Source organism: Geotrypetes seraphini, chromosome 17, assembly GCF_902459505.1.
Source record: "Geotrypetes seraphini chromosome 17, aGeoSer1.1, whole genome shotgun sequence".
Lineage (NCBI taxonomy): Eukaryota > Metazoa > Chordata > Amphibia > Gymnophiona > Dermophiidae > Geotrypetes > Geotrypetes seraphini.
The window spans coordinates 30,039,725-30,092,394 of NC_047100.1; the positions used below are offsets into that span (position 1 = coordinate 30,039,725).

General features: G+C 45.1%; 1 protein-coding gene across 1 annotated transcript; it reads right to left on the minus strand.

Annotated features, from left to right (window-relative positions):
- Positions 1-798: 798 nt before the first annotated feature.
- Positions 799-42,966, minus strand: BORCS6 (BLOC-1 related complex subunit 6). Its single transcript, XM_033926004.1, has 4 exons — positions 42,298-42,966; positions 40,281-40,429; positions 29,494-29,577; positions 799-7,688 (listed from the first exon to the last, which is right to left on the minus strand). The coding sequence occupies exons 1-4, from the start codon at positions 42,542-42,544 to the stop codon at positions 7,563-7,565; spliced, it is 606 nt and encodes a 201-aa protein (XP_033781895.1). The 5' UTR covers positions 42,545-42,966; the 3' UTR covers positions 799-7,562.
- Between the last annotated feature and the right edge of the window lie 9,704 nt (positions 42,967-52,670).

Sequence of the window (52,670 nt, forward strand, 5' to 3'; positions counted from 1 at the left end):
GTGTCTCCTTCTTTATGTTCATACTTTACACACAGAGTGCACAGAATCATTCAGGATCCAAATTCCTATACCAATCATACATGCATTCCTCTTCCATGACGTCATCTAGCTCTGGGGTGCAATCCATCTGCCCTTCTATATCCCCAGGGGTTAAATCATATTCCGCCAGGTCTACCAACATTTCTTCATCACTTCCTGGCTACCATCCTCCCTCTTGTTATCCTGCAATTCCTCCTCTGAAAGACCCCCCCCCAAGACTCAACCATAGTTTAAATACCTGACCCTCTTGAAGCTTTTTGTTGGAGCTGCTTTACCTGGACAGAAATAGAGAGTCTTTTCCTTGGAAGATACCCTTCTGCAGGCTTGGAGGTTCTGGCAGATTTGGAGTGCTAAGCTGGATCCACCCTCTCTCTCTCTGTGTTCACCTGCAGAGCATTTATTCAGCTTCTCAGTGAGATCCCAGTGTTTCCTCAGGATCTTGCTCTTCTCGTTGATTCTTTGTTTCTCTGGTGACTCGATAACTGAAACAGACTCAGGCCTACCTTTTGGAACAAGCAAGGAATAATAGGGTAAATTCTCAGGTTCTGGAACCTGCCCTGCTTTGAATGCAGAATTTTTGATCATGACAGGTCCTGTCTGTCACTGTACATAGGCAGCAGTGAGCTTAGTTGATGCATTTTCACTACTGAAACAGAGGCATGTGTTAATAAGTGCTCAGTGACAGCAGTAAAAGCTTGAAGACCTGGTTTGTTTATATACTGTAGGGGGAAGTCCAAAAAAGAAAGCTGTATTTCAAAGAGCTGTTTAAGAAATTTTATTATAAAATGTTAATTTGCAACAAATATTCTAAATAAAAAAAGTCAATTATTTCAAATTCTGTCTGTACACACAGCAACACCAGGCAATAAAATGCCAAGGTCATTTTCCATTCTACAGTATTTTGTAATAAGCTTATTTTAAGCAAAATTCCATACAGCAGCTCTTACATCAGAAAAGCTGATTTCACAATATTAACAGGCAATAAGGAAAGCTGGGAATCTATTGCAATGTATTTCTCCCATCCTCTTGAGTAATTTCTTGATAGCTAGAACAGGAAAATCTTGGTTAAGCCTGAATACATTTAAATGAGTTTCGGGTCCAAATTCTCTCTGCTGCTTCCTGGCGCAAGGCTACTGCCAGTGGAAATGAAGTTAGACATAGGGATCCCGCTCCACATATTCTGTAGATTTTACACGGTTGCTCACAAAAATACTTAGAAATCTGGAAAACTGAACTTGTCACTCATGTGAGAAAAAATTTGCACACACCCAGCCAAACCTTTCAGCCCAAGTGAACATTACTGCAGTCGGAGGGCAATACTGTGTAACTATTATAAGCAAAAGTATCATAGAATCCATTAGGGGATACTGTGTCCACTTTATCTTTTCTAGTAGATAGATGTGTCATTCTGGAAATGAGGGTATTCTCATGTTCGCAAACCATACAGTAGTAATTCATTCCAGGTTTTCAACTCCTCCTCCTTCTTCAGAAGGCTCTGCTACCCCTTTCAGTTTGTACTTAAGTAGGTGAAAGCCCTATATAGAAACATAGGAGGGATACAGGGAGACTCCCTGAACTACAAATCTGTACTGCTCTGAAAGTATAACAAACGTATTAAACAATTTAATCGAACAATTGAAACAACCATACTAATCAGAAACATTTATGGAGTTCACACATTCTCCAATGTGTTATAGCAATATATTATTCTTCATACCCTTGAAGTCTGACATCTAAAATCTCAATTTTGACTCGAACTTCCTGATACAGACGGTAGGAAGGCAGTAAAAACCTAATCTCTTTTTCTAGTGCAATAAGTGTGTCATCTGGACATACAAAAGCAGTCCCAGAGATCTAGGGTGGAACCTCTCTGCGTTTGCTCGTAACACTGTGCTGCCACGTCCACTCTATAGAACTTGGAAAAAGTATACAGAGTGGACCAGGTTACTGATCTAAAAAGCTCTCTGGCAAATCATCCAAGCTTCCATCCATGAAGGGTCTATGCTTCTTGTGACATGTGCTTTCAAGGCAACTAATGAAATATCCATTCAAATCCATTTTGAAATGGTCGCCTTAGACACCCGTCTACTGCATCTAGTCTGACTGGTAAGCACAGAAAGATGGTCCGACAGTCAGAACTTATTGGTGACTTCTAGATAAAATAGAACTCTCATCACATCCAGCTTTCTCATACTGCAGTCTGTGGTCTGGAACACTGGCAATCTTCAGCAAAAAGGATGGGACCGTGCACATGGAAACTTCCACCTCCATCATCTTGAGGAAGGGCTCCCTGCATGACAGGGCCTGCATATCTGAGATTCATTTTGCTGATGTAATTGCCGTGAGGAAAATGGTCTTGACGTAAGATCCAACAAGAACACCACCTGAATAGGCTCATATGGAGCTTGACAAAGGCTGTGCAAAACCATATCAAGATACCAAGATGGAAATGGTTGTTTTATTGGTAGTCTAAGCCTTAGTGCCCCCCCTTTAGGAATCTGGCTATTTCAGGACGAGAAGCCAGGGGAGCTTTACATCCTTGAACTCTGAAGCATGAGAGGCCCGCCACTTGAACTCTGAGTGTTGACACTGCAAGGCCTTTGTCGAGACCTACTTGGAAGAAAGCTAGCACCACCATGATTGGAGCACTAAATGGCTCCACCTTCTCTTTCGTGCACCAGTGTTGAAATGTCTCCCATGCTTTAACACAAGCGGAGATCATCATAGGCTTTTGGCTCTGAGGAGAGTAGCAATGACTATCTCTGAGTATTCTTTGTGTTTTAACGCTGCACGCTCAAGAACCATGTCATAAGACCAAAGCGATCCAGATCTTCTATGACCACTGGGCCCTCCAGGCTCTGCTGCACACTCTTGGAACCTCTTTGGCGATTGACATATGCCACTACTGTAGTATTATCTGAAAAGACTCGGACCACCTGTCCTTCCAGACTCTTCTCCAGCTTCTGTAACACCAGTCGGATGGCCCCAAAGCTCTAGTCTGTTTATGGACCACTTTCTCTGAGAGGGAAAGCACTACCCCTGGTCTGGGTGTCCATTGCAATGACCTCCTCAGCCAAACAGGCCGGCATCCATTGTGAAGATCCCCCACTAAGTTATTCTGAGGGCATGCCCGGTAATAACAATCATGGACAGAACCATCAGCTCATAATGTGGTGGGATTCCTGAGTCTACGGGAGAGTCATTGAAAAGAGTCCATTTGTGGTGACCACATCTATAGTGGCTGCCAAGGAGACTAGTACTTTGAGATAGTGTAACATAGATGGAGCTGGCCTGCCATCATGTCCATTATCTGAGTGCGCCTGGCTCTTTTGAAAATTTACTTTCCAACCCAGGCTCTGTAAAACCTGGATTAACTTGAGCCACTGCTTGTTCCTTCTTATAAACAACGGAGCTCTGATTAGATATAGATGCACTTGCAATCCTGCCCTGCAGAGATGCGCTGCTATCACCACCTTCACTTTTGTGAACATGTGGGGTGCTGTTCCTAATCCAAAGGGAAGCACCGAGAACCGATAATATCTCTTCACCACATGGAATCTCAAGAATCTCCTGTGTTGTGGAAGAATGGGAATGTGCAGATAGGCTTCAGTCAAGTCTAGGAAAACTAGAAATTCCCTGGAGCCACCGCTGCAATAACTGACTGCATAATTTCCATTTGAAAGCAGGAAACCATCAAGGCCTTGTTGACGTGTGTGAGATCCTTCCTGGGTTCTATGAAGAACATGGAGTATCTGCCTGAACTCAATTTTTCCAGCAGCACCAGCTTAATGGCTTGAATTTTTAACAATCAATGAATTGTTGCAGATCTTTCTGGGCGCCCCACCCAGAAGTCCACAAACCGATCAGTTAGGTTATGGGTAAACTCAAGCTTGTACTCTTCTTGAATGATCTACAGCAGTCTGCAATCTGCTCCCACACCTCTGCATATACCGAGAGCCTTTCTCCTAACCTCAGGGGGAAAACGTTGGCCTTGGTGTCATTGCGCCTTTTGGGAGGTTGCGGAGGGATAAGGACTGGAGGCTTGGGTTCGCCGAGGTCCTATGAATCTCTGTCTTGACCCCCCTGATAGGATCTCTGAATACTTTCAAAACCGCATAGAAATACAAAAATTAGATTGCCTAAAACCTCTAGAGGTTTGCAGTCTGTCAGAAATTTTGGCCAATGATCTGCCACACTGACCATCAGATTGTACAGACCCTTTCTGAGGAATGGTGGAATCTCCCCCCTCCCCACCTGATCCAAAGCATTCTACAGGCTGAAACTGAATAAGCTGAGACTTTGCTCATGACCCTGTCGTAGAAATCATCGGCCACATAATCCACCCCTGGTAGCATAAGTTGGGGGAATGGTTCATCCTCTGACAGAGTGAGCCCAAGCATTCTGCTATGACAAGCGCATGCCATAAAACAGGCTGCTGCAGTTGTTTTGATCCCTAAGGCCAAAGCTTTGAACTGCCTTTTTAGGACCACGTCTACTCTTCAAACCTACGTATCCTTTAATACTACACCTCCCCCACTTAGCAAGTACGTGCGCTTAGTTACATGAGCAACCAGAGGGTACAGCCTAGTCATTGTCGTGACTACTTTTAAAGGGCCCTTCGGAGTATTCCAGTGCTCCATGACTAAAACACTCATATCAGGAAAAAGACATGGACTACGTTCTCACTCCACTCAGTATAGAATACTGAGTGGAAGGAGTCTGCTGGGAGTCTAACTGCAACCCTCACAAGAAGTCAGTAATAAGCTCTAATAATGATGAAGGCTTGAACAGCTGGCCTACTGTGAGGGTGCCCACTTCTTGCTCCTGTTTACGACCCTATATCACTCAGCAGAGAAGACCTGCTCTGTGACAGCAAGGGAATATAAACAGATCCCTCGCCTTCCGAGACCCTGTCAGAAAGATCCTCAGGATCCTGGTCAGCTTCAGCCAATGGCCCTGAAGTGCCCTGCGAGCCCAAACCCACTTGTGCAACTCCTGGCTCACTGCCAGACCTCATAGAAGGAACCCAGCCATCCAAATAAGCTCTCCACATCAATTTAACAAATTCAAGAGAAAAGGCTTTACTAGACATCACTGAGTCTACTTTAGGTAACTCCACCTTACATCTTTTAGGCTCTGCAGCTTCCAAGCTCTTGTGTTTAGGTATGCTGCTGATCCGGGGCTCCAGGAGGAATTTCCTCTCAGAAGGCAGGCCCCTCAGCCCTAGAGACCATAAGGGAGGCTAAGCCCGACGCACCCCCATGTGCTGTGCGACACATGCAAGGGTGCTCTTCTGGAACCCTTCCAGTGCAAAACTGGCATGAATTAGGGTAAGAGTCTTAGGACTCCATCCCTGCCAGTTTTGAGACAAAATCAGGTGATTTCAAGGATCTGGAGAATTCTGAAAAATCCAAGATGGCCAGCACGGCAGTGTTTTAGCGCCAAAAAAGGCTCAAACATGGCTTAAATAAAGTTTTAAAACTTGGATTTTAGAGATGGGGGACCATGCAGGATGTGGCAGAAACCTTCAAAAATAGTTTTTCAGACCCCCCCCCCTGATTTTGCCCATAGGCTGTAATAGGCTTACTCTCTGTGACGTGTGCTGAAGGTGCTGCAGCCTGCCTCATCTCTAAGTAGGATCTGGAGAAGAATCCCTGCCTCATTCAGTCAGTCCTCCAAACGCTGAGATCTTCAGCTTCCAGTCAGACCGAAGTCAGACTGATTCTCAATCCCTGCGGAACCGTACATGCGAATGGGATATGGGGAGGAAAAAGAAAATCACAGCTAGCACCCTGAAGAGCCCTGCTAAGCCACCTACAGATGCCTAACAGCCTGTGCTTAAGCCCCTGCAATTCAAGTAAGCGAGCTGAGCTAAGCTACTACAGATATGGACCCCGAGATCCACAAAGTTTTTTGCAGGCTGACCAAACAGGTCCCCAAAGGATTAACCTGCTGGCTGCAGACTTCAGTTTGCTCCTTCCCGCAATCACAGCTTTCCTGTACATTCGGGAGCCTTGGTGCACTGAAAGCCACAAAAATATACCCAAAGTAATCAAGAAACATACAGAGCAGATCAAACATGCACCTTCCGGTTTGCAAGCAGCAGGAAAAACAGAAGGGGACAGCAGAGTCCTCTGGAGAAGGAGGAGGAGTTGAAAAACTGAAATAGGCTCCTTCCACATGGCTTGTGAGCATGGGGGAGAGGGTAAGGAAATACCCTAATGTCCAGAATGACATACCTATTGCATTAGAATATTTGTTGGTCATAATATAGCAGCATAAACCATGGTGGGCCACATCTTGCAGAGGTTTTTTTTACTGCTCTTGAGCAAAGACCATGCAATTGCTGTCTGGTACATGGTGAGGATTCTTCAGAATATTTGGGCCAGGAATGATTCTTTGGCATGGATCACATGCACGGTTAAGTCATTTGCTTAAACCATCATATCACTCCATAGGGATACAGAGTAAGCACAGTGATGACATACTTTTCTCATTTCACTTATGTGTGATTAAATAAATTAATCAAGAATGATTCTAGCAAACGCGCTCTCTCTAAATTATGGCCACAATAGTGATTATTCTGCTGAAATGGACAAGACAGTTTTCCATGACTCCAAAAAAAGATGGAAAGAGAACCTTAGTCACTGGATGTAGAAAAAGAAGCTCTAAGCCCTTTTGACACAGCTCTTGTTTTCCGCTGGAGAGCCTGTATTGAACAATGAAGCAGAACTATCAATGCCACAAAAGGACCTGCTGCAAAATCCAGAAGAAAACAGTCAGTAAAGAGAAACCAACAATAGTGGCAGCTTGCAAAGCAATTGATACTTCCAACATTAATGCACCATATTCCCACTTTTAATATGATTTATTGGTATACACCTCTTCAAACACTTTCCCAGCCAATACTCACCCCTCCATCAGCACCCACATGCCCCATTATCAGTGCTCAATTTCAAGGATTTAGGTACCTCACTTTGTGAGTTCAACTCCTAATATCAGCTCTTTTGATGTCTACCTAAAATTTAGATTCCTAAAAAGGAGAGCAAAATTGGAGTAACAGAAAAATGCTACTTAGCCCAGACTTTCATAAACTTAAGTGCTTTGGACTTATTCAACCAAAAACTTAGGGTCTTACATTTGGTTAAAAAGTTGCATGTCTAGCTGCCTAAAATTTAGGACTCGAAGTTAAAATGCCAAGCTGTCAAAGCTGACATTTTAATTTGGAGATAAGATTACTCAACTGTATTTTATCATCAATTCTTTTGCTGACAACTCAAAAGACCTTCCGTTAGTAAAGCAGTCATTGAGCAAAAAATGCATGAGAGTTTAGATGCAGATTCATCATAGCTCTGATACCACTGAGAAGCATAACAATATCTGGGTAGCTGAAACTGTATAAGTTCACCTTGCCAAACCAGCTCTGGCTATGCCAAATGATCATTTGAAATCTTCAGAGCAGTCTAAAATGAGTTTCACACTATGGCACCAGCTAAGAGTCATTCAATGTTGCCCACTCTTGGTTATTTGCATAGAGTTTCAAATATTTCCAGGGTCCGCTTAAGCTCCCGTATCTGTTTTGCCAAGTCGTGAATGGGCTGCATGGATCCATCCAACTCTTCACACCGTGCTATCAAAGTATACATCCCCTGGGGGAAAAGAAGAGAGTATCAGGCAGAGAGAAAAACAAAATTTGACCTTCACACAAAGCCAAACTGGAGGATAAGACTTTTTCTTTCTTGCATATCACCTTTACTGAAGCTCATGCAAACCACTCTGAATTGACTTCACAGTCATTAGTAGCGGTAAAGAAGCTTAGCTAGCTCTTAAAAAGGCAGTTCAAACTTTTCTCATAAGCAATCTGTAATGTATGGTTTTATCCTGATGATTTTCTAGATATTTTGTACTTGATCTTGAGCTAATTGGTTAAATGGAATACAAATGCATAGATTAGATACTGAACTAGAAACATGATGGCAGATAAAGGCGTTCCTTAACTTCCAAAAATGACTCCATCCTCCCCTCCTCCTCATCAGCCGATTCTCTAGCAAAGTTCTTCAGCGATAAGGTCTCCACCTTGAGGCGCTCCTTCCCACCTGCAATCTCCTACAAATCTTTGATTCCAATCGACCCCAACCCTATCCTAATAGACTCCTACCCCATCCCAGCCAACAGATCCTGGTCTTCCTTCGAACTAGTTTCTGAATCCCTGGTCATAATCTCTGCCTCAAAATGAAATCCTGCAACTGTACCTTGGATCCATTCCCCGCCTACCTTTACGAGAACACTCTCCCTCAGGCCATCTCATCTCTTACCATTCTCATAAATTCTGCCCTCCATTCGGGTCTATTCTCCCCAGAAATGGGCCATATCTCCTTAACCCCACTACTGAAAAAACCTGATCTAGATCCCTCCACACCATCATAGAAACATAGAAATTGACGGCAGAAAAGGGCCATAGCCCATCGAGTCTGCCCATACCAATGACCCACTCCCTGACTTTTACTCCCCTATAGATCCCACGTGAATATCCCATTTTCTCTTAAAATCTGACACGCTGTTGGCCTCAATCACCTGCTGAGGCAGCTCGTTCCAATGATCGACCACCCTTTCGGTGAAGAAGTACTTCCTAGCATCACCTTGAAATTTCCCTCCCCTGATTTTCAGCGAGTGTCCTCTGGTTACCGAGGGCCCTGTAAGACTAAAGATATCATCTTTCACCTCTATACGCCCCGTGATATACTTAAAGGTCTCAATCATGTCCCCCCTCTCTCTTTGCTCCTCCAGTGAGTACATCCGCAGTTTCTTTAGCCTTTCTTCATACGTGAGATCCCTGAGCCCCAAGACCATCCTGGTAGCCATTCGCTGAACTGACTCAATTCTCAACACATCTTTCCGATAGTGTGGTCTCCAGAATTGAACACAATACTCGAGATGAGGTCTCACCATGGATCTGTATAGTGGCATTATGACTTCAGGTTTTCTGCTGACAAAACCCCTACGGATGCAGCCCATCATTTGTCTTGCCCTGGACGAAGCCTTCTCCACCTGATTGGCAGCCTTCATATCATCGCTAATGACCCCTCCTAAATCACGTTCCACCGTGGTCCTGGACAAGGTTTCACCATTTAGTGTGTAAGTTCTGTGTGGATTTTTTTTGCCTAGGTGCATTACTTTACATTTTTTTGCATTGAAGCCTAGCTGCCAAGTTGATGACCACTGTTCCAGCTGCCGTAGGTCCTGCGTCATAAAGTCCGGAACACTGCTTTTGCCTACTATGTTGCATAGTTTGGCGTCGTCTGCAAAGAGTGATACTTTTCCTCTAAGTCCTTGGGTCAAATCTCCTATGAATAAATTGAATAGAATCGGCCCTAAGACGGAGCCCTGAGGTACTCCACTCGTCACTGCTGACGTTTTGGAGGGGGTACCGTTTACCATCACCCTTTGAAGCCTACCATCTAGCCAATCCTTTACCCATGTAGTGAATGTATCCCCTAATCCCATCGATTTTAGTTTGTTCAACAGCCTGCGGTGTGGGACGCTATCAAAAGCTTTGCTGAAGTCCAAATATATCCAGGGACTCCCCGGCATCCAGATGACTGGTCACCCAGTCAAAGAAGTCAATCAGATTTGATTGGCAAGACCTTCCCCTGGTAAATCCGTGTTGGTGTGGATTACGTAAATTTTCTTCGTCTAGAATTTTGTCGAGTTTCTGTTTGATCAGTGTTTCCATGAGTTTGCACACTATGGATGTAAGACTCACCGGTCTGTAATTTTCTGTCTCTGTTCTGCAGCCCTTTTTGTGGAGTGGAATTACGTTAGCTGTTTTCCAGTCTAGGGGTACTTTTCCTGTGCACATGGAAAGATTGAAGAGCACGGATAGTGGTTCAGCCAGAACTTCACTCAGCTCTGAGTACCCCGGGGTGTAGATTGTCAGGTCCCATGGCTTTGTCTACTTTGAGTCTTGAAAGTTCGTGGTAGACGCTACTGGGTGTAAACTCGTAATCATGAAACAGGTCATTTTGGCTGTCTCTTATCTGTAGTTGTGGACCAGCTCCCGGTGCTTCACAGGTGAATACTGAGCAGAAGTATTCGTTTAGCAGTTCTGCCTTGGTATTATCAGATTCTGCGTAGTTTCCGTCTGATTGCCTAAGGCATACTATCCCATCTTTGGTTTCTCTTCCTGTCGCTAATGTACCTGAAGAAGGATTTGTTCCCTTTTTTAATATTCCGTACTAGATCTTCCTCTGTTCGAAGTTTGGCTTCCCTGACTGCCTTTTTGACAGCCTTAGATCTGGCCAGATAGTCTTCTTTTGCCTCCCTTTTCCCAAGATGTTTGTAGGTGATAAATGCTTCTTTTTTCTTTTTAATGAGGTCCGAAATTTCCTTGCTGAACCATTGTGGTTTTTTGTTTCTCCGGCGTTTGCTTACTGTATTTTTATAGCGGCTAGATGCTTCGTTCAGGATGGATTTTAGATTTGACCACATAGTTTCCGGATTGTCCGTTTCTGCATGGTTTTGCAGCTCCTGATGGACAAAGTCTCTCATGTGGTCGAAATCTGCGCCCCTAAAGTTGAGGACCCTCGTCGCTGTGTTTGATTTAGAGAATCCTTTCCCGAGGTTGAGCCATACCATGTTGTGGTCACTGGAAGCCAGCGTTTCTCCCACTGATACTTCCGAGACACTGTCTCCATTTGTGAGTACCAGTATTGCCTTTTCCCTGGTGGGCTCTAATACCATTTGTTTGAATTGTGTACCCTTAATGGAGGTTAATATTCTTCTGCTACCACTCGTAGTCGCGGAGAGGGTGTTCCAGTCTGCGTCTGGCATGTTGAAGTCCCCTAACAGTACTATGTCACCACGCAAAGTGATGTTTTCTATGTCCTCAATCAATTCCTTGTCTTTGTCTTCCTGTTGTCTCGGAGGCCTGTATACCACACCGAGGTAAAGGCATTTTTCATTCCCTCTGGCCAGGTTTACCCAAAGTGATTCCCCTGTGTATCTAACCTCTGTGATCCTGGTAGTTTTGATATTATCCTTAGTGTATAGTGCTACCCCCCCTCCTAATTTGCCCTCTCTGTCCCGACAAAGTAGATTGTAGCCTGGTATAACCATATCTAGCCGATACGTAAAAACAGTAAGCAAACGCCGGAGAAACAAAAAACCACAATGGTTCAACAAGGAAATTTCGGACCTCATTAAAATGAAAAAAGAAACATTTATCAACTACAAACATCTTGGGAAAAGGGAGGCAAAAGAAGACTATCTGGCCAGATCTAAGGCTGTCAAAAAGGCAGTCAGGGAAGCCAAACTTCAAACAGAGGAAGATCTAGCACGGAACATTAAAAAAGGGGACAAATCCTTCTTTAGGTACATTAGCGACAGGAAGAGAAACAAAAATGGAATAGAACGCCTTAGGCAATCAGATGGAAACTACGCAGAATCTGATACTACCAAGGCAGAACTGCTAAACGAATACTTCTGCTCAGTATTCACCTGTGAAGCGCCAGGAGATGGTCCACAACTACAAATAAGAGACAGCCAAAATGACCTGTTTCGCGATTACGAATTTACACCTAGTAGCGTCTACCACGAACTTTCAAGACTCAAAGTTGACAAAGCCATGGGGCCAGACAATCTACACCCCAGGGTACTCAGAGAGCTGAATGAAGTTCTGGCTGAACCACTATCTGTACTCTTCAATCTTTCCATGCGCACGGGAAAAGTACCCCTAGACTGGAAAACAGCTAACGTAATTCCACTCCACAAAAAGGGATGCAGAACAGAGACAGGAAATTACAGACCGGTGAGTCTTACATCCATAGTGTGCAAACTCATGGAAACACTGATCAAACAGGAACTTGACAAAATTCTAGACGAAGAAAGTTTACGTGATCCACATCAACACGGATTTACCAGGGGAAGGTCCTGCCAATCTAATCTGATTGACTTCTTTGATTGGGTGACCAGACATCTGGATGCCGGTGAGTCCCTTGACGTGATATATTTGGACTTCAGCAAAGCTTTTGATAGCGTCCCACACCGCAGGCTGTTGAACAAACTAAAATCAATGGGATTAGGGGATACATTCACTACATGGGTAAAGGATTGGCTAGATGGTAGGCTTCAAAGGGTGATGGTAAACGGTACCCCCTCCAAAACGTCAGCAGTGATGAGTGGAGTACCTCAGGGCTCCGTCTTAGGGCCGATTCTATTTAATTTATTCATAGGAGATTTAACCCAAGGACTTAGAGGAAAAGTATCACTGTTTGCCGACGATGCCAAACTATGCAACATAGTTGGCAAAAGCAGTGTGCCTGACTTTATGACGCAGGACCTAAGACAGCTCGAGCAGTGGTCATCAACTTGGCAGCTAGGCTTCAATGCTAAAAAATGTAAAATAATGCATCTAGGCAAAAAAAATCCACACAGAACTTACACACTAAATGGTGAAACCTTGTCCAGGACCACGATGGAACGTGATTTAGGAGTGATCATTAGCGACGATATGAAGGCTGCCAATCAAGTAGAGAAGGCTTCGTCCAAGGCAAGACAAATGATGGGCTGTATCCGTAGGGGTTTTGTCAGCAGAAAACCTGAAGTAATAATGCCACTGTACAGATCCATGGTGAGACCTCATCTCGAGTATTGTGTTCAATTCTGGAGACCACACTACCGAAAAGATGTGTTGAGAATTGAGTCGGTTCAGCGAATGGCTACCAGGATGGTTTTGGGGCTCAGGGATCTCACGTATGAAGAAAGGTTAAAAAAACTGCGGATGTAACTCATTGGAGGAGCGAAGACAGAGAGGAGACATGATTGAAACCTTCAAGTATATTACTGGGCGTATAGTGGTGAAAGATGATATCTTCAGTCTTACGGGGCCCTCGGTAACCAGAGGACATTCGCTGAAAATCAGAGGAGGGAAATTTCAGGGTGATGCTAGGAAGTACTTCTTCACCGAGAGGGTGGTCGATCATTGGAACGAGCTGCCTCAGCGGGTGATTGAGGCCAGCAGCGTGTTAGATTTCAAGAGGAAATGGGATATTCATGTGGGATCTCTAGGAGAGTAAGAATCAGGGAGAGGGTCACTGGTATGGGCAGACTCGATGGGCTATGGCCCTTTTCTGCCGTCAATTTCTATGTTTCTATCCCACCCATGCGAGTCCGTGAACCAGGTCTCGGATATCGCTACTATGTCAAGGTCAGCATTCCTTATCTCTGTTTCTAGTTCCAGGATTTTGTTGCCCAAGCTGTGTGCATTAACATACATTGCTCTCCAAATTTGTGATGAGATGCCTATCCCCGTTAGTGTGACTCCTGTTTTTTTGTGTATACTATGGGCACTTACCTTAGGCTCAGAGGTGTGGGTTTTACTTGCTTCCCCAGGGCGGATCTTTGCTGCTCTGGTATGTATGTATGAACCCTCCCCCAACTTACCCATCCAGCTATTACCGTCCAATAGCAAACATTCCTCTCCTTACCAAGATGCTAGAATCCATCATATCCACTCAACTATATTCCTACCTTGAAAAATTCACCATTCTGCTATCCTACCAATACAGCTTCCGCGCCAACTTCAGCACCGAATCCCTTCTGACCTCCTCAATCTCAAAAGTTCAACATCTCCATTCTCGCAACAAGTTCGCAGTCCTTCTTCAATTCGACCTCTCTGCAGCTTTTAATGTTGTCCATCATGAAATCCTACTTTACCAACTCACCAAGATAGGCATTAACTCCACAGTCCTTGACTGGTTCTCGAAGTTCTTACGCTCCCGCTCCTACACAGTCAACATGAAGGGCATTTCTTCCTCCCCCTGGAACTCAATCTGTGGAGTCCCACAAGGCTCACCTCTCTCTCCTATCCTTTTCAACATTTATATGTCCTCCCTCAAACTCCTCCATCTCTCCCCCCTTGAAACACTTTACACTTACGCAGATGACATCTTTGTCCTCCTTGAGACCGATCGGAACCTCACCAAGCTCTCTGCGAACATATCCTCATGTATTTCAAACCTTCAATCCTAGGCCCACACTATGCAGATGAAACTGAACGAATCCAAAACAAAACTTCTCTGGCTCGGCCCAAAACTGGACCAACTGCCAACCTCCATCCCACTGTCCTCTGGCCCCCACCTTGCATCTTGAATACTCAAGTAAAATTCTGGGAGTCATCATTGACTCAACACTTTCCTTCAACGATCACCTCAACTCCCTAATAAAAAAATGTTTCTAAAGCCTTCATATGCTAAGGAAAGTGAGAACCTGTTTCCATCAAAAACACTTTGCCGTCCTTGTCCAATCCACCATCCTTTCCAGACTAGACTATTGCAACTCTATCTACCTAAGCCTAACAAAGAAAAACCTTCAAAGACTCCAGCGGATTCAAAATGCCGCTGCTAAGCTTATCTTCGCAAAAAGCAAATTCGACCACGTCTCACTACTTTTGTCCAAGCTCCACTGGCTCCCGATAATCTCCAGAGTCCACTTCAAATGTGCCTGCCTTACTTTCAAGATCCTACACGGCATTCTCCCCCCTTTTATTCCTCTTTCTTGGAATTCCTCTAACCCCAATTCCACCTGATCTACCCAAAAACTGAAACTTTCCTTTCCCTTTCAAAAAGGCGTTTCCCTTGTAGGAAAACTAGGTTCCTCCCTCCCTTTTGAGTTGGATAACCTGGACAAACCTGGACATACTGAACTACCTTATGTATGTTGGACACTACAGCCATTTTAACACATATTTTCTCACAGTCTAAAGCAGCCTTTCTTTACAAATGGAACAGCATGTACTTCGCTAATCTATGAACGCATGTATCCTTTTGAAAATGATACTCCTGCTGGCCTAGTTCTTGTCTTCCTAAGGAGGATACTTCTCCAAGGTTCGGTGACCATTGTTCATTTGTACTGAGCTGTTATCAGTGCCGTATGACATATGCAAGGCACCCTGAGAAGCCATAAACCACCCATAACAAGTAACAACCCCTGAAGGATGAAGGGGGAGTAGGGATGTGGGGGATTGGTGCCTGTCTCTAAAGCAAGCCATGGGATCCAGGCATGGCCAGGATGCTGGAATGTCACCCTTGCATCTTTGTTTCAGTTTGCTGCATAAGACTGTCTACAAGGACACCATCCAGAAGACATACAGTGTTGTATAACAAACAAATCAGCCTCAGCAAGGTGATAAGGATTCAAGACATGAACAAAAGAAGTTCCCGAAGTGCCCTCTGTTTCTGGACTGCTAGGGCCCCTCAGCATCACAAGTAGGGTCAGAGAAGTTTACCTGCTTATGCCGGAGGATGTGCTAGCTCCCTGCTCGGCATATGAGTGTAAGTGTTACTTTCCATTGCATATTCTGAACTGACAATATATATTTCTTTCTGTTATGACTCCGCTGCTATAAATTTGTAAGCCATTATACTAACAATAAAAAATATTGTCTGTTTTGGAAAATACAATGCCGTCTTGTAGTCATTCCAATGAGGTACACTAAGCAGCAAAAACTTCACTTTCAAAATCACTGAGCTCTGGAACAATCTTACCTCCCCTCTTAGGAATCTGAGCTCCCGGTCGTCAGTGCAGCCAGCACTTCTCCAACATCGGGACAGGCAGTCCCGCTGCTGTCCGCTCCAGCCAGCTGAGAGGGTCCTTCGGAGGAGCCTTAATTGCCGGTTCAGCCGGGAGGGAGCCTGTCGTCAGTGCAGCCAGCACTTCTCCAACATTGGGACAGGCAGTCCCGCTGCTGTCCGCTCCAGCCAGCTGAGAGGGTCCTTCGGAGGAGCCTTAATTGCCGGTTCAGCCGGGAGGGAGCCTGTCGTCAGTGCAGCCAGCACTTCTCCAACATCGGGACAGGCAGTCCCGCTGCTGTCCGCTCCAGCCAGCTGAGAGGGTCCTTCGGAGGAGCCTTAATTGCCGGTTCAGCCGGGAGGGAGCCTGTCGTCAGTGCAGCCAGCACTTCTCCAACATCGGGACAGGCAGTCCCGCTGCTGTCCGCTCCAGCCAGCTGAGAGGGTCCTTCGGAGGAGCCTTAATTGCCGGTTCAGCCGGGAGGGAGCCTGTCGTCAGTGCAGCCAGCACTTCTCCAACATCGGGACAGGCAGTCCCGCTGCTGTCCGCTCCAGCCAGCTGAGAGGGTCCTTCGGAGGAGCCTTAATTGCCGGTTCAGCCGCGGTACGCGGCCCGCGGTCGCGAGCCTCGGGTCGCGAGCCGAAGGGGCGTGGCTAAAGGGGCTTGCCCCTTTTGAGCCCCTTCGGAGTCCAGAGGACCAGGGAGCAGAGGTATCTAATTCCTTAATATGGGCAAGAGGAAGGTTAAAGCAAATCAATCTGCTACAATGACGGGCCCGATGGATCGTCATCTTATGCTTCCTGGTTTGTCACATGTTGAAGAGCAGGTAACATTAGATACTCAAGCTGTCTCCCTATCCTCAGGGGAACCATCACCACCTCCTCAACCATCTTATTCCTTAGGGTTAGAAGTATCTCCTCTCCCTTTTAAAGAGGGAGTAACTTCTTCCCCACAATTATCTTTATTATCTGAACTGGAGGTTTCAGGACAATCCTTGGGGCAAGCTAAAGAACTAATTCCAGTACAGATGAGTACTGGGCAAGGCTCAGTTGTTATCCCTAAGGATAAAGTGATCACTCTAAATGATATTTGGCTTAGCATTAATAGAATAGAGACATCATTGCAAAAAACTGTTTCGGATTTGTGTCAATTTTCATCTGATATAACAATGAAAATTAAAGAGCAAGAAGGTAAAATTGGTGAAACAGCTGTTAAGTTTGAAAAATTGGATCAAGTAGTAAGTACTTTACAAGCTAGTGCTGTTTCTAATATTAAGGATAGTATGGTGATGCATTCTAAATTAGAAAAAATGGAAAATTCTATCAAGGTTAAAAATCTTCGTATTTTAAATTTTCCAATCACACATTATCTGTCTCCGATGGAACTCTTGAGAATGTATTTGAAAGAGATACTACAATATAATAATGTGGAAGCTTTTGAAGTTGATAATTTGTACTACATCTCGAGAGATTCCAAGGTTATGGCAAATGAAGGTGAAATGGACAAAATGGTGTCACCTGATAGTTTGAATGTTTCGCAGTTTCTAGAATCATCTAAAGATACAATAGATAAACGTGCAACTCTTCTTGTGACTTTTAAGACAGAGTTGGAAAAACAAGCTATTTTAAAATTGTATTTTGCGAAAAAACAGGAAATGTTTTGTGGCCAACGGGTGATAATTTTTCCTGACGTCGCTAGACAAACTCAGTTTAAAAGGAAGCAGTTCCTTCAGCTAAAGCCTAAGGTTTTGGCAGTTGGAGCTACTTTCTTTTTGAAATTTCCATGCAAATGCCTTATATCGTATGGAAGTGATAAATATGTGTTTTATGATCCAGTCCAGTTAGAAGACTTTGTTAAACAGAAACCTTTGTTGAAAGTTTAGTTACTATTACTGATTTTATTTTTGGAGGATGATGTATATAAATATAAATGCCATTTTGCCTGTCTTTAGATGGTAGATTGATGGATTTGATTCTTTTTTCTTTCCTTTTTTTAAAAAAAAAGGTACTGGCGACCATGATAATGTGGACTAAGACACGGTTGATAATTGCCTAAGTTTTTTATGTTCTCTATATTGAGTTTGTTGTGGTCATTCATGAATATTTGTTATTAATGTATTGTAACAAATAACCAAATAAAGAATTAAAAAAAAAAAAAAAAAAAAAGGAATCTGAGCTCCCTCCAAATCTTCTGTAAACATCTGAAAACCTGGTTATTTTCAAAAATGTAACTCTTCCTCTCTCTGGTTACTCTGTCCTAAATTTTCTCTTCATTTTGTCTTTTCCTTTCACTGGAGTTCCTTTCTACCCTAACCCTTGTTAACCGTGTCGAGCTTTGCGAATGTAGAGATGATGCGGTATACAAACCCAAGGCTTAGTTTAGTTTAGTCAAATGGCCAATCACAGCATCCACTATCTCCTCCTCTCCCTAAAAGATCCGTCATAAAAAAATCATATAATTATGATATATGAAAAGATGATCTCAGTTTAGATTCTAGCAAAAAATATGTTCTTATATCTGTCTTGTAGTAGGGTAGAATATACAAGTGTGCGAGTATTTAGCTTGTATTGCTGCATCCTATGCTATGATCTGATCTGAATTAGGTGTAAATTAGGGTTCTGGGAGGAAAGTAAAGGTCACCAGGCTAATCTGATTATTGTGATAGCTTCAAAGGGTTTGTTTGTTGCAATCCCCTAAAAATCAAATCTATATACTGTAGAGAGAGGAGTAGAGGACATTATATTATTTTGCTCTGATAATTTGGGGGTAAAAGCTAGATTGTGGGTTCCTTTATATAGACAGTCCAGATCTTAAAAGAGCAAAGTCTAGGAAAGGAGAGACAGGGGAGATATGATTCAGACGTTAAAATACTTGAAAAGTATCAAAGTAGAACAAAATCTATTCCAGAGAAAAGAAAATGGTAACACCAGAGGGCATAATTTGAGGTTGAGGGGTGGTAGATTCAAGAGTAATGTTAGGAAATTCTTCTTTACGGAGAGTGTGGTTGATGCGTGGAATGAGCTCCCGAAGGAGGTGGTGGAGAAGAAAACGGTGACAGAGTTCAAACAAGCATGGGATGAACACAGAGGATCTCTAATCAGAAAATAATGGGTATACATTGAAGGAATTTAGGCCAGTACTGGGCAGGCTTGCACCGCCTGTGTCCCATAGATGGACTTTTAGTTGAGGATGGGCTAGGGAGGGTTTCGATGGCTGGGATGGTTAAGATGGGCTGGAGTGAGCTTTGATGGAGATTCCAGTGGATGGAACCTAAGCACACTACCGGGCAGGGCTCTGGGTTTCTGGCCTAGAAATAGCTAAGTAAGTAATTTATGGAGCATGTATGGTTAGGCAGACTGGATGGTCTTTATCTGCCGTCATTTACTACGTTACTATGTAACCATATCAGTTTCCCTTTTCTCTTGTTTTTATTTTCTTCACATAAAGGCCAGTAGCCATTTTTATTGCTTTCAGCTCAGACCACTGTTTTCAACTTCTCTTATCCTAAGAGCTCTTCCTTTAAACACTCTCCCATTTTACTAAAGTCCGTATGTTTGAAATCCAGTTTTGGGTGGCTGTGTTCTACTTTAGCTGTTTGATGATTACTTCACAAGTTGGCACCCACTAGAAAATTAGTGATACTCTTCCCATTTGTGAGCACCAGATCCAGTATCGCTTTGTCCCTCGTGGGGTTGTCACCATTTGTCTTGACAGGTATCCACAATCTCCCCTACTTCTTTCCGATTCTGCAGATGAAACTCAAGTTCGCATCCAGAAGATTGAAATCACCCAACAGCAGCACCTTCTTTCTTTCCAAACTTTTAGATATCTGCAATCAGATCTTATCAATTTACTGTGATTGAGTCAGACGTCAGTAGACAGAAGTTCTATCTTCTCTTTTCAGAGCGATCCATATTGCTTTTTCCTCTCCCCAGGTCCCCTGCATTTCAGTCGCTTTGATATCAATCTTTAAATAGAGAGAAACTCCTCCACCTCTTTGACCATCTCTGTCCTTCCTAAAAAGATTATATCATGGTATATTTGCATTCCATGGGATTCACTAAACCATGTCTCTAATATCAGGGTCTGCCTCTAACAAGAGGGCTTGCAGATTATGAACTTTTTTGCTTAGACTGTGAGCGTTTGTGGTCATTGCTTTCCAGCTATCTTTCAGTGGTAAGGAGAAATTAGGTTCTTACCTGCTAATTTACTTTCTTTTAGCTTCTCCAGACCAGTAGAGGTTAACTTTACGAATGGGTATATATCTAATCATGACCAGCAGGTGGAGACTGAAAACAAAACTTTGGGACAGTATATCCTAGCCCCTCCTCTCTATTTCCCTCAGTCTGCCGAATAGCCAAGCAGAACCAAGAACTGGAAAACAACAGAGAGAAAAAACAATACTCCGAAAGGAGTAACAAATAACATACCCAAAATGCTGTTGGAAAATGCAGAGGAGAAATTCCCGAAGGAAGAATGTCCCCACAGCTCGCCAGCTAAGCCAGCCGAGCCACAGCCGCTGTTCTTCAATTCTCCCCGGCCCTAGAAAAATACTAGAACCCGCAGCAAAAACCAAAAACTGCCCGCGCAACAGCCCCAACAACAACAACAACAGACAGGGTGGGGACCTCTACTGGTCTGGAGAAGCTAAAAGAAAGTAAATTAGCAGGTAAGAACCTAATTTCTCCTTCTTTAGCACTCTCCAGACCAGTAGAGGTTAACTTTACGAATGGGACGTACCAAAGCAGTCCCTCTCACGGGCGGGACCCCCGAAGGGCCGATACCATTACACGCTCACCGAACACCGCGTCCCGACGCGCCTGCACATCAACCCGATAATGACGAACAAAGGAATGCAAGGAGGACCAAACCGCAGCCTTACAAATATCCACTGGAGGCACGAGCGACGACTCAGCCCAAGAAGCCGCCTGACCCCGAGTGGAATGAGCCTTGAGAAACTCCGGAACAGGCTGCTGTTTCAGAAGATAAGCGGAAGCAATCGTCTCCTTGATCCAGCGCGCAATAGTAGCCTTAGAAGCGCCAGCTCCCCGACGAGGACCCGCCAGGAGGACAAAGAGATGATCGGACTTCCGGAATTCCTGGGTCCGCTGCACATAAGAGCGAAGGACCCGACCGACATCCAACTTGCGCAGCTGCCGTTGCTCAGAAGAGCCCTCCCGACCACCCAAGACCGGGAGAACCACCGATTGATTGACATGAAAAGGAGAAACAACCTTCGGCAGAAAGGAAGGAACAGGCCGCAAGACGACCCGCTCCCTAGAAAACTCCAAGAAGGGAGCCCTACAAGAGAAAGCCTGCAGCTCAGAAACACGCCTAGCAGAAGTAATGGCCACCAAAAAGACCGCCTTCAAAGTAAGGTCCTTCAAAGAACAGTCGTCCAAGGGCTCGAAAGGCGGACGCACCAAAACAGAGAGAACCAGATTAAGATCCCAAGAGGGAACCGAGGGCCGTAGGGGAGGCCTAAGCAACTTGGCCGCCCGCAAAAACCGAATCACATCAGGAAGAGCCGATAAACGCTGACCTGACACCAACCCTCGAAAAACCGACAGGGCTGCAAGATGAACCCGGAGAGAAGACCAAGCCAGGCCTCTATCCAGGCCATCCTGCAAGAACTCCAGAATGTTAGGCAGAGAAGCGCGAAAAGAGGTCACTCCCCGCGCCCGACACCATTCCTCAAAGAGACGCCAAACCCGCACATAAGCCCGAGAGGTAGAAAGCCTCCGGGACCCCAACAGTGTAGAGATCACCTTGTCTGAATATCCCTTCTTGCTAAGGCGACCCCTTTCAAGAGCCACGCCGTAAGACAGAAGGGAGACGGGTCGAACATGGGAATGGGACCCTGCATCAGAAGGTCGTCCGAGAGAGGCAGAGGAAGAGGATTCGCTACCAGGTGCCTCACCAGATCCGCATACCACGGACGGCGAGGCCAATCCGGCGCCACCAGCACCACCAAACCCGGATGGTGAACAATGCGAAGAAGCACTCTGCCCACCAGCGGCCAATGAGGGAACACATACAACAGCCCCTCCGTTGGCCACTGCTGGACCAGAGCATCCAGACCCTCGGCCAGACCGTCCCTGCGACGACTGAAGAAGCGGGGCACTTTGGCGTTGCCACCCGTGGCCATCAGGTCCATCAGGGGCTGCCCCCAAGCCTGCACTATCAACTGAAACGCCTCGGCGCCGAGACACCACTCTCCTGGATCTAGGAAGTGACGACTGAGGAAGTCTGCCTGAACATTTTCTACTCCGGCTATATGAGAGGCCGAGAGGTCCAGCAGATGGGATTCCGCCCAAACCATGAGCAGAGCCGCCTCCTGCGCCACCTGAGTGCTCTTGGTGCCCCCCTGACGATTGACATAAGCCACCGCCGTGGCATTGTCCGACAGCACTCTGACCGACTTGCCCAGCAACAGGGAGTGGAAAGCCAACAGCGCCAGACGGACCGCTCTGGTCTCCAACACGTTGATCGACCAGGCGGCCTCCTCCGCGGACCAGGTGCCCTGAGCTGAGTGACCCAAACACTGAGCCCCCCAACCCAGGAGACTCGCATCCGTCAGGAGCACCGTCCACTGCGGGAGATCCAGACCCACCCCCTGAACTAGGTGAGGGGTCTGGAGCCACCAACGCAGACTGCAGCGCGCCAAGCCTCGCAGGGGAACCGGAACATCCATCCCGTGCCCCTGGGGAGACCACCTCCGGAGCAGAGCATACTGGAGAGGACGCATGTGGGCCCGCGCCCACCTCACCACGTCCAGGGACGCCGCCATCGACCCCAAGACCTGGAGGAAATCTCGCGCCCGAGGACACCGGGACGCCAAAAGCAGGCGAATCTGAGATTGCAATTTGCTCACCCGGCCCTCTGGGAGGAAGACCTTCCCCAAGGAGGTGTCGAACAGCACCCCTAGGTACTCCAGACGCTGAGCCGGGACCAACCGACTCTTGGAAAGGTTGACCACCCAGCCCAGCGACCGGAGAAACTCCACCACCCGAGCAGTATCCCGGGAGCTTTCCTGCAACGACTTTGCCCGAATTAACCAGTCGTCCAGGTAGGGGTGTACCAGGATGCCCTCCGACCGCAAGGCTGCCGCGACGACCACCATCACCTTGGTGAACGTCCGAGGAGCCGTGGCCAGCCCAAAGGGAAGCGCACAGAACTGAAAGTGCCGACCCAAGATCGCAAAGCGCAGGAAACGCTGATGAGAGGCCCGAATGGGAACATGCAAGTAGGCCTCCGTCAGATCGAGAGAAGTGAGAAACTCCCCCGGCTGAACCGCCAGAATGACCGACCGCAGAGTTTCCATACGGAAAGAGGGAATCTTGAGAGCCCTGTTGACCCCTTTTAAATCGAGGATGGGCCGAAAGGTCCCCTCCTTCTTGGGCACCACAAAGTAAATGGAGTACCTGCCCGTGCCCCACTCCGGAGGGGGCACCGGAACAACTGCCCTGAGATCTAGCAAGCGCTGAAGGGTCTGGCGAAAAGCCTGCGTCTTCCCCGGAGTCTGACACGGAGAAGCGAGGAAAAAATCCGGCAGAGAGCGGGCGAACTCCAGGGCATAACCGTCCCGCACCACCTCCAGGACCCACTGATCGGACGTGATCTCGGCCCATTTGGGGAAAAATTCGCACAGCCGGGCCCCCACCGGAACCAAAGGGGGCGCCGGCAAGGCGTCATTGTGCAGGACGGGAAGCGGGGGAACCGGCGGAGGGATTCCCTGCCCCCCGACGGGCCCCCCGAAAGGGCTGCATGCGCTGGAAGAACCGACCCCGGGAAAATCCCGGAGACTGGAAAGAAGCAGCCCCACGCCCAGGGCGATACTTGCGAAAATCCCGCAAACGCCCCCGGGCCGCACCCCCCCGAGACGCCGGGCGGGCACGGTCCTCCGGCAGACGGGGAACTTTCGAGTCCGACAGAGTCTGAATCAACTTATCCAAGTCCTCTCCAAACAAAAACGACCCCCGAAAGGGAAATTTAGTAAGCTTAGCTTTGGACGCAGCATCCGCCGCCCAAGCGCGCAGCCACAACACACGCCTTGCGGCCACGCCAAAAGCCATAGACTTAGCCGAGATCCGCCCCAAGTCATATAGAGCATCTGAGAGGAATGAGGCCGCCATCTCAATCTTCGCAACCTCCTGATCCACCAGAGACCAGTCGTCAGACTCTCGATCCAAGACCCGCTCCGCCCACCGAAACACGGCGCGAGCGACCAGTCCCCCACAAATAGCCGCCTGGACCCCAAAGGCAGAGACCTGAAAATTTTGCTTAAGGATGCTCTCCAATTTGCGCTCCTCAGGGTCCCGCAAGGCAGAACCGCCCTCAACAGGCACGGTATGCCGCTTGGAAATTGCCGAGACCACCGCATCCACGACTGGCGAAGCTAACGTAGCCCGAACCCCTTCAGGAACGGGATACAGGCGAGCCATGCTGCGCGCCAGCCGAAACGGCGTCTCCGGCGTTTTCCACTGCTCCAGAATAATATCCCGAATATCCTGATGCATAGGAAAAGAGCGGGAAACGGAACGGATCCCCCGTAACAGGGGGTCCCCCACACGCGGAGTCTCCGGCGGCGCGTCCTCAAAACGCAAAACCGAAGAAACCTGTTGAATAAGGTCAGGCAGCTCATCTTTCTGAAAAAGGCGCACCACGGACGCCTCGTCACTGGAGAACGGGAAATCCGACAACCCGCCGCCAGCTTCCGTCCCCTCCAGAGAGTCCTGGAACTCCTCAGAAGGGTCCAGGTCCTCCTCCAAACCGACCCGTTCCTCCGACCACAAATTCTCGTCCCACGACACCCGCGGACGCTTGGACAAGGGAGGCGGCGGAGGGGACGTCACGCCAGACGAAAGAGGCAAAGCCGCAGGGAGCGCGGAGGAAAACCCACCCCCCGAAACCCCCTGGGCGCAACCGGGACCCCCAGCCGCCTGAAAATAGGCTCTGCATAAAGAAAAGAAAAATTCAGGAGAAAAACCCCCCGAGGGTCCCAAGGGACTCCCTGCCACAGCAGGGGACCCAGCAGAACCTTGCCCCTGCATAGTCAAAACAGGGGGAAGGTCACCTGAGGTGGAAGACAAAATGGAGGGGCCAGACAGAGAAGATGGCGGTTTTCCCGCCAAAAAAGCTCCCTCCATAGCCTGAAGCGGCTGAGAAACCTGAATAGTCTCAGCCGCTAAAGCAGGCAAGCCGGCATCAGCTGTCAAAAAATCAGCTGAGAGGGAATCCTTCGGGGAATCCCTCCGTGGGCGGTTGTGGAAGACCGGGCTTCCCCACTGCTCCAAGCCGACTCACGAGGCACCATCGGCGGGGAGCTCTGGGCGCCTGCAGCCGCTGCCGACGGAGCTCCACCACCTCACCGACCCAAACCGCCGAGTTCAGGCCGGCCGCGAGTGCCTCGCGGCTGGACTAAATTTGTGTCCTACTCCCCCGGAGAAGGGCACAATTGCTCCAGACGCGACCTAGCTAGAAAAAAGTGCCGGTTACATGAAAAAATACAGTAAAATACAGTTTTCTTAAAGGGAAACAACCCTTCAGACCAGCACTACCTCAGGATTTTTTTTTTTTTTTTTTACAGAACAGACTCCACAGGCTCTCGAAGCAATATGCCTTGCTTGACTTAGGGGGCAAGGCTTACTGCTGAGGCTCCTCTAAAAAAATGTGGGGAGGTGGAGGAAGTGGGGGGAGGGACCCCGCTCGTGACCCGCCGGGTTTGACACCCCCGAGGTCGGACGAACCCCCAAACAGAGTCCGCCCAAGCTCCGTCCGGCTAAAAACAGGGACAATAAACCCCCTAAACAAATTCCAACAGCCCTACCAAGGGAGATGGGTACAGATCACTCAACACCTGCTGGAGACTGAAAGAAGACTGAGGGAAATAGAGAGGAGGGGCTAGGATATACTGTCCCAAAGTTTTGTTTTCAGTCTCCACCTGCTGGTCATGATTAGATATATACCCATTCGTAAAGTTAACCTCTACTGGTCTGGAGAGTGCTAAAGAAACTCATTTTATGTATAGTTTTTTGTTTAGTTTTCCTTCTTGTTGCATTGCTAAGAAGTGAGTTGCTAATATTGAATATGTTGCTGTCTTTACTACCATCACATCTTGCCTTTTGCTGGGGGTGGTCGCCATAATTGTCCTTCATACATACACCACCCCTACCTTCTACAATTCTGGAAGCTGCACCTTCAAAAAGATAAAAAGGATGGAATCGCTCCAGAGGAAGGCTACTAAACTGGTGCGTGGTCTTCATCATAAGGCATATGAGGACAGACTTTAAAGATCTCAATCTGTATACTTTGGAGGGAAGGTGGGAGAGGGGAGATATGACAGAGACAATTAAATACCTACATCATGTAAATGCGCATGAATCGAGTCTCTTTCATTTGAAAGGAAGCTCTGGACTAAGAGGGCATAGGATGAAGTTAAGAGGTGATAGGCTACAGAGTAATCTAAGGAAATACTTTTTTACAGAAAGGGTGGTAGATGCGTAGAACAGTCTCCCATAGAGGTGGTGGAGACAAGACTGTCTTATTTCAAGAAAGCCTGGGATAGACACGTGGGATCTCTTAGAAAGAGGAAGGGATAATGGTTACTGCGGAGGGGCAGACTGGATGGGCCATTTGGCCTTTATCTGCTATCATGTTTCTATGTAAGAACATAAAAATAGCCATATTGGACAGACCAATTGGCCATCTAGCTCAAAGGTGTCAAAGTCCCTCCTTGAGGGCCGCAATCTAGTCGGGTTTTTAGGATTTCCCCAATGAGTATGCATGAGGTCTATTAGCATACAATGAAAACAGTGCATGCAAATAGATCTCATGCATATTCATTGGGGAAATCCTGAAAACCCGACTGGATTGCAGCCCTCACGGAGGGACTCTGACACCCCTGATCTAGCCCAATATCCCATCTTCACGAAGGCCAATCCAAGTCAAAAGTACCTGGCAAAAACCCAAATAGTAGCAATATTCCATGCCACCGATCCAGGATAAGCAGTGGACTTTTCCTCCAGTAACTTGTCCAAACATTTTTTTAAAACCAGCTACATTAACCGCTCTTACCACATCCTCTGGCAATGCATGCCAGAGCTTAACTATTCTCCGAGTGAAAAAATATTTCCTCCTATTAGTTTTAAAAGTATTATTCATACTATGTCCTGCATTCCACTAAGGACCAAATCTAAGATAGCTCCCCCTCTTGTCGGTTCCTGGACTAGTTGCTCCAAGCAGCAGTCATTTATGACATCTAGGAATTTTACCTCCCTAGCACTTCCTGATGTAACATTTATCCAGTCAATGTTGGGGTAGTTGAAATCAATATAATTTAAGAAGTAGCCTGCTCCAAAAAATAACTTACAAAAAGTGCTCCTAGCAGATGCCTATACATCCATAAAAAAAAAAAAGAAATAGGGAGTGGAGAAACAACCTCAGTTGCCTGTTTAAATTGTAAGCTCTTTCAATCAGGAACTGTTTTCTTACTCTTTGTGACTCTGTACAGTGATGTGTACGTCTGGTAGCGCTATAGAAATAATTAATAGTAGTAGTAGTAGTTATGCTTCGTGGGTTTTAGGAAAAAAATTCCACTCTAACTCTGAGGCACTGTCATTTCAAAAGTGTTCAAATAAAGCTATTTAGATGAATCACTCAGGCAACTTGCACTTGAAAAGGGACAGTATAGTTCACCAAGTCAGTAATACAGCAAAGACTTAAGCGTTCTTGAAACTAAATGCTCACACTGTCCATTGCACCTGACTAGGATGATCCCTGCTTCTTCGCTCCTCGGCATCTGGCACATAGAGCGCAACCCCCTCTCTCTCCAATTTGATCTATAATCTGTACCCAGGTAACACAGCGTCCCACTGATTGTCCTCCTTCCACCAGGTCTCCGAGATGCCTATTCTATCTACCTCATCATTCAGTGCTATATATTCTTAACTCTCCTACTTTATTCTTTAGACTTCTAGCATTTGTATATAGACACTTCAAATTGTGGGTTTTCCTTATATCTACAGGCTGCTGAGAAGATGACAGGAATAATGTCACATCTTTACTCTGCTTCCATCTTAAGAACTCTTGGCTTTCTTTCACCATTTTTGAAACCTCCCTAAATGTTCTGATTCAACACCGAACCATCTGCTCCTGGGCAACTGTTGGCTTAACCCCCCCTCCCAATCTTAGTTTAAAAGCTGGACACAATGGACCACCTGTCTGACCCAGCAGCGGCAATTCTTATGTTCAGCCTGGTTTCATCTCAGTAAAGGTGGAGTCCATCCTTTCGGAATAGGCTCCCACTTTCCCAGAATGTAGCCCAGTTCCTAATAAATCAACCCTGTACCATTGTCTCAACTACGTATCGATACTTCAGAGCTCTGCCTGCCTCTTGGATCCTGCGCATGGAACGGGGTGCATTTCTGAAAATGCTACCCTGGAGGATCTGAATTTTAGCTTTCTACCTAAGAGCCTAAATTTGGCTTCCCCAGCACTATCTAATATCTTACCTAAGTGACACATGAGGACAGCCACCTTCACACCAGTTAGGCAAGTGACCAGGCAATCTTCACGCCCACCAGCTGCCCAGCTATCTACATGCCTAATGATTGAATCTCCCACTACAATGACTGTCCTAACTCCGCCCTTCTGGGCTAAAGCCTCTGGAAATAGATCCTCGGTGCAAGAGGATATTGCATCTGCATCTCTTGGTGGGCAGGTCCTGGCTACAGGATTATTTCCGGCATCACCAAGGTGATATTCTCCATTTAGGAGACCTCCTTCCTCCAAGCCAGCACAGGGGCTGCCAGACTGGAAGTAGGACTTCTCTACAACATCTTTGTAGGTCTCCTCTATGTACCTCTCTATCTCCCTCGGCTCTTCCAAGTTTGCAGCTCTAGCCTCAAAGCAACAGACTCGTTCTCCGAGAGCCTGGAGCTCTTTACAGCCAGCAAACATATCATTTTTCACCAACTGGGAGATAATCATACATGTGACATTCGGTACAAAAGATGGATAGCTCCCATCTTGCATCCTATTATTGAGCTGCTTAATCAAATCCTGTTAAGGTACTAGGTAGAGTGGTATAGAGAGCCTTAAGGTAATTTGTATGCTTTATTTTGTTTTGGAGTCTTAGCAAGTAATGAAATGCAAATTACGTATCAGACTTACTGAGGGTTAGACACTAGGCTAGCATTCCTCCCTTCAACGGTCATCTGTGGAGTCTGATCTCTAACAAAGTCCTCAGAGTTCAGTCTCCATCATTACAATATGGTCTCTTGTCTTTCTATGTTATTTCCCCATCCACCTATGTACCTAAAGCCTTCTTGATGACACCAGGCTTTGAGTCACCTATTTAAGTCCTCTGTCTGCACCATAGAGCAACGCATCAATATATTTACCATAACTGTATACAGAAAATAATGTCTGTCTGTTTACAGCTGGGGATGTGTGCATGGACACCCACTGTGGGAGTCTGGTGGTCAGTGTCCAAATAAGACCACACCAAGCACAACTCTAAGGAGAGATGCTACACCATCAGGGAAGTTGATCGTTGGGACAGGCTATGACGGCAGATAATGGTAACTTTGTCAGCATAAAAATTAGGTTTGTGCATCATAAAATCTTAATCACAATTAAGTGATTAAAATTTTTAATAGCAAGATCAATCACATTAATCAGTGCATAAACACATTTTTTTAAAAACCCCAATTGTGGCTCTAAGGGGAACGGGAAATGCAACAGCATAAGCTCCAACAGTGTGTCCCAGCTGTGTTCCTTCCTCAGATTGCAGAAGGTGCCACTTAGTTTGATTTTCATTAACAGTACTTGGAGCGCATGTCTGCAAACAGAAATCATCATTAACTTTTTAGTGGCGTCTCTTACTTTGATACTCATGTCTACAGATTCTCCAAGACCATCCACTGAATCTCTGTAAGTCTGAATATAGCCAACACTGAGCGCTGTCATCTACAAAGGAAAAGTACATTCAAATGGTAAGAAAATAATATACTTGGCAGGTCACGCCTCAACACAAATACACATCTGGCCAATAACAGTGGTTAAAGCTACAGCCTCAGCACCCTGAGGTTGTGGGTTCAAACCCACGCTGCTCCTTGTGACCCTGGGTACGTCACTTAATCCCCCCATTGCCCCCCAGGTACATTAGGTAGACTGTGAGTCCGTCGGGACAGAAAGGGAAAAATACTTGAGTGCCTGAATAAATTCATGTAAACTATTCTGAGAGAATGGTGTAGAAAATTGAAATAAAGAAATATCAAGCAAATGTAGAACAGATGTTCTCACAGGTGAGCGTACATTGAAAACACACTAAAACACAGCAGCCAGGACTTTATATCCTCCTCAGCTGTCTCTTTCCCAAGATGAAAAGCCCTATCCTCATACGGGAGGAGTTCCATCCCCTTTATCATTTTGAGCGCTCTTCTTTGAACTTTATCTAATTCAGCGACCCGAACTAAACGCAATACTCAAGGTAAGGTCGCACCTGGAGCGATAGAGGCATTATAATATTTTGGGTCTTATTTACTACTCCTACTCCTTCTATTTATCACTTCTATGGTGCGGAAGGGCATAGGAATTCCTAGCATCCTGTTTGCTTTTTTGGCCAGATTTCAGGATACTGTCTACAATGACACCCAGATCTCTTTCCTGGACTCCAGCGTCTGATAACTATGATTCGAATTATTCTTCCCAATGTGCATCTTTTGCATTTGTCCATATTAAATTTCATCTGCCATTTGGATGCCCAGCCTTCCAGTTTCCTAAGGCCCTGCTGCAATTTTTCACAGTCTGCATGTGTTTTGACAACCTTAAATAGTTTTGTGTTCTCTTAGGCTTCTGAAAATTTAGCTACCCCACTTGTCGTTCCAAGTTCCAGATCATTTATAAATATGTTAAATAGCACCAATCCCAATACAGATCCCCGTGGCACTCCACTATTCACTCTTATCCATTCTGTCCAATAACCAGTTCCTAATCTACAACAGAACATTGCCTCCTATTCCATGACTTTTTAATTTTCTCAGGAGTATCTCATGAGGAACTCTGTCAAAAGCTTTCTAAAAGTATAGATATACTACATTAGGGGTGCCCACACTTTTTGGGCTTGTGAGCTACTTTTAAAATGACCAAGTCAAAATGATCTACCAACAATAAAATTTTTAAAAACCACAAAGCACACTCTATGCAGAGAAAATGTTAATTATCATTTATATTCCGAGTTTTTTTCAAAGAGGTCAAGGCAGATGACTCTATGAACTGTCACCTCAGTAAGACCATACAAGAATAGACAAATATACCCCCTCCATTTTTACTCAACCGCGACAGCAGTTTTTAGCACAAGGAGCTGTCTTTGTCTACATGTAACACCACTAAGAAATTGGCTAGCACGCCTAGTCCCTGGGATAAAGAGTCTGATAAAGTAAAAAAGGCTTTTAAATAATGGACATCATTATTCATCATGATACATCAACGTAAACCTCTGGCTCAGGCGATATCTCAAAAAGTGACCAGCACCAGACCATAGTCTAAATGAGAATTGCCTCATACATCATGCAGTCCATAAAGAAACTAATAAGCGTGTAGGTAAAATCACACTCCCAATGAAAAATCAGACTTATACACCAAGGGAAAGGGGTGGTAAAGGCACAATAAATACATTCACTCCCTGAAGACCAACCTAATGAATAAATAATTAAATAAATAAACTAATACAATAGTACAATAGACAAATACAATAATACAATGACCATGTAAAGCGCAACGTGATAAATGGTAGTTAAATGAAAACTAATTCTAAAGAAGTGGGGGTTAAATTCTAATGGGTTTTTCAACTTTGTCTTCTGTTTACCTGGTTTGTGTTTTTGCTTACAAATTAGTAGATATGGTGAGTGTGTTGACATATTTCCAACTGTAGTTTTACATCTAAGACATTGGATTGCAAAAGGGAAGTAACTTAACTGTATCATAGTTATGATCGTATAGGAGATGTGTACTCAAATATATATATACTCGAATTTATATACTCGAATATAAGTCAATCCGAATAAAAGTCAAGACCCCCTTCCCCCCCAAAAAGAGGAAAAATGGTTGATTCAAATATAACTCAGGCGGCTTAATATTCAAATGCCCTGCCCAGCTCTGCACCCAGCCCCTCCCTTCCAAGCACTGCACCCAGCACCCTTCCTTCCCTCCCTCCCGCCAGGATCTACACCAGCTCCCTTCCTTCCCTCCCTCCCGTCAGGATCTGCACCCAGCTCCCTTCCTGCCAAGCACTGCACCCAGCACCCTTCCTTCTTCTGTCAGACTCTGCACCCTCCCTTCCTGCCCTATCCTCATACCTCTGCCAATCCCTGGTGGAGGTGCAGCGGGCAGGAACAAGCTTTCCAAACTCCTGCACTGCTGCTAACCGTCTGCGCAGATCCAGTTTCTTCAGTTGAGCAGCACAAGTAGCAGCACGATTTGGTGCTGCTTCTCGGCGCTGAGCGGCTTTCCTTAGAGGTAAAAATAGAACTTTCCAGAGATTCAGCCACTCTTTCATTTTCAAGCTAACTGAGCTCTGGAATGAGTTACCACTTTCACTTAGAAGTCTAGACCCCTTCATTTTATTTCGGAAAGCTTTGAAAACTTTCTTGTTTACTAAACACTTTGGAAACTAAGTCATTCGAGATTACATTCTTCTATATTTATGTACAATACTTACATTATTGTAAACTGAATCGAGCACCTTTTTGGCTGAAGACCTAAAATTAATTTTTTGTTTAGTTTAATACGATGAAACCTTCCGCCCAATGTACAGCGGCAGCCAAAAAAGCAAACAGGATGCTAGGAATTATTTAAAAAGGGATGGTTAACAAGACTAAGAATGTTAAAATGCTCCTGTATCGCTCAATGGTGCAACCTCATCTAGAGTACTGCGTTCAATTCTGGTCTCTTTATCTCAAGAAAGATATAGCGGCACTAGAAAAGGCTCAAAGAAGAGCGACCAAGATGGTAAAGGGGATGGAACTCCTCTCGTATGAGGAAAGACTAAAACGGTTAGGACTCTTCAGCTTTGAAAAGAGACGGCTGAGGGGAGATAGGATTTGTACATCCAAGATGCCACTGGCCCACTTCTCTCACCACTAGGTCTGCAAGGAGTGACAATAATGTCTTATTTGGGGATGTCCCATTTTGCTTGAACTTGAGCAAATGAAGGGAAAGATCCTCCCCTTACCTCTTGCAAGTGGTGTAAAGCACTACAACCCCTCTGCCTCCACATCTGAAACAAAATCTCCCAAAATTCCGGCAAGAAATCTGCATTGCCCACCATCTGTATAAATGGAGAGGCCTTTGGGATCTTATGTTGCTTTTTCCTCTACCATTTCCATGTTGTTAGAGGCGCAAAAAAATAAACCTTAGAAACTTGGTGTCTGATGTATCATGTTCATCAGGGACAACGGTTGCACCAACCTGTAACACATCTCTGGGGCGTGATCTGGACGAGACCTATTTAAAAGATTTCTTACCCGCTTATACCTAAGCGGCTTACAACAGTACAATCATAATAAGACATACATACAAGTAACATCTCCATACAATTAAATTCATTCATCTAAACACTTCCCCATCTAATAATGTTAATATCTCCATAAAATATTAATTCTTTCATTTAAACGTCTCTACAAGTCGTTTTAAATATTTTCTTACTTTTGTAAATCCAGAAGTGCTCTCAATGGCCCTGTCAATTTATTCCATAATAACACCTCTATTACGAAAATTGCAGAAACCTTTGTACTTTCACTACAAAACCTTCAAAAAAGAAACAAAAACCCTACTCTTCAAAAAAATACATAAAACCAATATAATACAACCAAACATACTCTGAACTCCTCCTTGCAATACCAACTACTCATCAGCAAACCAGAAAATGTTCAAACTATTCCCTAAATACTTCTTACTACCTTATTCAATTTTTATGTAATCCGCCTTGAACCGCAAAGTAATGTAATGTACTTGTGAAAACTCATTCCGTGACAATCGTATTGCTCCTTCAGACCTTAAATATGTTGGAGCGCCATTTTTTGGAAAGCCCTTTTGGATTACGTCCCTGTGGATTACAGTTGAAAGTACTTTGCTAGATATTGCTACACTCCTGAAGCAGCGATCCAACGAAATTTGGAAATTTTCCCAGTCGGGTTCATAGGACGACAGGTTCCCATACAAGCATTTGGACTGAGTTTCTGTATGGTGTTGAAGTCATGTCGGGAAATAGATAAGTCCTTACATTATCAACTGTTTTTGCTGTGCCTAATTTGAGGGATTTCCTTGCATTGTGGCTGTATTATCCTCGAGGCAAACCAGTTGCGAGTTGCCTGGTTTTTAGCCATTATATTTGGTCTAGCACTCTTTACAGGGAGTGGAGATTTTTGCCTGAAAACTCATGAAGCTCAACTGGTTTATGCCATCGGTTGTTGGGCTAAAGTGACTGGTGTTGTCTTTTTGATCCTGAGGCAAGAGGCACATCCCATAGGCAATCAGTGGGCACAAGCATCCCTCCAGCCCTCTTCCCTATTAGTATCCCCCACTGGTGTCTCAGGGCAGCCATCAATATGATGACATCACGGCGACATCTGCGCATTTCTGGGTGCCTTGAACCGCGGACACTACCTTTAGTGTGCCGTGGTTTGAGAAAGTTTGCAGATCCATGGTGAGGCCCCACCTGGAATACTGTATGCAATTCTGGAGGCTGCATTACCGTAAGGATGTGCTGAGACTGGAGTCGGTCCAGAGAATGGCCACCCGGATGGTCTCGGGACTCAAGGATCTCTCGTACGAGGAACGGCTGGATAAGTTGCAGCTGTTCTCACTCGAGGAACGCAGAGAGAGGGGTGACATGATCGAGACATTCAAGTATCTCACGGGCCGCATCAAGATGGAGGAAGATATCTTCTTTTTCAAGGGTCCCTGCGGCAACAAGGGGGCATCCGTGAAAAATCAGGGGTGGGAAACTTCACGGGGACACCAGGAAATTCTTTTTCACTGAAAGGGTGGTTGATCGCTGGAATAGTCTTCCACTTCAGGTTATTGAGGCCAGCAGCGTGCCTGATTTTAAGGCGAAATGGGATGGACATGTGGGATCTATTCACAGAGAAAGGTAGGGGAGGGTCATTGGGGTGGGCAGACTAGATGGGCCGTGGCCCTTATCTGCTGTCTATTTCTATGTTTCTATGACACTGCTCTAAGAGATCCCTTGTGCCTATCCCACACTTTCTTGAAATCATACTAGAGAATGACACAGGGAAAAAATTTGTCCCCGTGACTACTGTCCCGCAGCATCCATACAAGCCTCAGTGCCTACATAAACATCAGAGTTCTAGGCCCAAAGACAGAACACATAAAAGACTGGATAAAAACCAAAAATCTAGACTGCCTCTTCCTCACTGAAACCTGGCAAACCTCAGACTCAGACCCCAGGATAACAGAAGTTTGCCCAAAGGGATACAAGATAACAGTGGTCAGCAGGGAAAAGAGGAGGAGGTCTAGGCATCTTAGTCAGAAACTCCCTAAACTTAAACATACTAGACAAAACGTCCACCCCAACTTTCACGCACTACACTAAAAGGATCCATAACCTGCATGCTCTGCTACATTACACCAGGGAATTGGAACACAGCAAGACCAGAGTTCGAAGATTTTATATACCAAAACTTACTAACGGCCACTTACAACCTAATCCTAGGAGATCTAAACCTCCATCTCAAAGACCATACCTCTAAGCAAGTAGAAAACCTACTATCTTACCTCAAAGCCTTAACCCACAAGATCTTAGACCCACAAACCATACACGAGAAAGGTCACCAACTAGACATTGCAGCCTTCATGACCCAACAGCCCATTCTACTAGAGATTCAAACCTCAAATGGAAAATGGTCCAGATCCATCTGTTCAGACCATTACACATACACCTTCAATATCAACTGGGCCAAAGGCAAAACCAAACCAAAATCCCAAAGCTTAACCTACAAATCACGTACATATATCAACCCCTCCAAATTCTGGAATAAAACAGACGCTACAACCAAGAATGTGACCCCAAAGACTTCATCTCACAATAGTGCAATACAAGTACAAATACCCTAGACGAACTAGCCCCAATACAAACAAAAACCAGAATCAGCAGACGATCAAGACAAATGGTTCGACAACGAACTACTCCTACTCAAAAGACAATGCAGACCACTAGAAAGAAAATGGAGAAAAAGTAACCAAGAACACATAAGAGCAGCGTGGAAAAAAAACTATACCAACAATACAAACTACAACTAAAAGAAAAAAGAAAGACATACTATACAAACCAAATAGGCATAGAAGCCCAAGACACAAAAAAACTATTCCAACTACTAAAAGAACTCACAGACACCAAACCCTACAACCCTCCCCCTTCAGCCACCCTTTTAGCTGAATACTTTAAAAACAAAATTACAACTGCCAGGACAAACTTTGCAGGAACCCCAACTCACCTAGAAGAGATCACAATACCCCCCACAGAAAAAGAATCAGCTGCAGCAGCAGATAGAACCTGGTCCCACTTCTCCACAATACAATAGTCCGACCTTAACAAACTCTATAAAAAATATAGCCACGCAGCTTGCGACCTCAACCAATTCCCTCCATACCTATTAAAAACCTCCAGCCTAAAATTCCGCACTCTCCTCATGCAATGGATACAAACCATACTCACAGATGGCCTTTTCCCACAAGACTTTTCCAAAATCATCGTCATCCCGATCTTGAAAGACCCAAAAGGATCAACCATCCAACTACATACGATAAGAAATCCAACACATGGTCTAATCCATGTGGAGTCCCTCAGGGCTCTCCACTTTCACCCATTCTATTCAACCTCTACATCTCTTCACTTGGTACCACTCTAGACAACCTAAATGTAACATCCTTCAGTTACGCAGACGACATAACTATCCTCCTCCCCTTTGAAACCCAAGACAACTCCGCTACTGGACACTTGGAAACAATACTGGACGAAGTAGAAAAATGGATGACAAACCACAAATTAAAACTAAACTCGGACAAAACCAAATTCTTAATGCTTGAAACGGACAAAATCCCATCCATAACAGACCTGGAAATCAAAACTACCAAATACCCAATCCAGACCTCCCTCAAAATCCTGGGAGTGCTGATAGATAGATGCTGCACTATGCAGACTCAAATCAACAAAACTACCCAAAAAGCATTCTTCACAATGCGCAACTTACGAAAAATAAGGAAATTCTTCGACAAAGAACACTACAGGATCATTGTTCAATCCCTGGTACTAGGACTTGTGGACTACTGCAATATCCTATATCTACCATGTCCTACAAAAATGATCAAAAAACTACAGACCATTCAGAACACGGCTCTCAGACTAATCTATTCCCTCGGAAAATATGACCACATAACTAACGCCTACCTAGACTCACATTGGCTACCGATCAGAGCCAGAATCCAATTCAAACTATACTGTCTAATCTTCAAAGTACTCAACGGTACAGCACCTGCCTATCTAATCGATCGCCTACACCGAAACCTTCCACCCAGAATAAGAAGAACACTGACACCATTCTCATACCCACCACTCAACGGCACTCATCGTACAAAGCTTTATGATAACCTCATAGCAACGCATGCAGCAAAACTCGAACCCTCCATAACCAGATTGTTAACCTCAACATCTGACTTCAAAGCATTCCGCAAAGAACTCAAAACGCTACTTTTCAAAAAGCATATTCAAAACACCTAATCTCCTCTTCCACATACACCGACCAGGTTACCCACTCCCTGACACCATATCCTCAACCGACCAAAAAAAAAAATAATTAAAAAAAAACAAAAAAAAAAACTAATTCTTCCTACCGATTTATTACCTACCAACGCCTGGAAAAAGATTTGATATGTAATGTAATATAACTGCTCTCATCCAATGTTACCAAGTCTATACTCATTCTGTAACTATGTCTTACCCTAAATGTCACGTACCCTCCTGGAAATGTCCAGCTTCTTCTTATGTAATCCGCTTTGAACCGCAAGGTACAAGCGGAATAGAAATCACTAATGTAATGTAATGTAATGTACATACCCATAGCCTCAATTCCACTATATGTCAAGCTAATGGAAGGACTCGTAGCTAAACTCCTTACCAACTACCTAGAAATCCACAATTTGCTGCATCCTACACAGTCTGGATTCAGAACCAACTTCAGCACTGAGACACTACTAAGCTCCCTTCTGGACACAGCTAGACAACACCTCAGCACAGGCAGAAAAATGCTGATTATACAACTAGATCTCACCGCAGCATTTGACCTGGTAGACTACAACATCCTGCTACAAATACTAGATAGAATAGGAATCACAGGCAAAGTACACACAAGGTTTCAAGGATTCCTACAATCCAGGACCTACAGAGTAAATCAAACAAAGAAAAACCGGAACCATGGTCCAACCCCTGTGGCGTACCCCAAGGATCGCCATTATCCCCAACACTCTTCAATCTCTACATTGCATCCCTCGGCACCTGCCTTAGACAAAATTGGCTTAACCTCCTATAGCTATGCAGACGACTTCACCATTCTCCTTCCTTTTGATCAGCCAATGCCCACCATGACAGACACACTACACAGAACTCTAGAAACATTGGCAACATGGATGAAAGACCACAAACTAAAACTGAACCCAGACAAAACAAAATTCATACTTCTCGGAAAAAATAAAACCCCAACCTTAACAAACCTAGTAATAAACTCAATCACAACAATACAGAAATCATTCTCTGTCATGAGAAACCTAAGGCAAGTTCGAAAATTCTTTGACAGAAAACAATTCCAGCTCATGGTCCAGTCCCTAGTCCTAGGTCTCCTCGACTACTGCAACATCCTCTATCTCTCCTGCCCCGCAACAATGATAAAACAACTACAAACAGTACAAAACACAGCCCTGAGACTAATCTATTCACTAAGAAAACAAGACCACATCACCGAGGCATACCTCGACTCACACTGGCTCCCAATTCAAGCAAGAATACTATTTAAATTCTACTGTCCATTATTTAAATCCATAAATGGTGACAGCCCAGCCTACTTGAACAACCGCCTAATCCAAACTACCACAATCAGACACAGGAGAACCCAGACACCATTCACATACCCTCCAATCAGAGACATCAAATGGAAGAAACTGTACGATGGCCTTCTAGCCACACAGGCAACACTCCAATCTACTAATTGCGACCCCAGACTACAAAACTTTCAGAAAAGAAATAAAACCCCTGCTATTCAAGAAATCCATGAAGACTAACTAACACTGTATGAAACATTTAAATCCTCTGAAGCAACTCGCTCTACTCTGTAACACCTCTGGACATGTCCAGAAATCCTCTTCTGTAATCCGCCTTGAACCGCAAGGTAATGGCGGAATAAAAATCACTAATGTAATGTAATATTTAGCTTATTCCTTCTTTACAAATCAAAGTTCTGGCTGCTGAACTAGAGAAAGATGTTCAGCTGGCAGGGCTTTGTTTACAAATTTTTATAAACACAACTAATATACTACTTTATCCTAAAGCAAAAAAAAGAAAATACATTTTTTTCCCTATCTTTGTTGTCTGGTTTCTGCTTTCCTTATCTTCTCATTCAATTCCTTCCATCCACTGTCTGTCTTCTCTCTGCGTCTTCCATTTGCTCTGTTACTGTGTATTTCCCTTCACCCCCCCCAATTGGTCTGGCACCCATCTTCTTCCCTCCGCTCCCCCCATAATCTGGCATCTCTGTCTTCTTCCCTTCCAGCGTCTACTCCCCACTCTCTGTTCCCCTCCTTTCCACCACCACTCTTCCCTCTCGCCACCCCCCTTCAGCGTCTGCTCCTTTCCACTGCCCTTCAGCACCCCTCACGTGGTCCGAGCATATCCCTCCCTCTTACTTTCGTGGCACGTTCTTCTTTACAATGTTCAAGCTGCCGGAGTCTGCCTGAAGTCGCGTGCGTCTGCAGGCGGAAACTTCTCCTTTGATGCAACTTCCGGTTGCGTCAGAGGGGAAGCTTCTGCCCGCAGACAAACGCGATTTCAGGCAGACTCTGGCGGCTTGAACACTGTAAAGAAAAACGTGCCATGAAGGTAAGGGGGAGGGAGATAAGATGCGGCCGGTAGGTAAAAAGGAGGGGGCCACGCACGATCGGTGACTGCGTGCGTTCACTCTCTTAACTCCACAGGGCAGTGGTTGGCCTTGTACCCGTACCCGCAGTGAGCACTTCCCCCCCAGCGTTTTGATGGGTTTCCCACGGCTAGCTGCGGGTAACAGCCACTGTGTCATTCTCTAATTCAGACACAACCCGGGGACAGAAGGGATATGGCACCCTTGAAGCTGAGGGAAGGGAAGGAAAGATGATTATAAAAATAAAATCACCAGATTTCATTTTTAGTAGTGCTGTACATGCTAAATTTCTTTCAACTCTTTTACATTTAGGTCATGCAATTAATCAATGTACAGCCCTAGTTATAATTCTTTTAAACTTCCATTGGGTTGGTAAGAATAACATAATTATAGCATCACAAGATTTAGTGGCAGAGAGAAAATAAGGGGTCACCCACCCCATGACAGAAATTCACTGTGACTCACATTCTGGATAGTCCCGTTGACACTTTTCATCATTTGATTGACTTTATGAGCTATATCCTCAGTATGTTGTTCCAAGTCTTTTAGTACTTCAGGGTCTATGGGAGGAATGTCAGCCTTATGTCTTTGTAGAAATCGAACAGAATTTTCAGCTGAAAAACAAAACAGGGCAACTAGGCTTACAACTATTTCTTGTAACATCATCTACTTTAGCCAAAAGCTAACCTGAAATTATTTTCTGATAAAGCCCCGTACTTTTTATTCAACAAAGTTTAAAAGAAAAAAAGGGGCATGAATAATGCATTCACCTTCTCTAGCAGTGAAGACAAAAGTTGCAAATAGGTATAACAAATAATCATGACAAAACAAGTAGAGATGGAATGAAAGAAGAATATACCATTTAGGTACATAAGACAGATTGCAACAGATACGGAAAACGCTTGAGTAGCTGTTTGTAAACCGCTTTGATAACTTTGATAGGTGGTATAGAAATACCTAAAATAAGCAAACATGGATATAAACCAAGATAGCATTTTGCCCCCTTTTTAGGGAAATATAGCAACTTGAATATAAACTGAGGGTTTATATTCTACCATTCCTCCCCTTACCTTTCCTGAGATGTCAGGCATTCCCTCTCTCTGCCACTAACCACAGCCCCTGAAATGACATTTTGCTTGCCATCGCCATTTTCAGCAGCCATTTTGACTGTGGAGAGAGCAAAGTGGGAATTGCTCCTGCCCTAACATGCTACTAGATCACAGGGGGGGGGGGTCCTCATCTAGTCCAGGGAAGGAAAAGAATGATGCCATTTCGGGGGGGGGGGGGGAGGGTGGCGGCAGAGAAGGAGAAGAACTTGAAGACTCTGTTTATATTTGAGTATATACAATACACAGAAATTCATACTGTCCCCTCACCATGCCCATATCCAATCTGTATTTGAACAATCTTATAATTGGGAAAAATATATTTTTATTAATATTTCATATTAAGTAAAAGCTTAAGCAAACAAGTACCAGTTAAGTAAGTTGTTTTCTCAAATATCAGAATCTATTTAACTGATACCCCTACTTCCATTATCCCTGGTCAGTTTGGATCCATCCCTGGCATAAATGGATCTTTTGTCACCAATACTGTGGATGTCCTGTGGTTCCCATCGCTATGCACAACTTGGTGGACTACAAGAAATTTGTATTGGTACAGGCTGATATAGGCAATAGTCAAAACTGATTCTGGTTCAGTTGTGCAAAATTTAGGTACATTTTCAGCAGAATCACTGTCAAAGTAACACTGAATGTCAAGCAAGGTGGATATGATTTAAATCACTAGTAGAAAGGCTCGATTTACAGTAAATCATGGTTTACTACAGAAAGACTCATTCTTGCTGGTATAATCTTAATATTTACAACCAGATGAAGGCTTAATTTTTTAACAACTTTTCAGATTAATTTTACTGTTATATCAAAAAATTACTGATTTGGTTATACTATTTGGAGTTGGTGGGCTCTGCAATGGTCGGAGACATCACGCAGCCAGAGATCCTTACATTGTGCTGTGCTGAACTGAACTTTTTTCTTTTAGCTTTATTTCATTTTTATTACATTTGCTTTCCTTCCCATGCCATATGATTTCTCTATAACGTGTTATTGACTGCAGCATGTATATCTCTGTTCCTGAAACTTTGTGTATGTATCCTTGTAACCTGTTCTGGGCTCCTGGGAAGGGTAGGCTATAAAAATGAACAAATAAATAAATGTTAGAACTACCCAAATAATTATGAAATTCTTTTCCAGGGCTGCAGCCTCTGAGGGAACGAGGTACAGATGAGAGGGAGAAATGTTGTGGTGGAAAGGGAAGAGTAGGACAGAGTGAAAGGGAGGAATGTGGCACGGAGGGGCGAAAGATGCTGCACATGAGACCATGGTAGGAGGAAGCAATGGAGAGCAAGAGAAGAGGGGAAAGAGCCCTAAGTCTCCCGAAGCACTCCTGGCTCTCCTCTGGGGCCCTCATCAGCCCCACTCACAGCTCAGGCTCTGCTGGGAGCTCATCTTGATCTTCAGCTGCAGGTTGTTGGCTACGAAGTGCGTGACGTCGCCCTCATGACTGACGCTGCCCTCGAGCTCCAACGCGCTGCAGATGGTGGCGCGGCGGCTCTCGTGACTCCTCGCGCACGCCCGGCTAATGGCGTCCAGGCTCTGGCTGTCCTGCAAGCGGCCCGCCGCCACGCGCACCTCGGCCATCACGGGCGGCGCCGGGGGGTCGCCTTCCATCGCCCCATGGGGAAGAGGCGAGCGCAGCCTGGACAGGAAGCGGCGCGGCGGCCATGGCCGGAAGCGGAAGGCCTCCTCGACCAATGGGGGGACAAGGCGGACCACGGAGGAGCGTGCCAAGCGCGAGAGCGACGCCGATTGGACGCCGAGAAACCTAGGCGCCAAAAGCCAAGCTGGGCTCAACGGACGTTCTGAGGAGGGAACTTTCCAGAACAGCGTCCGAACACAACCCACAGAAATGTAGCCTCAATGAATATCATGGAGGTGACGGGCATGCAAATCTGCCTCATGCATATTCATTAAGGCTAGCCTGAAAAGCTGACTGGCTGCTGGTCCTCCTTGACGGGGTGGGGCGCCCAGTTTCAGAAGCACACAGGTGTCCTATAGAGAAAGGCCACCTAAAACAACACAAGCCGCTTACTGTAGACGCGGCCGCTAAGCTTATCGTGGCACGGTTCACCCTACTGCATAACCTTAGCGGCCACCACTCCCCCGTCCCCACGAATGAGGCAGGAGGGATGCCCACCCCCGATGACCGCCAGAAGGAGGGTGCCCAATCCCTCCTGCTGGCACCCCCACCCCAGAACAAAACCGGCAGGAGAAGGCCTAATCCTTAATGCCGGAACACCCCCCCCCCAGAACAAAACCGACAGGAGGAGGCGTAATCCCTCATGCTGAAACCCTACAATACCCCCCCCTCCCCCGGAACGAAACCAGCAGGAGAAGGCCTAATCCTTCCTACCTAAACACCACCTCCCCCGGAACAAAACCGGCAGGAGGAGGCGTAATCCCTCCTGCTGGAACGCTCCCCCACCTTCCCCAGAACGAAACCAGCAGGAGGAGGCCTAATCCCTCCTGCTGGAACACACAGCCCCCAGAACAAAACTAACAGGAGAAAGCCTAATCCCTCCTGCTGGAATCCCCCCCCAACCTTGAATGATGGATGGACGGGCGGGTCTTCCCACCAGTTGGCAGGCCTGCCTCTGTCAAAATGAGGCAGGGATGCACTGGGGAGGGACCTAAGGCCCCACCTATGAGCCATAAATGTAATTCTCTTTCTCTCTCTCTCTCTATCATCAAACTTTTCCGAAAAGAAATCAAAACTCTTCTATTCAAAAAACACCTTCCATCATTCTAACCTACACGCACACGCATACCCCTTCATAAACACCACCCCTATAGTATCCCCTAGCCAAACTCTTCAAACCTTCCCCAAAATCATACTCAGAAACCTAAAAATACAACTTCCACCCGGGATCAGAATATTGCTTCCCTTATCACTATGTAAACAACCTCCATCTGTAACCAGAATATTCCGTCCCTCAACGTTATGTAATAATCTTCCTAATTTGTATGTATTGCTATTATGTAAAATTGTTATGTATATGTTATATATCTGATATGTAAACTCCCTGGAAATGTCCAGTTTTCACCCAATTTTGTAATCCGCTTAGAACCGCAAGGCACAGGCAGAATAGAAATCTCTAATGTAATGTAATATAATGTAATGTAATATAATATATATATATATATATATATATATACATATATATATATATATATATATATATATATATATACACACTGTATACTAATTATTTACAGAAGGCAAAAGTAATGGATATAAGGTGGGAAAGGACACTGAAAACATGAAATTATTTGCATTCAATTACTTGCCATTCTAGATTTAACTTCAAGACCAATTACTGCAACTCAGGATGGGATTTTGGCCACTACAGGGGTTACTTGTATTTGAGCAAACTAAAGACAAGTCCTGGCAGACAGGAGAGGCAACAGACCCTAGGGCAGGGGTAGGCAATTCCGGTCCTCCAGAGCCACAGGCAGGTCAGGTTTTCAGCATAGCCACAATAAATATGCATGAGATAGATCTGCATCTCAAGGCCGCAGTGCATGCAAATCCATCTCATACTTATTCATTGTGGATATCCTGAAACCCTGACCTGCCTGTGATCTCTCGAGGCAGGTCAGGGTTGCTTACCCCTGCCCTAGGGCATTCACTCCTCCAAAAAAAAAAAAAAAAAAGTAAGACTATGAGTTATGTGCTTTTTTCATAAAAATTACTTTTACTGGGTTTTCCCCAAACAAAATGATATGCAGCAAAAAAACTTTATATGTACAATGAAAAACAAAGTAATGGCAGAGTTCAAAGGAAGCTTGCATATAAATATCCCAAATCTCTGTAAAACAAGCAAGAGGATATCACTTACCACATGTAGGTGATGTTATCCAACAGAGCCTAGGACAGATGCTACCTAGTGTTCTAAAAAAAAAAAAAATCAAAAGCCTTTGGCAGGTGCCTTTCCACCCAATTTAGTTGTGCATCACCAGCAGTCTTTTTTTCATGGAGTAGAGCAGATGTGGGTTTGTTTTTTTAGCTCGTCTCAGTACATCCTATATTTCACTTGTGCTTTCCTTGCGGGTTACTTGTAGGTGCTTGAGACCTTCTAATTTCTTCTATCCCTTCATTATTTAGTTCCTAAGTTTGCTTGTCCTTTTAAGTTTTATTTCATTTTGGCATGGCTCTTAGTGGGGCTTTGTTTTGTTTAAAATAAAAAATTGAGCCATTTGATTTCACTACAGCTATTTTTGCCCTGCTGTCCCTTAAAATGCCCAGTTCTGTTATGAAGTTCTCACTTCAGCAAGGTCATGTTTGTAACTGAATCTCACAACAGATGCTTTCCATGCCTTGGACCAGACCATAAATGCCTTTATTTATAAACTTTGTTTTAAAATGGACCCTAAAGACTTGAGGGGGCATATACAATAGAAGGTATCAACAGCGCACTGACCCACAAAATGCAACTCATACAAAACACAGCTGTAAGACTAATTTTCAACCTGAAAAAATAAGACTCAATATCAGCCTTCATCAGGCAACTACACTGGCTGGCTACCCATCCCATCACAAATAAAATTTAAAACTTCATGTATCATACACCAAATAATTCACAGAAACTCAATGGCTCCACTCATCCAACTCTTCTCAAAAGCATGGTCTACCTCCCACAGAACCCTTAACAGGATACTACTGAACCTCCCTTCAACAAAGAATCTCCGATACAAGCAAATCACTCCATGCTCACCTTCCTTGGAGTGAAAACCTGGAATGATCTCACTGAAACGACCAGAACAGAACCCAACTACACCACATTCCGGAAAAAAATGAAAACCAGCCCCTTTGACAATTAAACTTCTCAGATCTTCCTTTGCCCTATGTTTCCCCTTTCTTACTCTCTTCACTCCCCCTCTCTTATCTTTGTAAGTCGCCTTGAGCCTGCTTAGGTATGTGCAACACATAAATAGAAGATTAGATTAGATTTTTTGGTATATCTAAGTCTAGTCCCCATGGCTGGCAGAGCTGCATTAGAGGCTGTGGACATGCCAGCACTGAGGAAGTTTCCACATACCTCAATGTCCGATGGTCATCAGATCAGTCATCAACGATTCACAGGGATCAATGTTGTCCTCATAGGCACAAAGGGACTCCCCTCTGGCGTCATGCAATATGCAGTGGTGACGCAGCGGCAGCATCAGGCCTCTTCAAAGCACAGTACTTGGAGCTCTGACACACCAGCATCGCTGGTCCCCAAGAACTGTTGGTGCAGTAAGGACTGCTCCTCTTCCATGGATGCACTAGTCTCCTAGAAACCTTCCTATTCAACTCCATCATTTTCACAAGCTGTCCTCATGTTTATTTATATACCACAAAGCCTTGCAGTTCGATGCGGTTAACATAGAAATATGAAGGCTAAATGACCCAGCTAGTTTACCCATCCGCAGTAACCATTATCTCTTTCTCTAAGAGATCCCACATGCCTATCCCATGCCCTCTTAAACTCAGACACAGTCTCTGTCTCCACCACTTTTTCCGGGAGACTGTTCCATACATCTACCACCCTTTCTATTAAAAGTATTTCATTAGATTACTCTGGAGCAGTGTTCCCGCTAAGCTGCGTTGGCCTGCGCTCGCGCACAAAATATTACATCGCAGCGCAAAGTTTCTCTTCACAGCGCACACACGCGTCGGTAAGGTAAGGGGACGCATTGGGGGGATTGCACTTCCCCACAATTGCCATGCTTCGGTTCCTCTTCTTCCTTCCTTCCTCCCCCCCCCCCCGCGGGACCCTGCGGCACCATCAACTCTTACTCCCTCTAATGTCGGCCCTGCAGCTCCAGACTTCCTCGCACCTTCTCCCCTCCCCCTTTGGATCGCTATTATTTTAAATGTTATAGCCGCGGAGCTGTATCCATCAGTGGAGATGTCTAACCTCGGCCTGCCCCGGAACTCTTACTGCAACAGTGACTTCCTGTTCCTGCCTAGACGGGTGGCTGCTGCAGTAAGAGTTCCGGGGCAGGCCGAGGTTAGACATCTCCACTGATGGATACAGCTCCGCGGCTATAACATTTAAAATAATAGCGATCCAAAGGGGGAGGGGAGAAGGTGCGAGGAAGTCTGGAGCTGCAGGGCCGACATTAGAGGGAGTAAGAGTTGATGGTGCCGCAGGGTCCCGCGGGGGGGGGGGGAGGAAGGAAGGAAGAAGAGGAACCGAAGCATGGCAATTGTGGGGAAGTGCAGAGCTGCAGGGAAGAGTGTTGCGGTGCCCAGCTGGAGGGAGAAGGAAGATGAGGGAGGGAATTAAAGGAGATGCCAGGGCTTGGAGCGTAGGAGGAAGGTATGCCAGTCTAAGGGAAAAGGAAGGGGGAGATGTGAGAGCATGGAGGGGGAGCGAAAGATGGAAGAAAAGGAAAGGAGAGAGATGCCAGAGAATCAGGGAAGGGGAGATACCAGACTATGAGGAGAGGTGTGGGAGAGGGAAGGCGAGGAGAGAGATGCCAGACCAATGGGGTGAAAGGAGAGATGGAAGGGGGAGGCATACAGTTTCTGGAAGGGGCATAGAAGGAGAGAAGATGCCATATAGGGGAAGAGAGACGGCAGACAGTGGATGGAAGGAAGAGAGTTACAAGAAGATGAGGAAAGGAGAAACCACAGAAGACAAAGGTAGAAAAAAATTTCTATTTATTTATTGCTTTAGGAGACATGTGTCACTGTTTCTGTGAAGCATTGTATGCAGAGTCCAGCTTCTTGCTGGTTCAATTTAACCTTTGTCTATGTATTTTTATTTTATCCCCCCTTTTACAAAACTGTGAAGCGTTTTTAGCACCAGCCTTGGTGGTAGCAGCTCTGATGCTCAGAATTTTATGAGCATCAGAGCTGTTACCTCCGTAGCTAAAATCCACACTACAGTTTTGTAAAAGAGGGAGGGGTTAGTTTGTGATTACATATTCCTTACTAGGCGAAGGTGTTTTCTGTGTTCTGTGTGTTCGAAAGACATGGTTTTCTGTTAGGATTGACGGTGTAGGATTGATCTGTGCTGGTCTGGCTTGTTTAGTTTTACAATGGGTGTATTGATGTACTGCTCACTGCAATATGTAAGATGCTGCCTTTTCCTAGGTACTCATGTGTGACGTGTGGTTTGTTACTAAAAATCATGTTTTTCTTACAGATGGGGGGGGGGTGCCAAAAAATGATGGGCCCCGGATGTTACATATGCTAGGTACGCCACTGTATGTAAAGATACCAGAAAGCTGGCGTAGCAAAAACTTCTAAGTTTTGAGTATTTAACCCTCCCACAATCTCACGGGCACTCGTTTCAAGTTTATTGAGATTTTGATTTAAACGCAATATCAAATATTTTCAATGCGTATAACAAAAATAAATTTGGGGAAATAAATAAAACCATTTGAACCAGTGTTCCCGCTAAGCTGCGCTGGCGTGCGCTGGCGCACAAAATATTACATCGCAGCGCACACGTTTCTCGTCACAGCGCACGATCGGAAGAGGCGTACGGCAGATGGCAGGGCGGCGAGAGGAGAATCGGGCGAGTTGGCTCATAACTTGCTGGCGCCCGATATTTTTGGCTCACGGTGAAAAAAGTTTGCTCACAACACCCGCCCGCTTAGAGGGAACACTGCTCTGGAGCCTATCACCTCTGCCCTCTCATTCCAGTGCTTCTTTTCAATTGAAAGAGACTCGACTCATGCACATTTACGCCATGTAAGTATTTAAAAGTCTCTGTCAAATGTATCTTTATTGTAAACCGCTTCGAACTTCATGGTATAGCGGTATATAAGAAATAAATTATTATTATTATCATATCTCCCCTCTCTCACCTTTCCTCTAAAGTATACATATTGAGATCTTTAAGTCTGTCGACAAAATCAAAAACACCAATGTGATTAGCACACAAGTACTTTGTATACATAAGGAGAAGGATCTCAGAGACCCTGGTTCAGGCAGCGTGACTGCTAATATGTTTGCAGGTCATTGGCGCAATCATCGGTCCAATCACCAAATGCTATTCATATTGTGATAGTTTTTAAATGCTTTTAAATACTTTAAAAAATATTTTTAATAATTTATAGTTTTAAATATTTTTAAGCAAACATAGTAACATAGTAACATAGTAGATGACGGCAGATAAAGACCCGAATGGTCCATCCAGTCTGCCCAACCTGATTCAATTTAAATTTTTTTTTTTTTTCCTTCTTAGCTATTTCTGGGCGAGAATCCAAAGCTCTACCCGGTACTGTGCCTGAGTTCCAACTGCCAAAATCTCCGTCAAGACCCACTCCAGCCCATCTACACCCTCCCAGCCATTGAAGCCCTCCCCAGCCCATCCTCCACCAAACGGCCATACACAGACACAGACCGTGCAAGTCTGCCCAGTTACTGGCCTAGTTCAATATTTAATATTATTTTCTGATTCTAAATCCTCTGTGTTCATCCCACGCTTCTTTGAACTCAGTCACAGTTTTACTCTCCACCACCTCTCTCGGGAGCGCATTCCAGGCATCCACCACCCTCTCCGTAAAGTAGAATTTCCTAACATTGCCCCTGAATCTACCACCCCTCAACCTCAAATTATGTCCTCTGGTTTTACCATTTTCCTTTCTCTGGAAAAGATTTTGTTCTACGTTAATACCCTTTAAGTATTTGAACGTCTGAATCATATCTCCCCTGTCTCTCCTTTCCTCTAGGGTATACATATTCAGGTCTTCCAGTCTCTCCTCATACGTCTTCTGGCGCAAGCCTCCTATCATTTTCGTCGCCCTCCTCTGGACCGCCTCAAGTCTTCTTACGTCTTTCGCCAGATACGGTCTCCAAAACTGAACACAATACTCCAAGTGGGGCCTCACCAATGACCTGTACAGGGGCATCAACACCTTCTTCCTTCTACTGACTACGCCTCTCTTTATACAGCCCAGAATCCTTCTGGCAGCAGCCACTGCCTTATCACACTGTTTTTTCACCTTTAGATCTTCGGACACTATCACCCCAAGGTCCCTCTCTCCGTCCGTGCATATCAGCTTCTCTCCTCCCAGCATATACGGTTCCTTCCTATTATTAATCCCCAAATGCATTACTCTGCATTTCTTTGCATTGAATTTTAGTTGCCAGGCATTAGACCATTCCTCTAACTTTTGCAGATCCTTTTTCATATTTTCCACTCCCTCTTCGGTGTCTACTCTGTTACAAATCTTGGTATCATCTGCAAAAAGGCACACTTTTCCTTCTAGCCCTTCAGCAATGTCACTTACATACATATTGAACAGGATTGGCCCCAGCACCGAACCCTGAGGGACTCCACTAGTCACCTTTCCTTCCTTCGAGCGACTTCCATTAACCACCACCCTCTGGCGTCTGTCCGATAGCCAGTTTCTGACCCAGTTCACCACTTTGGGTCCTAACTTCAGCCCTTCAAGTTTGTTCAACAGCCTCCTATGAGGAACTGTATCAAAGGCTTTGCTGAAATCCAAGTAAATTACATCTAGCATATGTCCTTGATCCAGCTCTCTGGTCACCCAATCAAAAAATTCAATCAGGTTCGTTTGGCACGATTTACCTTTTGTAAAGCCATGTTGCCTCGGATCCTGTAACCCATTAGATTCAAGGAAATACACTATCCTTTCTTTCAGCAACACTTCCATTATTTTTCCAACAACTGAAGTGAGGCTCACCGGCCTGTAGTTTCCTGCTTCATCCCTGTGACCACTTTTATGAATAGGGACCACATCCGCTCTCCTCCAATCCCCAGGAATCACTCCCGTCTCCAGAGATTTGTTGAACAAGTCTTTAATAGGACTCGCCAGAACCTCTCTGAGTTCCCTTAGTATCCTGGGATGGATCCCGTCTGGTCCCATCGCTTTGTCCACCTTCAGTTTTTCAAGTTGCTCATAAACACCCTCCTCCGTGAACGGCGCAGAATCTACTCCATTTTCTCGTGTAACTTTGCCGGACAATCTCGGTCCTTCTCCAGGATTTTCTTCTGTGAACACAGAACAGAAGTATTTGTTTAGCACATTTGCTTTCTCCTCATCACTCTCCACATATTTGTTCCCAGCATCTTTTAGCCTAGCAATTCCATTTTTTATCTTCCTCCTTTCACTAATATATCTGAAAAAATTTTTATCTCCCTTTTTTACATTTTTAGCCATTTGTTCTTCCGCCTGTGCCTTCGCTAAACGTATCTCTCTCTTGGCTTCTTTCAGTTTCACCCTGTAGTCCTTTCTGCTCTCCTCTTCTTGGGTTTTTTTATATTTCATGAACGCCAACTCTTTCGCCTTTATTTTCTCAGCCACTAGGTTGGAGAACCATATCGGCTTCCTTTTTCTCTTGTTTTTATTGATTTTCTTCACATAAAGGTCCGTAGCCATTTTTATCGCTCCTTTCAGCTTAGACCACTGTCTTTCCACTTCTCTTATGTCCTCCCATCCTAACAGCTCTTTCTTCAGGTACTTTCCCATTGCATTAAAGTCCGTACGTTTGAAATCTAGGACTTTAAGTATCGTGCGGCCGCTCTCCACTTTAGCCGTTATATCAAACCAAACCGTTTGATGATCGCTACTACCCAGGTGAGCACCCACTCGAACATTAGATATACTCTCTCCATTTGTGAGGACCAGATCCAATATCGCTTTTTCCCTTGTGGGTTCCGTCACCATTTGTCTGAGCAGAGCCTCTTGAAAGGCATCCACAATCTCCCTACTTCTTTCCGATTCCGCAGTCGGAACATTCCAGTCCGCATCCGGCAGGTTGAAATCTCCCAACAGCAGAACCTCCTCTTTCCTTCCAAACTTTTGGATATCCACAATCAGATCCTTATCAATTTGCTGCGATTGAGTCGGAGGTCTGTAGACTACACCCACGTAGATAGAAGTTCCATCTTCTCTTTTCAGAGCAATCCATATCGCTTCTTCCTCTCCCCAGGTCCCTTGCATTTCGGTCGCTTGGATATTGATCTTTACATAGAGAGCTACTCCTCCACCTTTATGACCATCTCTGTCCTTCCTAAAAAGATTATATCCCGGTATGTTTGCATCCCATCCATGTGATTCACTGAACCATGTCTCTGTGATAGCAACAATATCTAGATCTGCCTCTAATATTAGGGCTTGCAGATCATGAACTTTGTTGCTTAGACTGCGAGCATTTGTGGTCATCGCTTTCCAGCTATTTTTCAGCGATAATCTCCTTTTTCGTATGGATTTTTGTGTCGTTTCACTTTCCGCTGCAATACTAAGAAATGAGTTGCTGATATTGCTTTTGTTGCAGCCTTTACTACTATCACATCTTTTCTTTTGCCGGGGGTGGTCTCTACATACACCACCCCCACCTTCTAGTTTAAATGCCTAGAAAAATATTGTCTAAATTTCTCTGCAAGGTTTCTTTTTCCTGCTGTAGTAATATGTAGCCCATCAGTGCAATATAGCTTCTTGTCCTTCCATGTATTTCCCCATCCTCCTATGTACCTGAAGCCTTCTTGATGACACCAGGCTCTGAGCCATCTATTAAAGTCCTCTGTGTTTTTCATTCTTTGCTCTCCTTTTCCATATGCAGGCAGTATTTCAGAAAAAGCTAAAGTCTTTACAAAAGGTTTCACGCCCTCACCAAGCTCCCGAAAAGCTTTCTGTGCTGCAAGTGTGGAGTTGTTGGCCAGGTCATTTGTTCCCAGATGGATAACAACATCAGTGTTAAAATCCTTAGTTTCTTCCTTAATTATAGTCAGTATTTGCCTGGAACTCCTGGTAGCTGAGGATCCTGGAA

Bases quoted from the DNA above. Each gene is read 5' to 3' on its own strand.
- BORCS6 (XM_033926004.1), bottom strand. From the start codon at position 42,544: ATGGAAGGCGACCCCCCGGCGCCGCCCGTGATGGCCGAGGTGCGCGTG. The intron at 40,430-42,297 runs GTGAGTGGGGCT...TTTGTTTTTCAG, and splicing joins CTCCCAGCAGAGCCTGAGCT to CTGAAAATTCTGTTCGATTT. The intron at 7,689-29,493 runs GTAAGAGACGCC...CTTTTCCCCCAG, and splicing joins CTGTAGACATGAGTATCAAA to GGGATGTATACTTTGATAGC.